Source organism: Columba livia, chromosome 3 (assembly GCF_036013475.1).
Source record: "Columba livia isolate bColLiv1 breed racing homer chromosome 3, bColLiv1.pat.W.v2, whole genome shotgun sequence".
NCBI classification, from domain to species: domain Eukaryota; kingdom Metazoa; phylum Chordata; class Aves; order Columbiformes; family Columbidae; genus Columba; species Columba livia.
In genome coordinates, this window is record NC_088604.1 from 5,102,890 (window position 1) to 5,174,978 (window position 72,089).

Sequence of the window (72,089 nt, forward strand, 5' to 3'; positions counted from 1 at the left end):
AACTTGGCTACAATGTTGTATGCACAGGATTTTTCAGGGTCAGGAGTGGGACAAAGTAACCTGCATTTGATCTCTCAATTTGAGTTTCTGTATTATCAGATGAAAAGTAAATGTAAGTGCGAGCTGACACCCTCTCTATGCTCCAGTGACAGCGTCAGCAACTTCCCATAGTGGGATGTTTAATGCTTGCAGAGCCCATAGGTACCTGCATTCTGGAAACAACATTGAAGTGCCTTAACCTCTACCTAAATCCCACCTCTCTTTGTCTCTGAATGATATTTTATATATCTGCATGCTTGGTTTCATCTGTTACTGGACTGTAGGCGGTGCCTAAGTTTAGGCATAGGATTTAAGTAGTGGGAATGGGGCCTCATGCGTCATGAATTTGGCTAATGGTGGCAGATGGAGGACAGATAAAGGACAGATGAAAGAGAATACTATAGCAATATAGTTAATGCAAAAAGATTGGAGGTGTACAAAAGCTTCAGTAGTTCAAAGACCTTGTCTTTCTAATACTTAGATTAGCAATCTAAGATAATGCATCTCAAACACTAAAGCAGTTATTCGGATTGGAGCTGTTAACCTGGAAGCACAGGAAGAGTGAAGTCACATCACCTAACTTTAGCCATCAGAAACCTAGGCATCTGTCTACACTATTAAATCAATTCCTCTTCAAGTCAGTGAAGACAGATGCAAATCTCTAGAAATGGCCTAATCCATCCTAATATAAGTGAGATAAACCCCTCTCTGGAGGATTCTGTTTGCTTCTATTGACTATTGAGAGATGATCAACAGCGCCAGACAACTAGCTTGGATTAGGTACCTACTGCCTAGACATTTAACATTACATGAGATTAATCTACCCACCAGATACTTGGTATCTCTTTAGAAATTTCATGAGTTTTGTTGCAGTAATAAATACTGCTTTTTCATATTTATGCTTCCCAGAAGTAAGTTCTAATTTACTAGTATACTTCTTTTTCTTCAACAATGATTCATTGTCATTTTCCTCTTCCTCTGCTTAAACGTGTATTTATGTATTAATACATGTGTATATATAGTATATAAATGAACAAATTCTATCTGCATCTGTAATGTAGCGTGCATGCTTTTTATGGCATTTGGTTTTGTTTGGTTTCTTGTTAACAGAAAATGGGGAAATCTTACAGTGTCAAAGTTTCTGCATCTGAATCCTAGGCACAGCATGCTTTTTGTGTTAACTGTTGACCATGGGAAACTTCTGGAGCCTAAAAGCCCAACCAAATTATTATTAATTTCACATGCTTAGGGGTTATTTTAAAACCACAGTCTCCCAGGTGCTGTAGTTACCTTGTACTGGGATACTTAAGTCATGTTAACCTTTGAACTCATCTCATCTTTTCTTCCAAACTTAGTCAGCTGGGGCTTCTAAAGTTCACACTTAAAATTAACCTCTTGACTGTTGAGTCCTATAAATGTCCTAATCTATAGCCTATGGTCTGACCTACAGTCAGTGACTGTCAGCTGCACAGCTGAAATAATCAGCTTTTTTCAGCATTTGAAACCAGAAGAAGGGGGAAAAAAAAATAAAAAGAAATAAAACAATGCATATATAGTCTGTATATATCCTAATAATATCAGATGGGCTTATTTGCAGGAAAATAAATTACCAGATAAATAGCTTGCTTGGATACTAAACAGATTAGCCCTTCATGCCATTTAAAGGAAGAAAACTGCTTTGTAACAGGAAAATTTTTTTTAGATCTCTTATCTCACCTGGTGCATTTCCCTTCCATTCTACTGATAATTTCAACATAGCTTTTATGAAGAGCAATTCCAGACCCCATTATTGTTCCAAGCTCTGACATTCACATAGGAAATGAAAAACTGCTCTAACCTTCCTTCCTGCTCATAAAGTCCTGGAAGAGGTGGATAAGACCACAGAATCTTTTGACTTAGGGTACATTTTTTTCTATATTTGCATAAATCCCTCAGGCAAGCAGGAAGAGACAATATTTCAAACCCAATCCCAAATATTTCATTTGGAGCGGTTATCTCATAATTACAGAGCTACTGCCAATTAACAAAAAGAGAAACCTGTAGAATAATTTTGTGCTGTTAGACATGGAGGAAGGGATGGGGCTGATGGGCTTTAACATAAATTGTATGCAGATAATGAATTAAAACAACCAGTCCCATAGAGTGACCAATGATTTCTTTGCGTGAAAGGTATACATACCCTATACACATCAATTAAAACACCCTTTCCTCATGAAGATGCTTTCTGTTGTGGGACAACCATTGCTGCGATAGTGGTTTAATAGAACAATGCAGTATTATAGGAAATCTGAGGCACAGATTTTATTCACACAACAAAAATGCACTGAGAATTTAGAGATAATAAAATTAACTTTAGCAGCATATTAGTGTCCACACGCAGAACTTCTCTGGAAGCCTAAGGGCTGTGGGAAAAAAAAAAAAAAAAAACATTCCTTTGACATCACCTGAAACACAGCATCTGCAATGGCAGGCACCCCCAATGTCATGTGGCTCCAGAAGACAGGGAGATGAAGAGGATTATCTTTGGGCCATCTACAGCTCCTGCTGTGCCCCTCAATTCAAGAAGGACAGGGAACTGCTGGATGGAGTCCAGCGCAGGGCAACAAAGATGATCAAGGGAGTGGAGCATCTCCCTTATGAGAAAAGGCTGAGGGAGCTGGGGCTCTTTAGCTTGGAGAAGAGGAGACTGAGGGGTGACCTCATTAATGTTTACAAGTATAAAAAGGGTGAGTGTCACGAGGATGGAGCCAGGCTCTCCTCGGTGACAACCAATGATAGGACAAGGGGTAATGGATTCAAACTGGAACACAAAAGGTTCCACTTAAATGTGAAAAGAAATTTCTTCTCAATAAGGGTAACAGAACACCAGAACAGATTGCCCAGGGGGGTTGTGGAGTCTCCTACTCTGGAGACATTCAAAACTCTCCTGGACACCTTTCTGTGTAACTTCATCTGGGTGTTCCTGCTCCGGCAGGGGGATTGGACTAGATGATCTTTCGAGGTCCCTTCCAATCCCTAACATCCTGTGATTCTGTGAGAACCTTCCTCTTAAAACATCTCAGACTCCCCATTCCCTTACCAGCAGATTGAACTTTATGATTTAAGGTCATCACCACCTCATGTCTTATTCTTGAAGGTTTCTAACACACTTATTTACTCATCTGCACCCAAGCTACTTGGGTTTGTAGAACTGATAAGAACACTGGTTGCTCAGGTCTTTTGCAGATGAACACGTGAAGCCAAGGTAAGGAGGGGATGGAGAAAAACTGAAGAACTCTTCCACTTTGGAGATATATTTACCATTTGTGAACCAGACAAGTCCTCCAATATCTCTGTAAATAAAGAACCCCTATGGCATTTTTTACAAACAAAACAATGTGGTTTTCCTCATCAGACCCTGTGGCTGGATATGAGGCCAGAGTTCCCTTTGGAAAAGTGATTACTGGCCTTTTGGCCAAACAAAAATGTAAAGGATTATCTCACCCAATATAAAAGGTCCATTCATCACATCTCGGGCTCAGGGGTGACGGAGCCACCTCTCAAAGCAGGGCTATGTCTACAGCAGGGTACAAGTAGAGCTGCCATAAGCATGGGATGTTTCTTATCCTATGTGTCTCGCTAACGGCTCCAGTACAGACTCCTTATAGACCACTTATACCACATACATGCAAAGCACAAGGGATCTAGCTTTGCATGGAGATTTGGTGTCAGAAGGACGAGTAAACATAATGTTCGATGTCACTTCACAGCCAATGCAAATGAACAATAGAAATTATCATGTTACTGTACGAGATCCTTTTTAATGTAAAGTACCATGTCACCAGTGTCTGACAGTCAAATCATTTATGTCCCAGTCCCAGAATGCTTGAAATGAGCTGGTTCTCTGGATATGGTTGGATAAGAGATGGGGGAACTCTGTAGTTTTTTGGATACTGAAGTGTATAGTTAAGTAGGTTTATTCCTGCAATGAACTGAGGATGTTGAAGACCATGTGCAATACAAATTTGATGACTGCAAATACGTCAAAGCAGGAAGGATTAAAGACTCTTGCCCATTAGCCCTCCCTAACTGAAAAATGTCCACCTGTGGGTGTTTCCAGCGCAGCCTACAGCAATGAGGTTTTTGCTGACTAATTCATTGACCCTATGTGGTTATAACCAGAACTTGACTTGATTACTTCTAAAAAAAGTCCTGTTTTTCCATATATGTTCTACAATGAAAGTTATTCACACATGGGGATAATAAAATTACATCTTTGAAAGAGATCCTATGACACACTGATTCTGGTCCATCCCAAATGACAAGGGTGGGTCCTCCTCTACGAAAATTTAAGTAACAGGCTGTGCTGCTTCAAGAGGGCAGCAATGTGAATCAATTAATTCACAGTGGACAGGACTGAAGAAATTAAGGCCAGGCCCTGTTCCTACAGAAATCAATTAGAATTTTGCTACTGACTGAAATGAAAGCTGAATCAGACTTCATAACTACTTTTCTGAGTATTTTAATAGCCAACTCTGTGTTTTTATTATGTCTGTGTTTAAATGGCTTATTCATTTAACAACATCCTTTCTCCTTCATTTATACTCCAAATAAACAGAAATTGTTGAGCTGATGCCTAAAAAGAAAAAGAAAAAAAAAAAGTAAATATTTGCTACAGTGTCAACTAAAACATAGGATTCACTTCTGGCTCTGCATTTGTTAGGGATAAATTGGATCCGGTAATTTTTATTGCACTCATTATAAAACAGACCACACACCAGTTTCTCCTAGAAATGTTTAATCTGGGCTTTAAAAACATTTGCATGACTCCTAGGACCTGTAGCACCGTAGGATGTACAGAGGGTGTCTACTGAAGAGGCTCACTCCTGATCTGTTTGAAAAAATACAATTACTGGTACGATTACAAAGAATTGGGTACTGGAGGCATTGTGTACTGCCAGCCTGACACCAGAAGGTGTGATATTGGCTGGTTTTTTGCATCAAAGTCACACAAATGAAGAATAATCTGCCCCATATGGATACTGATATGACTAGATTGTGCCATTTGGGCTTGGTGCCAAGTAAGTGGGGCCTCATAACTCCAAGCTGTCTGGTGTGGAGGATGGACTTATAACTCCTTATGCTATAAATATCATTTGAGTTTCCTACTGGTTTTTGGTCTTTTTTTTAATGATGTCCGGAAAAGATCACCAGAAGGGACACAACGTGACATACTTTTCTTCTTTCATGTGAAGCTTTTCTAATGTCTTTTTCACATCTCCAAGCAAAATGACAGTTGGCTAAATGCCATCTTGTGGGTTTTTTAGATAGTCTACAAAAGCAAAGCAAAAATAAAGTGGAGGAAAGAAAAAAAATATGGAAGAGCAATGAAAAAGAGGAAATTAAGATATAGAATAATATAATTAACAAACAGGGAGAATAACAGGAAATTGCTAGGATGGCCTATAATTTTTTTTTATGTTTCATTTCAAGTTAGTACAAGAAATGGAGGAATCAAGACAGAAAGGCCAAGAAATTCTTATGACTGATGTTATGACTATTTTTTCTTAGATCCAGCCACACTCAACCTCTTCCTTGTGCATTACTTCATGTTATTCTGCTACCTGGGAGAGCAATTAATTTGTTTATGTTGGAAAACAAGAAAAATAGGTGTTGTTCTATACAAATGCTAAATGTTGTTATCATGTGAAAACTGCTGCTCCATCAATCTTACAAGATAGAAAAGGAGCCTGGCATGGCTCTGGGTATTCAAGTATTCAAGAAGAGACTGGACAACACCCTCAGACACACGGTGTGAACTGTGGGGTTGTCCTGTGCAGGAACAGGAGTTGGACTCAATAATCCTTGTGGGTCCCTTCCTACTAAGGGTATTCTATGATTCTATGATTCTATGGGGACATAGGCTGAGCAGTCAGGCTGATGTCACATGTGTTGTGTAGGTGTTTAAGGATTCTGCCAAAGCAGGGACTATAAATATCACGTGTGGTTTCAAACCATGGGTCATGGCCAGCCTGTGGAAAGTTTGCACATGTTTCAGCCTGCGGGTTAACCAGGGAGATTTGAAGGAAGGAGGGAATCCTGCCCCTGTTTCTAGTGCAGCTGCCAAAAACTCTTGCTGCAGTTTACACCTCTGGACACCACGGGGAAAAAACACCTCACAAATTTTCAGCTGGTGAGTACATCAGGAAGGCCTCTCCCTGTCTCACTGCCACCATTCACACCCAGAGTTATGGTCTCTAACAACCTTTCACATGGCCTGAGAAAGGCCCGGGCAGTTCATCTCATTTCCCCATAATAAGAAAGAGCAGAAGAAACTTTGCAGTTTATGGACACAATAATCTCATTAAAGCTTCACCGTGGCTTCCAGAAGTTTTAATAACCAGCTGGTTAATCACAATAATATGCCTCCCCCTTTCACTTTATGGAAAGATCCTGCAGTCAGGAAATATAAAACTCTCAACACGTTGACCACAGCAAGGATTACAGCCTCATGCAATGACACTTTTCCAACTGTAGAACTTGTGTGCTGCACAAACCTCAAACAACCTCATAAACAGGTTTGAAGCAGACCTAACGCCAGGCTTGCCAAGGAGAACATCAAGAGTGATTCTGTTAATGAGGTCTGGCTGCAGCTGAAACACCTCTCCTAAGTGTGTTATTTTTAATCAAGTCATTTCCAGCAGGAACCTTTATAGAAGTGTGCTGTGATTCATTCCTTAAAATTTACACTTGAAGGCCCCAGTCTTGGGCCACTGATGTCACTGAAAGGTTTAGCAGTGACAGATGGGTGTTGAATCAGACACCATAGGCTTGATGCTCAGTGAGAGGCATCCCAGGCCAGGCTGGACAGGACTCTGAGCAACTTGATCTGGAAGAAAATGTCCCTGCTTGTGGCAGGGGATTGGACTAGATGAGCTTTGAAGGTCCCTTCCCACCCAAACTATTCTATGATTCTATGACTTAACACCCACAGATCAGACTAGAATCTGTGTCCTCAGACTCTCATACCTGAAAGAGAAGGCTGGGAGCATGATCCAAGAATTCATGTCTACAACAGCTAACGAATCAGAGAACTATCCTGATTCCACCATCCTGAGCTGAGCTGATGTGCCACCTGCCTGAGGCTCACAAGTGGGGTGTATCTAATGACCCCAAGTGTCCCAGTCCCACATGTGTGCTCTGATCTGAGCAGGGTTGGTGAATAACAGGTGGTGTCACAGTTCATGCCTACTTTTATTCAAAGCTGAATTAAGAGCTGCTTTTGCCCAAGAATAAGGTGACTGGGGTCAACATCCTGCTCCTCTTGAAGTATTTCAGGCCCCTGTATCCCAACAAAGTCCCTTAAACCACTAGGTTACTTTTGAAAAAAAAAAAAAAAAAGAATCTCACTCCTTCATGCTGTGACTAAGCCACTGTAAAACCAGAAGTGAGGAAACAAAAGGGAAGATAATTTCCCTTTGGATAGCTATTTTGCATCCTAGACCTGCCACTATATTACAAATGGTGGCAAGTGTTGAATGTGGAGGCTACATTCAAAAATCCTCTGCTCTCAGTAGAAAATATGTATTCCTCCCATCAAAGCCTACAAATGAAACCAGAGCAAGACCAAGCAGCTAAGAAGGTGTCAGAGCAAAGTGGATGTGATGAGCACATCTATGACCCTAAAGATACTGTGAAAGTTGAACTGATGTTTTACCCTTTAAGCCACAGACACTGAATCCTCCTAGGTCAAACTGAGGGAATCTCCCCTACATTCTGCAAGTTAAATCCACTTATGCAAAAAAACACAGGACAAGGAAAGAGGAAAGTCTGCAGTAGCAATGAGATTTCTGGGGAAGTCCAATTCTTTACAACTCAAAGGGCTTCTTAGCATAAAGTAAGCAGTAACAGTCATCTTTTTACCATTTATCTGTACCTAATTTAGCAACCGTATCAGATGTGGCCTCTTAGTTCTTTAACTCATACCATCTCCTTTGAGTCTTCTGAGTCCCTGTCAAGTCCTTTGAGAAACAAAAATGTACAGATGATGTTCATCCAGCCTATGTAGATACTCATGTCAGGATAGAATCACACAGCTGCTGGATGAAGCTCTATCTGTACAGAGGCAACTTCTGCAACTTAAACAGCTGCCTACCTTACGGACAAGTAAAATCTAGTGAGATTAACTTCAGTTCTTTAGTAAACAACCAGAATATGCCTCTTTATCCCAATTTATGTATATTTTAAAAATCAGACAAAGCAGCTGTTCCAGTAAGTCTGAGAAAACACTGTGTTTTTTCTTTTTTCCCCTGCCATGTCTGTACTCATTGAGCCTCGTTGTTCCTCTAAAGGTTTTCTACTCCCGGAAATTTACTGTTTCTGGATGATGATTCCCGAGTAGTTGTTTAATTAAAGCCCCCATGTAGCCAATTTTATTCCAGAATTTTGGAATAGCTATTCTGGTAAATTCTGAACTGTCAAGAAGCCCTAAGGCATGTGAAGAGAAGTGTGTGCCTGTCTCAATGAGAAGCTGTTAAAAGGAAGGTGAAAATAATAGGAAACTTGCGTACATTGGTAAATGGCGATGAGAATGCTGCTGGTAGCATCATTTTCAATCATTCTGGCACACAAACAACTAGAGCTGCACAACTAGTTTAGAGAGGGGCAAAAAAGAATTGAGTTAATTCAACTTCTTTTTAGATTCACACATGGTGTTAAAGGTTACAACTTATTCATTATTTGAATTCACATTCCAAATAATTTATCTGAGGCATCTTGGTTGCAATTTTATAAGCTGTTCATTGTATATGTTTGATATATGAAAATCAAGCTGGGCTAATTAGTTTTGATTAGATGCATAGTTTATGATGTGTTAGCTCTTTGCCTTGATTGGATTAATTTAGTTCTTAGAAACACATGTTACATGTGAAAAAAAGTATTTGAAAAATACCTCTGCCACAAATATCCTCTAACAGTCATTGGAAATTTCTCATTTGTACAAAATTTCCTGCAGTAAACTTACAAGTGTGTATATATATATATATACACATAATGCACTGGGAGCACAAACACGGGAAAAAATATGTATAGTATTTTATGTGAGCAAGTAGTCAATGTTTTGTAGAGTAGCCCAGCACTATTCACTATTGGGTTCGTTAATTACAACCACTGATTTTGTAGTCCTTCTTCCTGGTATTTATTCATGCATGTTCAGCTACAGTAAAGTCAATGAGATTGCTTGTGACTTTGAGCACCCCTGTGGAAGGGTTGTCCCAGCTAACACTGCAGTTTAGAAAGCCCAGGCTGCATTTTGATTACAATCCACATGCTTCACCTCTCCCACCTCTTGCTCCAGAAACAGGATTTCAGCCCATTTCTTGAGGTCTTACTGCTGCCACTCTGGTTTCTGAGAGTCCTTGGATCACACACCAGCTCCGTCGCATCCACATTCACCTTCAGCTTCAATCACAGCCTCTTCCCTCCATTAACATGAACTCACTCAGACACTTTCACATTTGGTTATATACCCAGTTCCTGGCACTCACATTCGTTTATGTTCAGCATGCTACACCCACACTTAATTACAATCACACCCTCACACTCCCCATTCAGTTACACCACCAGTGCTGCCCACCTCCCCCCACACTCAATTATAATCACATGTGATTAAACCTGCAATTCTGCACCTACAGTATAATCCTTCACTGGCATTCGCATCCACTTATGCTCAACAGCCTTCACTGGGACGCACGTCTGCTCGTCACATTCATGCATTCATGGAAACACCAGATTTCTTCTTTCATCCTGACAGCAGGATGTTTTTTAGTTTTTCTTTCAGCAACACAAAGAGCACCCACTTTTTACCAAGGAGGAGACAGACCTTCAGTTCCTGTAGAATGTTGCCTTCCCAGGAAATCACCTTGAATCTTTATTTTATACCTCCTGAAGAATATATGCCATGGTTGTTTTTATTTTAGTACATAATGGGAATGAAAGTCAAGGTGCCATTTCATAAAATGCTGGGCACTTCAAACAAAAGACAGTTCCTACCCTAAAGAGATGAGGGCTGTATCTTTATTTCAGCTGGAGAAAGGGATGGAGTTTCTTATGTAGGAATGTGAAGGTCACCAACTCAATACCCTGTTGCATCTATAGAAATGTTATAAAAGCAAATTACTAATGTTCCCTAACACATGGCCAACCATTCACCATCGCAGTGACTGGATGCCCAAGAAGTTTGCCATCGTCTGAGACTATCTGTGTATACAGTCCCTTCTGCATGACTTCATGGCCATCTTTTGCATTTTGGTAATGGTGACATGCAGGTGAAATCCTTCTTCTCCTAAATTCAGCAAAAAAGTTATTTCAGTGATCATGGACCTTGCCCTTAGACTCATCAGGTCTTCCTAGTGACAAGATTCACCTGAGAGGTGTGAGAAGACCACACAAAAATGCTAACAAGAAATGAGGGCTGCTGTGGGACTGTTTTCACTGGATACATTTCATTCCAGCAACATCATCCATAGTCGCCCATGTGCACCCACATGCACAGATACCTTATTATTTTTTCCAGGGTTTAAAACCCATAGCCAGTCTGAATCAGACTTAAGAGGAAGCTCGTATAATCTGGAGTGATTTCTAAAGCAGGCTTTGATTTAGAAAGATAAGATAAAGCTCTGACTAAGAAACCAAATTTCCAATTCCATATCGCTCACAGAGACTTGGACTTGGGTTATTTTTTTAATCAAGACTTTAAAATCCCAACGAATTTCACACTGGTTGTTATGGAAGTAACAGCGGGGCGGGGGTGAAGGGGGAGAGAGAAAAAATAAAGAAAAAAAAAAGTACAAAACACAAAAAAAAAACTAAAAAACACCCTGCAGGATGAGACAGAGCCTGTGGATAAGTGCCTGCCACCACAATAGTGTGCACATGGCCTGTTCAAAAATACCTTAACAGGGAGCCAGGCCACAAATTAAGAAAAGAAAAAAAGAAAAAAAAAAAAAAAAAAAAAAAAAAAAAGACATGGTTTGGGGTTGAATTGGCCACTTTTTAATTAAATAAGCAATTGATCCAAATCAAGTAACTCTAAATCATTTAGGGTGTCTTTGTTGATCCTGACCAGAACTAATATGTGTAGATAACCTGCGCTTGTTCTTATAATTATAATTCCCTGCACGGCAACCACCCATCAGAAATCCCACTTCTGTGTATCTCAGGGAGGCAGGGGAGAAGATGAGCGAGAAGATAGGAAGGGACATAAACAGGAGGAACATAAACAGGAGGAACAATCTATTTTCATTGTCTGTCTTAAGCAGTGTCTAAGTCTGAACAGATACAAGTGGCAAAGCCAGGGAGGACAAGTCTCAATGTTATGGGGGTGGGATCCTCAGCATCATGCCCGGCATTTCATACAAGGAGGACTGAAATACCATGACTGTTCCTACCATAACTCCTGGCAAAGTTGACAGAAAGGGGTTAAAAAAACTAAGAAGGGCAAAACACATCCTGACATTTGTCCACAGAAAGATTAAAAAGCAAATATTTGCCACAACTTGATGACATTAAACATGCTGTTTCTAACATAAATTATAATGCAATATAAAGAAATCAGAGGATATTTCACAACAGCAGTTGTCAAAATCAACAAAGATCAAAAGGACAACAGAGAAATAATATTTTGACCAAAAGACAGGAAAAACTCTCCCATTTGAAGAGGATGAGATTAGGGTTAAGCTGCTGTGAACACTCCCGGTTCACTCGTGATTATTGTAGCTACAGGTGATAAGTTACTTTGCTCTGCTGTTCTTGGATGATTTTTATAAGTCAGAGACCTTTGGTCAACATTTTTCAAAGCTCCTGTGGACTGCTTGCTCCTCATTCCTTTTCAGAACCCCATATTTTAGCAGCCTTGGAGACGAAAACCTTTCTTCAAAAGGAATGTTAAATGTTACTACTTGATAGGACAGTCTTATGTGTCCCACAAAAATGGAAGCATTTTGGAAAATGCAATTTGATCCTGATGTGACTGAAATAACACCTGTGAGTTATATATATATATATATATCCAGGGAAGGATTAGGGCAAAAAATCAAAGATGTGGGTTCAGAAGAGTGAAAAACATGATGATGGCAATAAGGATTACTATTAGATAATTTGCTACTACTATGAAAAATTAAAAAAAATAAATTGTGTCACTGTCTAGGACATGTATTCTTCTTTTCAGCAGATGATCAGTCAGTGCCTAGAGATGAAGACGGTGTCAAAATATGAAAAATGCCTTCAGAACAGCAGTTTTCTGGAGACTTGATCTTGATGGACTAGTCCCAGCCCTGAGGGTCCTTCAGGATCTTAGTAGAGTTTCTGTGGCACCCAGTGCTCAGTTAACCTTCTATTGTGAGCATTTTTGTGGATTTGCACCCAAAATGATCCAGATTGGACGATTATAGTGGGCTAATTTCCTACGGAGTAAAGGATTAAAAAGCAAGGAGAACAATCTGTTTTACTGTTAAAATCAAAATTATAATCAGGATGAAGCAGAGAGGAAGTTGCAGTTTAAAGGTCCCAGCTAAGATTTTGGGTTTACGCCTCTCAAACGGCTTGTGGGGAAATAGTAATAATGACAACAATAAACACAGGAGCAATGAAAATGTGGGATCCCAATGCCTGTGCCCACAGTGAGAATAAAAAATGCAAAGCCTGGGCCACCTCGCCTTTAATTTCCTAACTGCTGTTTTGTAAGGCTGTGTCATGCTTCTCAGTTCAAACACGCTTTGGCTCTTTATTATTCATGGGCCTTTTTCTCAGTCAGTGGTGTTGAATAATAAAACAGCCCAGGATCAAATGGGCCAATTCTCCACGCCTGACAACAACTGCTACTGTTCGCTGGGCTCTGCCAAGCGTTGCCTCTGATAATGAGTGGGATTTGGTTAAACAGTAAATTAATGAATAATGAAATATCCAGGTTGATCAGTTAGAGAGCACGCTTGCTTTGCCCCCGGCCAAACGCCCGGGGCAGAAATTACTCTCAAACGGCACTTGCCTGTGTGCTGGGCTGGATAACTATTTTACAGCCTATTGCTTGACAGGATGTTGGGAAGGGGGCGAGGGGAAGGGGGGAGGTCAGGGGAAGCAAAGCGAGCAGGGCGATCCCCTTATCACCCCTCACTGAGGGAAGAAGGGGCCGGTTTGGAGCCGTGCAGACCCCACTGGAAGCGGGAAGTGTTGCGAAGGTGAAGGAGCTCGGTATGAGGCTGGAGGAAGGATGAGCTCCCTCCTAGACCTTCCTCTTTCACAACTTTAGGAGGGGATTACCTTGACCTTGGCTATCACTGGGGTTAACCCAACTTTTCTTTCCCCTTCCACCCCCGCATCAAGCTGTCAGTTCTTGCTTTGTACCAGCCTTGTCCGAGCGTGTTTCTGAGCGGGGTCCATCCCTCCTGGCAGGGGTTGTAGCCCCAGACTGCAGAAAAGAGCCTCCCGGTGCAGTGTGTCAGGTGTTTTTTAGCAAATAAAAGAAAATGCGAAAGGCTGCCTGCACGGGGTTGGGGCAACCGCATATAAACAGGGTGAGATGGAGAAAGCATTGCAGCAAGGAAAAAAAACAGCCCTGTAGCCTTCATTTTCTGCACCGGGAGAGATAAGTAGCCGTAAAATATTTCCTGCGGGTCTGTAGCACAAGTCCATAGATATACACAAACACACACGCACGATTTCTACAGCTAGAGGAGGGGGATAAGCCCTTCTTGACTTTTCACATCCACCCTCCAAAATTGCACAGCTCCCCAGCCCCATCTGTTTGTTTTGGGGCAGGGGTTTTGCTCCACAGTGGCGAGAAAAACGCTATAATTATCACCTTTTATTCAGTAGGGAAATTCTCTGTAACTAATTCTCCCTCCTTTTTTTTTTTTTTTTTAATGATTATTCTTTCTAAACTTTCTAAACAAGCCCCAACTTCCCAAGCCAAGCCAGAGCAAGGAGAGGGGGTAGAAGAGAAAAAAAAAAAAAGAGAGGGCGGAGAAAAAAAAAAAATGCAGTTTACAGGTCGGGGCTGAGTTACTTTCACTCGTCTCATGTCACTCCTAAGTTAAAGTTTAAAGAAACCTTTGAAGCGTGGTGGAGAAGGAGGTCCCTGCTACGCCTCGGCCGTCGCCCCCGTTCTCCCCCGGCAGCTGCCGGGTGCAAGGAAAAGCTCCAGGCTCCGGCTGCAATGGCAAAGACCCAGGAAAGTGAGACTGGAGGGGTTTAAATGGTCGTCTCCTTCATTTTCTCAGCTTTTTTCACTCACCTGTCTGCAGAGTGTTCTGTGACCGTAAGGATGAGTAGTGGATGAACAGGCGGCTCTTTGGAGCAGGTTAAAGCCGGTGTTTATTTTACTTGTCAAGCAAAAACATCTCCCGCATTCACTGCCGAATGTTAATATTAAAACGCAGAACCTTTCCTTTTAAAATATTTCGCCTCCTTCCTTTCAATTTGAAATAGATTTTTTAATCCAGCCTATTTGCGTGAAAAACTTTTATCCAAAAATGCGTTCTAGCCCCATTTGCAGTTCTTACACCACCACTACCTCTTCCCATTGTTACCAGTTATTGTACTGTGATTTTCCATACAGAGCTGGAAACACGCTTTTTTTTTTACCCAGCTAAAACAGGATCCACTCTGTACTGAAATAAACAGAGTATAGAGGAGACCGGGACTTACTCTCGCCCCAATCGTTTGTCACAGCTTTTGGGAGGAACTGCTCCGGCAACTTCTGGGGTTTTTTTTGCTTTGCAGGCAACAGCAGTTTTCAGCTAAGTCACTGGGAGTTTTTCAGGAGCGAAGACTGTCGGGTGATGCTCTGTGCACCAAGAGCGAGATAAACTATTGTTAATGCCGGTTTCATGGGGCAAAAGATCCTCCCTGGTTCTTTAATGTATTTTTAGAAAGAAATGTCCACAAGCACTTCATTCACCTTGGCGTCTTAAGCGAGTAAAACTCTGGCTACAATTGCAACTGTACCCAAAGCTCTTTGTAAATCTCAACGCTCACTAATTTCTGTTTTAAAGGAAATGTTCCTCCTCAAATGTTGTCAGAAAATGACGGGTATTTCGCGCACGCCGCTGTTTATTTATTTAATAGCACTAATAATCACCGGCACAGCACCTCCCCACGCCGGGCAACCCGGGAGGTCACACTGCACCGGGTAGCTCTCAGGATCCTGCTTGTCTTTGCTTTAAAAACACCTTGCCAAGTGTTAAACCTTTTTTTTTTTTTTTTGAGTTTTTATTTGTTGGTTGGTTTTGTTTGGTTAGGTTTGTTTTTTTTTTTTTTTTGTGGGGCTTGTGGTTTTGTCTTCATATTTTTTTTGTTATGGGGATTTTTCCATTTGCCCCGTCCAGGGCAGATCCGGGGCAAGGAAGGGGACTAAAAGGATTATTGTCTCTGGATATTCGGGTGAGAAACGCACATGCAAACACACACACTCCTTTAATTTCAGTGTTGTTTGGAGGAAGCTCCAAAGTAATTGCGGTGATTTCGTAATTGCGTGAGATTCTGGGCTTTTGCCTAGCTCCGTATTAAGGAGAAGGTATGAAAACACTCTTAACTCGTAAATCCCCGGAGATTTCCTTCTCTCCCGCGACCAGAAAGCGTTCACAGGCAGAGGAACGACTTGCTGGAAGGGAAATCAGAGCAGCGCTTTTCTCGCTGCCCTGGGGCACCGGATCGGGCCCCCAGGGCCATGGGGTGCGGGGAAATCAGAGTCCTGGCCCGTGGTGGGAGGAAAGACCCTTTGCACCGGCTGGAGTCTATGACAAGTGTTTAATTCCGAAGGCAAATACGAGGAACGCAGTTTTTCCACCTCCCTTAACTCATAAAAGTCAGTAGTGGTGCGCGAACGAGACCGGCTCTGCACGACAAAGCGGAGCTACACGCAGTTGTGACACGACGTGTAACACGATGTCCTGGTACAACTGTGCACATACACAGACACACGTCCAGCTACGAGGGGAAAAAAAAAATACGTGTGGATGCCTGTTTACGAGAGAGACAGAAAAAAAACCAAAGGAATTCAGTAAATATATTGGTACTGGAGGTTATTTAAGACATTTGACTGGTTCCATCATAGGGACACCAGATGTTATTTATGAGGTCTCGTATAAATGTGGGCCATACCATGCAGGTGGGGAGGGAAAAGAGGCAAAAAAAAAACGGCAAAAGGAAGGAAGACAAGAAAGGAGTTCACCCCAAAGGGATGAAAGACAAAAATGATGTTTATGACTATATAAATCAAGGTGAAGTTTTGTAATGGAAACTAGAACTACCTAGAGCTTTAAAAAGAGACTGAGGCAAGAAAGGAGAGACGGAGAGAAGGTCCCCGCTGGTGATGAGTGGGAAAGCAGATTATAACATCAGACTGGTGGGGAGGGAAAGTTTTGATGAGCTGTATTAGTGCTGCTATACATTTATTTTTAACCTTAGCTGGGGGGAGAAGCTAGGAGATGAAAAAAGACCGGGAGGTAAGGGAGAGAGAAGAGAGAAAGAGAGAGAGAGAGGGAAGAGAGAAAGTAGAGGAGAAAGAATGAGAGAGAAAGGGAAAAGGAGAGAGAGAAAGCAAGATAGAAATAAAGAAAGAGAGAGCAGGAAATAGGGAAAGAGAGAGAAAGAAAGAGGGAGAAAGAGAGGAAGAGAGAAAGGAAGAGAGGAATGAAGGGAGAGAAAGAAAGAGAAAGGGAGAGGGAGAGAAGGAAAGAGAGAAAGAAAGAGAGAGAGAGGGAAAGAGAGGGAAAGAGAGGGAAAGAGAGGGAAAGAGAGGAAGGAAGGAAGGAAGGAAGGAAGGAAGGAAGGAAGGAAGGAAGGAAGGAGGGAAGGAGGGAAGGAAGGAGGGAAGGAAGGAGGGAAGGAAGGAAGGAAGGAAGGAAGGAAGGAAGGAAGGAAGGAAGGAAGGAAGGAAGGAAGGAAGGAAGGAATGCAGTGGAACAGAGATCAGCAGGAATATTCCTTCTCTGCTGACACCAGACCCTCGGTGTCCCAGCCCCTCCAGCACCGCGGGCTCCAAACCGGGGGGAGCGGGGGCAGAACCTGGTCCGGGGATACAGGGCGCACCGGCAGCCTCCCGGAGCAGCTCACTGTACTTTATTGTAAATATATACATATACATGGTTTGAATTTGCGACCTCGACACTGTCGCCGGGAGCCTCGGAAACTCGGGGTGAGCCCTTCCTCATCTCGTTGGGTCCCATTTTAAAGGGACCTCCCGGTTTCCACAAGAGGCTGTTTCTGCTGAGTTATAGAAGAGCTTTCCTTGGTGCATTTTTTTTAATCCCCTTTTTACGTAACTGTTGCACAGTTCTTGGGCAACAGAGGAACTTCCTGATTGCCTCGTCCCCCAAACAACCCTCCCAGACTCCTCTGGGAACTGCGAGAGCTGTTTTGAAAGGCTTCATGTAAAACATATGCTTTACTAAAAAGAATATCATCGGTGCGATTTAAACAAAAGAAAACAAACTACAAAAGCATGGCATGCAGCCTGGCTTTTGGAAATCTGCTCCAGTGTCACTGGTCTTCCCAGTTCTCTCTGCCCACTGGCATCCTTCACCCCACACCTGCCCGCAGGGGCTGGGGAGGTTTGGGGTGTCCCTACTCATCGCCCTGCGAACCCCCGGTGAAAAGGAGGAAAAGAGGGGGGCTGAGTGGGATTCCCTTTTTTCTTTTGCTCGCAGCTCCGCTGCTGTCCCCACCTCTTTTTTCCCCTGCCCGGACCCCTGGCGCTGCTGTGTCCCCGTCGTCCCGCCTCCCTCGACCTGCTGCCTCCATCCCGGGTCCCCCAAACTTGCTCCGGGCGATTTTGCCATCACTCCGAGGAGAGAAAGTAGGTCACGGCTGAGTCCAAGCCTGGCTGAAGCCGAGGCAGCCGAGCCTCGAAAGCTTCCCCATAAAATAGACTTTGGGGTCGTCATTTGCAATGTCTTTTTTTTTTTTTTTTTCTTTTTTTTTATTATTACGATGATGATGATTTATTTTGGACACCTTGGGCGATCAGCTGAGTCGGCTCCTGTAGTCCAAGCTGGAAGGAGAGGGAGAAGGGAGGTAGTTTGGGAGGTGGAGGTGGACATGGATTTATTTTTTGCTATTCCCCCACCCCACACCCCTCGAGATAAATATTAAATTGCAAAAGCCGATCCACCGCCTGTATGGCTCCTGTATCTCTCCATCTGCCTTCTTAAACTACCGCTTTCCCTAAAAACCAAGAGATAAAACCCAGCCCAGACAAATCTTCAGAGCCGGTATTTAACTACAACAGGTCACCGCAGTAAAAGCGATGCTTTAAACCGGTTTCCACCCTCGGGGCTCTCTGTTTGAGCACACGTTTGTGTTTGTTTTCAGGGTGACTATGCGGGAGGGTTAAATTGACGGTCCTTTCCAGCCTCTGACTTACAGGAAAAATAAATAAATAAATATATAAATAAAAAGTGCTTTTCGTGATATGGTGCTTTTCATGATAATATCTAAAACAAAACAAAACAAAAAAAGTCCTGACCCCCTCCTCTTTCACCCAAGCACAGGGTAAACCCCGAGTCACTCCAGTGGCTCCGAGTTAGCCCTGGAGATCCGGATTTCCCCTTGCCTCTTCTTAATGAGTGTCAGTTACAAACCGAAATAAAACCGACTTGGGAATGGAGGGGAGGGAGGGTGGAGGTGGAGGAAGAAGTTGTTTTGGTTCGAATATTTCCTTTTGCTAATTAGTGGTGCTGCAACTGAAGACCTAAAGGTAGAAAATAATCCCGCGTTGTGGATACGATCACTCCCGATCCGTATATAAGAGTATCTATATACATATACACACTCACATCCACGTATACATAAATGAAACGTACAGTAACAGTAACACAGCAGTGGGGGGGGGAAATAGGTTCCTGATGTTGAAGGCTTACATAACATTTTCTTTTAATGGCTACTACTTTGAAAAGGAAAAGAAGATTTACTCCTAATTCAGCTGGTAAAAGCAAAATGAAACGAAAGCTCACGTTAACATGACATGAGGTTTATTATAGGTCTGCTTAGAATGAAGAGGTAAGAGTGGTAAAAATATGGACACTTTTGAATCAGACAGAAATAAAATACCAACATTTCTGAGAAGCAATATTTATTGTCTTTTTTTTTTTTCTTTAATGTAGAGACATGTCCTGAATTTCCCCAAAGCCTAGACTGGGAAAATAAAGACTTCCTGGTGTTATAAGTAAATCCGTCTGCAGAATCGAAGCAGCACCAACATTCAAAAAAACTGAAGAGGAAAATACAACAAAACACAACAATCTCTTTTTTTTTATTCTTATTCTTATTATTTATGTAAATCAGGTCATCACTGGACAAGAAACCAATTTCTACCCATTACCATAACAGCTTGTCTATAAAGAACAGAAAAGATTCAGATAGGATACTATCTAGTCAAGCGGGATTTTTTTTTGTCTGTTTTGTTTTTTTCTTTTTTGTTTGCTTTTTTTATTTTTTTTTTTTTACTTTTTGTTTTTAAATTCCCTCACCCATTCACAGAGGTATAGATTCACAGATAAATAACCCAAAAACTACTTGCTCGCCATATTTACACATTCCCGTTAAATTAAGCATAAATAAATATATACAAACTCAATACTGAATGCCTCTCCGCATTTCTTCTCAGGAAGAGTCAATAAACTGATATTTCTCACTGCATGGTCAGATTTTTCAAGAACAGGAGGTGAAAGGGATGGTTTGGGGTATAAAAGGAGACTTTCTCTTGGTTTTTTCTTCCATCTTTCCAGTTTTTCATTAGCTTTTCAGAGCTTTGCATTTGGGATTGCTTTTTGCTTTATTCCTCCCTGGCACACAATATTTTGTTTCTCACAAATTATTCGAACACTTGCCAGTGTGTTTGGGGATGTTTTCTTTTACTTTTTTTTTCTTTTCCCTTTCTATAAGAAAATATACTATTTGTAAAAAGCCTATGGTCTCTCTTACATAGGGAAGCCGGAGGGGAGGGGTGAGTTTGGCTGGATCGATCTGGCAATGCCTACGGCAGCTGAAACGAGCACCATATTCTCCGAGAAACATATTAAAACAAAGCCGAATAGGTCTGCGTGATAAACCGGTCAGAAAGAAATGAGCAGGGGAAGGGAATAAGCCCTCTGGGCACAGCTAAAGGTCTTAAAACCATCCTCCCTCTTCCCTCCCACCCAGCCCCAAATGCAAATTTGGGGATTTTGGGGAAGGTTGGTCTGGGATGTAAAGGGACTTGAAACAGCTTCTCACAGAGAATTTCTATTAGGTGGGACAAGACACGACCCGATTTTAAAGAAATCATCGGGTTGTAAAAGGATTCCCATAAAATTGGTTTCTTGTTTCCTTCACACCTTGTGTGAACAACAACCAGGGGAAAATAATTTTTAAAAGTCAGGGAGCATACAAAAACAAAGAATTTGCCCATGGAAAATAAAGAGTTGTTATTAAGAAAAAGAGAGAGAGAGACTAAGAATGAAATTAAATTTACAGCAACCCACCTGTTTGTTTTGAAAACAAACTTTTCACGGTCTCTCCTCCAACTTTTCCCTTGAGATAAAAAGCAAAGCTGCCGTAAATTCTTTATTGATTTATGATCCCGAGGAAACAAAATCTTTTAATAACTCGATTATCAGATAAGCATCTGAGGTGCCTCGCCAACACAAGTAGTTGGGTTGGGAAAGTGCAGGGGAGCAGGTAAATGCCTTCCAGGGGGAGACTGAGTGTAGTTTTTGGAGGACCTCAGTCCTCAGCATTGATAGGAGCCACAGATAAATGAACACTTCTCTCTGGGACCAGTACTAGGCTGGGAGAAAAACAGAGATGGGTATGCTCCTGTGTCGTGTTTCAATCAGAAAACTGGTGGATTTTGTCTCCCTGCTTTGGAGAACAAACAAGGAGCTTCCCACCAAAATCAATGGGAATTTTACATTTGCCTTTATTTCACTTGAGCAAAGCACAGCCTGGCTTTTGTCTGCCTATTCCAAGTAGAAGGCACAAGGGGCAGATTCAAAGTTGCCAGGAGTTACCAGCTGAAATTCTTCACTCAACCTTCTCAAGGTTTAGGTCCTGGTCCAGGTGACTAAACCTGTGCCTAAGGGAGATTTCAGCAGCTGGATCAGGCCCTCACACATGTGTGCATGTGCACATGTGTGTGCAGGTCTTTCCTCAAGAAGCTGCATTAACCAACAGTGGTGGTGTGGTACTGTCTTCTGCAGTTAAAAGGAGCATCCCCAATGTCTCTCCAAAGACAAGGAAGGACCATTTCCAACATCCCACCAAAGCCTTCAGCTGGAAGCTCTGGAATGACAAGGATCAGGTCCCGATGTCCCTACGTGTGTAGGTGGAGAGGTGGAAGACTGTGAGTTAACTTGGGGTCTGCCTACACAGGGCTGAATCATGGAGGAGGGTTGGACCCATGGGCTCATCACAAAGGCTATTTGCAGAGGGTGGGCAAAGCAACATGTTTGTGCTCAGCTCCAACAAACAGAATAGTCTCATCATGAGATAAGCTTTCAGGTGGTGCCATTTATTCCTCCCCAGACACACACACATGCAGCCCTTCCTTTTCCCATGTATCACTGCTGGGACATTCCCTGCAATGGAGCTTCAATTGTCCTTCTCCAGGTCCTGCTGAAATTGTGGACAATTGGCAAAGGGTGGGAGGCTGCTCTTCAGTCTGGGGGTCCTCAGCCTACTGATGATTCATGAGATCTACATCACCCAGGGATCCACACTTCCTCTGGTGACATCCACAGGGGCATGTCAATCACCAAATCCACTGCCAGGGTCAAAGAGCACCTCCAACTCACCCCAGCAGCCCATGGAGAAGGTTGTCTGTCTCAGTTTCCCCCTTTTCTCACATGATATTCCCCACAGTACTCTGTCTCAGAGGAGCCAAAGGTACTTGAATGAGGAGCAGCTCCAAAGGGTTCAGTGCTCCTTAGGGTTGGGTGATTCCTGAATTTCTATTGACATACACATTTCCATCTCACAAGTAGGAAACAAGAACCAAGACCTTCACTTGCTGCACAAAGATTTGAAAAGCAGAGCAGGGCCATTTCTCAGCTGTAGCCATTTCTCAGACAGCTAATGACACTAAGGGTGACAATCAAGGGGCTCATTTGCTTTTTTCAAGAGAATTTTGTCAGGGACTATGTAGTGTAGTGATGAATTATTTCTCCCTCACCATCCACTTTGGAAGGTATCAAGAAACTAAAACAAGACTAAAGTTTCTCTTTTTCTTTCTCTGGCTTCAGATGTGCCTGCTTGGGTGGGTGGGATTGCTGAAGCTTTAACAGGGATCCTAGGGGATGCCTGAGCCCACTGGAGTTTTGCCAGTGACTCCAGGAGATTTACCTGCACTCAGTAACTCTTCTGACATAAACAAAAAGATGTGCTAGTGCATGAACTCTGCCCCACTGAGAAACACAGGCAGTTACCCAATACAGCAGAATCCAACTAGGAATTCACATCCTTACACTTCAGCATTATTTATACAAGAGAAGACAAAGAAATGTATCTTATAAAAAAAAAAAAAAAAAAAAAAAAAAGAAGGAAAGAAATCAGACTCCCCCTGCACCCCCCCAAATCATATGCATAAGACATCCTGTCACACACCAAACCACCAAGCAAAACATTAAGTTAAGAAGGATTCTCCCCCCTACATTGACTTGTTCTAAAGCAAGAGTCACAAGACAGGTCTTTTTTTTTTAAAAAAAGCTTTCTAAGAGAAACAGATTTCCTCAGACTGAGCTTAGAAATCAGGATATTCCCTGGCAAGCCCTCCCCACTCCCATCACGAGGAGCCAGCTCACATGGCAACCCTTTCCTCCCTGGGTACAAAACCCTAGTGCCAAGCAAATGCGGTAACATTCAACACAGCTCTTATTTTCTTTGCAGCATTACACCTCAGTTTCAACTCATATTTTTTTATCTCATTCAAATTATTCCCTTTGAGCTTCTTTAAAGAAGTGCACCTACAGAATTCGGAAACAACTGGCTTTGATTTGAAAAAGAAAAAAAAAAGTATCAGAATATCAGAATTGTGGATTTTTTTTCTCTGTACCTGATATATTGTGTAGGGATCTCTAGTCCTCTTTGAAGAAGCTCATAAGCCAAGCGGGCAAAGCTTTAGGAAACAGAAGAAAATAAAATAGTGCATACTCCTGAGAAAGAATTACATACTCATATCACTCTTTTTTTTTTGTTGTTAACAGTTCTTTAAAAATGGGGGAAGATATCTCTCACACACACTAGTCAAGGAAATTAAGGACTGAAACATCGGCATAGTTAGGAATATAAAACTCCCTAGAGAAAAAGAGGAGATCTCAGAAAATTAAGAAATCAGGTAGCACTGACATTTTACCAGACCCTACTTTGAAATTTCGCAACCCATTATAGACAAGGCATTTTACCATCAAAGGCAAGTACTAAATTACAAAGGTATGTTTGCATGCATAAATACGTGTGGCTATGCACACATATTAAATATATATGTATATATTTATATACATACATATATATACAAACATACACAGGATGCACACGCACCCCATCAAGTTATGTATGTGCATACGCATATGCACACACATAAGCACACACACACCCATACACGCCTGTAAACGCTGGAAATCTAAACAGAAGGTCTGTCTAGACCAGGAAAAACAAAAAAAGTTCTTAAAAAGTACAGTCAGTTAATTCAGCTGAGCTACAGTGACTTGAAACTTGCCATCTAACGGCATTAACGTGAGATGCTGCCATGAACGCAGCATGAACTGGCTGGTGTTGGTGACTTCGGCTCCTTTCCTAGTCTAGACAGAGCCAGGGTGGTGAGATGAGATGGGAAGAGTTGCGGGGGGGAATGATGTGATGGGGTTGTTCAGAAAGGAACGCTCTGGAAGATCATTTTAGCTAGAGGAGTGGAGACAGGACGTCATTCAAAAAAAAAAAAAAAAAAAAAAAAAAAAACAAGAAAAAAAAGCAAGACAGACCGTGCAGCTCAATAAATCAAAGCACTGACACCAAAAATGTTTCTCCGATTTCTTCCAATAAGTTATTCGTTTCTTTCTTTTATTATTATTATTATTAATTATTATTATTATATTCCCCTCCCGCCATCCCCCCAATCATTATTTTAAAAATGTGAAAGAACAGAAGCGGGAAAAAAATCCTGGTGGTTGTCTTCAAATATTCCTGGCAAGAGACTCTTAACCACTGATCTTGCGCCATTGTGCTCCTCTGATCTTAAATTATTGTCTTTCTTTTATTATTATTTTTATTATTATTATTATTTTGTCCTACCTAATAGAATTCTTCCAAAGCCCAATCCAATATTTTTAAAGCTAAAATTAAGACGGTTTTGTTTTAAAAGATTATCTCTCTCTTTTCTCCTTTTATTTAACTTTTTCTTTTCCTTTTTTTTTTTTTTTTCCCCTCTCTCCCTCTCTTTCTCTCATTTTCTGTGTTTCTCTTCCTTGTCTCCAGTTTTACTACCTGGTCCTTCGCCAGATGTGTGCCTGTTAGCAGTGTTGTTGTTCAAGAACATCTTGTCCATGCCTTTGAGAGCTTCAGTCAGGTAGTTTTGAAGGGCTGTGAGGGCAGCACAGATAGCGGGGGCCCCAAAGCCATGAGTGATGAGGCTGAAGTGAGTCAAGCAGCTCTGAATGCCCGGTTCCAAAATAGGGGTGGGCCGGCTGTTTCCAATGGGTGTCCTGTCCTGGGCCAAGAGATCTGTAAATTCTTTACAAAGTTGCCTGCACAGAAGAAAGAAAGGCAAAGAGAGGACAAGAGAGAGAGAAAAGCAGTGGTTAGGCTCATCCCACACTTTTCCAAGATAACCAAGACTGAAGAAAGAGGTAGATTCAAGTCAAAGGTGATCTCAAGCCCTTAGGATGGGACCTTTCTCATAGACAGTTTGGGTTGGAAGGAACCGTCAAAGCTCATCTAGTTCAACCCACCCCCCTGCCTACAATGAGAAGGGACATCTTTAGCTAGATCAGGTTTTCCACCTTCCTTTCCTTCAGCAATGCTTGGGAACCGACCATGACAAGCCAGCAGCTCCCTGCTCAGGATTATGTTCTTCAGGAGAGAGTTTTCTGCAATTGCAGGATAACAGCAGGTCTGAAGATCAAAATCTTTCCAGCAGCCACAAGGATGTCCATTGTCCCTGACCATTGCAGTGGGGGTTGGACTAGATGACCTTTGAAGGTCTCTTCCAACCCAAACTATTCTATGATTCTATTATTCTGAAGCACTATGAAAACCCAGCCCTGCTTGGTGTCTCTAGAAATAACAAAGATCAATGATCCTTGTGGGTGCCTTCCAACTCAGGACGTTCTGTGATTCTGTGAGATGTTCCATGGGTCTTTTAGCTGCCCATCTTCCTGGAGGCTTGACCCTGGCTCAAAGCAGCTCCCACCAATGCTATTACTGGAAGAAAGCACAACCGCGTGCTGAGAGCTACTGGGTGACACAGAGACAGGGTGCAGGAAAGGACCAAAATGGAGCATCCTCTGAGACTGCTCAGGCTGAGCCACCTTACTGAGAAAGATCAGAACTTTAGGACTCCATGCTGGCTTCTTCATTGCATAAGGAGCAAAGCAAGCACTTCCTATTTTATTTTGGGGAGTGACATCCCAATTAACACATCAGAGTTGACCTCTGGCTCTTGTTTGTTTGCCCACACCTTTGAAAACTCAGATTTCATTTTTATAATTAATTCCCTCACCACCACTTTCTTTTGCATTGCTCTGGTCCAAAAGGCCTTCAAGTCAACGGGTGCCTGAGCAACGTACAAACCCTGAGGGCTGGTGGGGTTCCCAAAAGAATAGTTTCTTTGAGGCAGATGTCTACCCAGGGACTGGAGAGAAAAGGCTGGAATTAAAAAAAAAAAAAAAAAAAAACAAACCACAACCACTTTAAAAAGGAGTTCATCTCCCATCCTCTGAAATTCTCTGAAATCTCTGAAATTCCCAGTGGTTTAAAGGTTTCAGAGGGTGGGGAAAGATAAAGGTCTACTTCTATGTGTATTATCCATTAAGAAAGTGCAAGAGAGGAAACTTTGAATTTGGAGAACAAACAGTAATGAGTCCAACATTTTACATCTTCAAAGAGCAAAGCAGGGTCTGTGAGCAATTAAAGTTCTGGGACATTAATATCTTCTGACCCTGCGGAAAAGGGCAATCAAATTCCAATCACGTCTAAAAAACATCTGGACGAATTTGAGCAAATGATTTTTCAACCCTCCATATATCTCTTTAAATTACACTATCATCTGAGGCAAGCCACATTCCAGAGTATGAAATAAATGAGAGTTGCTTGGGCTGGTATTTTTTTCCTTTTTCTTTTTTTTTTTTTTTAAGCTTTTTTTAAAATTTCTTGCAGATAGATGGAGATATGTGGAGACACAGAGTACCCACCATCCAGGACTCAAGCAAATCATGAAGCACCCAGTTAATAGCCTGGGAGGCAGAGCCAAGTGTAAATCATCTGATACAGCACATTCACCGAGAAAGTCCCGAGAGAGAAAGATGAGCTGGGAGGACCAAACCGAGCATCAGTACAAGTACATGGTGGTGGTAGAGGGTGTTTCTTTTTTGTTACTTTTATTTTTTTTTAAACCCTATGGTAAAGACATTGCAGTTTGGTAGCAGACAAACAGGTATGTGTGAGCAGCAGGAGGGACAGACAGACATGCTGTGGAGGCAAAATATAGATTTTTGGTCCCCTTTCCATAAAGATATTTGAACTGGGGAGGGGCTTGGAAGCTATGTATGGTAGCTAGGGGACAGTCAGCTACATCCTCTATAAGGACAGTGTGTGTGGGCAGAAAACCCATTGCAGAGGGACATTATAGGGTCTCCCCTGCCCATAGAAGGTTACGAACAACTTTTCTCCCCATGGGGCCGGTATAATTTGGGGACCGGAAAAATCTGCCGGCTTTCTAAACGAGCCCAGAGGGAGGGTTTGAAGAGCAGGAGAATTTTCTCTTTACTCACTTTGTAGCAAGCAGCATATTTTTCCGGGAGTGGAGGTCGCTGGGGTCCGTGTGCTGTCTGTTCAGGTACTCAGAAACAGCTTTGGCTGGGAATTCCGTTTCGCAGATGTACCCAAAATCCCGAGCTAAATGTACGGCCTCACCTGGAGGAGAACGACAAGGACATTAGCACCTCCGGGCAGCGCCGGCCCCGGGCTGGGCTGGTCCGACCTGCCGGGCACCCGGGAGGGGCAGCAGGGCTGTTGCCCACCGCTCCCTCCAGGAGAGACCAGCTCCTTCGGGCCGTCTTTAGAAAATTTATATCATCCCTTACATCTTAGGGACAAGCTCCGGGTATAGGTTTTTTCCCTCCACAAGCCCTGTTTTGGGGGTAGAAGTTAGTTGACGGGACAGATTTTCAGCTGATGGGGTTTGACTTTGCTACAATGCGCTTGTGATGGTACGTACACATGGAGCTGATTGTGCAGAACTGTGGGAGAAGTGTGCACACATACATACACACACACACACACTTTCAAATGAACTGGGACCAAAAAAAAAAGGCAAGAGGAAACTCAAATCCCGAAAGACAGAAAGATCCAAACTTCCCTTACAGCAGAGAAATAGTTCCTGTTTCAGTACACCATAACACTGTCCAAAATTTTACAGACATTGACATAATGTTAATATTAACGTCAGTTCTTTGTGTGTATGCTTATATACACATTGTTTGTACACAGAGCACTTGCATCACTATCACAATTATTGCTACAACAGTAAATTACTGAAAATAACTGACTTTCACCCGATAGAAATTATTAATCTTCTTTCTTAACTGACCATCATGCAGTAGGAACTCCTGTCTGCCCTGTGGAAGGATAGCAACTAATAGCAACATTTTCTGTGAAAAATAATAATTATTCTAATTGTCACTTTTCCTGCCTGTCTGCTTTCAGGTTTCTTGCCTTCAGAGGTTCGTGTCATCCAACTCCTATGGATATACTTTATACCACGAGAAGAAGACAGTGGCTTCAGAAAATAGGAAAATAGGAAGGGGAGGGGATGGAAGGGAAACCCAGGCTCAAGGGGGATTCCACCAGATTATAGCTCAGCCCCTCTGGAATAAAGCGTTAAACCCTTTAAAGCACCGCCTGAGGGACCAGGGGGTTGAAGATTTCCAACCCTCAAAACAGATATGCCTGATAACTCCAGGACCACGTTATTTTTAACGACCGAGAGTTGCTTTCCAACGTCGTCTTCTGCTCTCCAAAGCTTCTTGCTAATCACCAAACCGCTTAATGAAAGCGAGGGCAGCCGGCGGAGCCCGGGGAGTCCCCACCACGGCCCCACCGCCCCGGGCAGGGTCCCCCCGGGCACCGCTCGGGTAATCCCGGCCGGAGCGTTTCTGCTCTCGGCGATACAATTGCAGTGACGCTAAAGCCTGGCTGGTGGCAGGAAAGAAAGATAAATCTCCAGCAGGTGCAGCTGCTTCCAAAATAGAGGGAGCTCTCTGGAGGTAAACTGTTGATTTGTAAGGAAATCAGGGGAGAGGAGGTAATGTACACCTTACTACACACTTGACATAGATTTTAGCATCACTACACAACCGCGCAAGCTTTGGAACCTCAGAACAGCTTCGAGGAGGGAATGATTTTTCTGTGAGTAGGATGCTCTTGTTTTTACATATGTGCACGAAACCGGGTGTTAAAGGGCTGTTCTCACACACGTCTCCTATAGCGCGACCCTAATTCATAACCTGCGCTGTGCTTTGCACACTCAGCATAACCTACAAGTGGGTACCAGGAGCAGCTCGTTAATACCAGCCCCCGTCTTTTTACCAACCTGCCTTCAGCTCTGCATGCGGCAAACTCTTTTGATTGAGTTGAAAAGTTAATATCTAGCACAAATGTTTATGCATGCTTATATGCAGAAGAGATAAGTGGATTATTTATACGCCTCTTGGTGTGTATGTGTAATGTAGATACATATAATTCATAAATGCACCCATACTATTTCGGTTATGTGTTTTTTGGAAAAGGTCCAACTTCTCTTAGCATAAGCACACACATATCCTAAACATATTAGTGGCTCTACATTTTACTTTTCCCTACGTTAACGATAGATCAAAGAAACACGCCGAGCATCAAAATGACATTAGTTGACTCGAAATGAGGTGAAACTTCAGTCTCCTCTTCCCTCTCTCCTTCCTCAGGAGTAGCTTGTCTCTTCATTCAGTTCTAGCCACCTTAAGGTAAACCGTGCTCTGCGACTCTTCAATTGCTCTGATTTCTGTCTATATATATTTAATATGTACTATTTTTCCTGGCTGAGCGTCCCGTAGTGGCCAAAAATAAGCTCAGGAGGAGCGAATTAGCGGGAGGATGGAGTAGACATGGAGTCGGAGAGCACAGACTGGAAATCAATAGCAATGAGGAATGGGACAGCCATGAATAATCACACACATATACACACATATATACATACATATACACACTCACACAACCGCATTCTTGCCACCAAGAGGAATCAATGATGATTTCATTTTTGGGAATGGGATCGTTAACCTCGCCGGTTTTCATCTTAGTCCGCCCTGAATTTCACCTCTGCAAGGTTTTCCCACCTGATCCCTAAAGTTTGGGGGTTTGATTTTTTATTTTGGTTGGTAAAATGTCAGACACGAGTTCAGAGCAGGCAAGGGTGTGAAAGGAGCTGCGACCCTCGGCTTACCTTCCACCAGGGAGGTGAGTAAAGTGACATTTGCGGCCTTACGCCTGCCGGCTGGTAAATTCAAACCGATTTTTTCTAGCCTTTCTCGCAAAGATCTCCCCCCGTTTTTCGATTTGGCTCTAGAATGGCAAAGAAATTAACATCGTGATTAACCCCGCAAGTGTTTCTGGAAGAAACGTTTAGTCTGTGTAGTCAGTGGAGCCTGGGAGGGTTTTCACTCGACGTGATTTGGGTGTGTTGGTTTCTGCTCGAGTTTGCTGAGATTTGTTTGATTTCTCGTAGGGGTGAGAGTGGGAATGAACCCACTTTTCTGGCTGTTTTACCCAGGGAAATCAAATAATGCCAGATAGCAATAATTAATGGATAGGGTTCTGATCTAGAGAGCTAGGGGGTTTCTACTGTACGACACTAACTCGTATTAGGATGGAGTGGGGAGACAGGCAGAAAGATAGAGAAGGAGAATTAAATTTTCAGTTATTCCAGGAAAGAGCCAGAATGGGAGGAAGAACAAGAAAAAAAAAAAATCTGAGAGGCTCGAAAGAAGAATGTATGTGCCTGTGGACAAATAGAAAAGGGGGAAAATACTTATGAAACTTCAGGAACCCTTTCGTGAGTGTGTATGAATGTGTTCTTAAGCAAAAAGGCGATTCTGGGAGGAAGAGCCAGCCCAAAGGCAGGGAGCGTTATACAGGGGGAACTGAGTGCCGGAAGGAAGATTTGAATATCTGTCGGAGGTTGCTGATAAGGACAATAAAAGGATGAGTGAGCTATAGGTGAGAAATAAAGAGCTATTGTTCCCACGCTTATACATATGTAGACCCTCAGGGATAAAACCTTGCCACGTGCGAAATCAGGGAGTTTGGGCACCAAGACTGAAGCTCATCCCAAATATCTCTTAGTTCTGACTTAAAATTTGTATAAGAGTTAGCAGTCACACTTAGAGTAAGGAAACCAGAAACGACAAAGAAGCCAGACTGGCTTCCCACTATTTTAAATTAAAGTAAATAGGGCGAGATGGCAGAATTGCAAGAGAGCGGCTTTCTATATTTCATCTGCTCTGAAGCAAAAGCTTGTCTAAAATTTAGATTAAAGATAGGAACTGAAGTCAGCAGCAGCCAATGATTATGGCTTGGGCCATCTCCAGAAATCCACTGAAGTTCAATAATTGTGTTTCTTTACCTTGATAATCACATTTTCTATCGTGTATCTCTCAGATGTTCTCCCTACTCCATTTGTAGTTGTACAGAATGAGCAGGCAGGTTAGCATCTGTAAGTAAAAAATCTCTGCTGCTCTCACTGGCAAGGATCACAGCTGAGCAATAATTACAGACATTCACGTGGAACAACATCTATTTTGGGAGACCCTAATTCTCACGTGCATTTTTGGGTGACTGACTGCATGTAGCAGGACTTGCCCTCTCCTCTCCAGACGCGGGGCTGGAGTCTCTGACATCATCACAGTTTTTTTTTTTTGCATGTGAAAAAAATTAAAACCCTCCATACCAACTTCATTTTAAAACATCTTAAAGTCAACGTAGCCCTATTTTTGATGCAGGAGCTGGCAATGTATTTCCCCCCTCTAAGACTAGCAGCTTTTAAACATGACTTGAATCTTATTCAGGGCCAAATTAATTATATGTATTTCTGTCTTGAAGTTATGCTTTGCCTTCCAGTCTGGCGTATACCTCACATGTAGAAAATAAAGTCTTATCCCCTCTCAGCTTTTCATCGGCTTCAGTGAACTGGTACCTCGTACCATATCACTACTTCCCTGTTCTGACTGGAGATAGAGCCTTAGCTCACCTTTCTTACAGACAAGTCAAGAAGGACTTATCAAGAAGATAAAAGCCTTCTCCTGTTAGTCTTTCCAGACGATGACGTCGGAGCTTAAATCCTTGTTTCTGGTACCTAAATGTACGATCTCTCACTTGATAAGATGGAGAAGCAACAAGACCTCCAGGTTATCCCATGGTCTTCTTTTTCCTCGGCATTAATAGTGCCAACAATTTTGAAGGTCTTCAGCAAAATCCACGAGGACATTAGTGGCTGATTTACACGAATGTTAAAGAGCAAAGGCCTGAAGACCAACTGTGACTAATTCGTCCAGCTACCTTATCTAGATGAAGCACTCAGTTTCTGACTTTCAAAGCTATCTGTTAATGGCTTTTCTTTAGTCAGGTACTTACCTACCTTACCCTGCCAATTTCAATAATGGCTTGTATGACATCACATTAATTGCCTTATCATTATTACCATATAGAGCAAGCCTCATCAATTTTTCAAGGAAATGCCTAGAAATACATCAGGTCCTGAAATACATCCAGTTCGTCCTGCAACATTTAACTGAAACATGCCCATCATGGCATTTTATTTTTGTCCATTTTCTAAGAGACAAGTGTGAAGAGAAGAAGAAAAGATAGAAAGTTTGTGCGTGTGTAAGTGAAAATTTCCTTTTCTCGGTTCCTTCATTTGGGAATTCTTTGACAGAAACTGCACAAGGCCTAATCTTACTCTAGTCTCTGCACAATAATCTCAATACCTGAATACAGCGTATTTTCACCTTATCCTGAACATTACACACACAAGATCAATGCATATTTGCAATATTCTTTACTGTTGATCAAATTTTTCTGGTGCATGCACGGATGCCCACACAGGGCCATGTTCACACACCCACCCCAGCTTCTTACCTTCTAAGTACTCCTCCTAGGAGGGATGCATTGAGACACTCGGGAGGAGAAAGGCGTCTTTGAACTTCTCCCACAGTTACTTTATACTTTGAAGTTGAACTAAGCAAAGACAAGCGGCCAGGTACAGAGCAAAACACCTCTCCAGTATTGACTGAGATTCCACCCAGGAAGCCATCTTTATTCATCATCAAAGAAGTAACAGATTTTGGAGGAACCGGAACTGGAGAAAGAAAAGGGGAAGAGGGGAGAGAGAAACTATTATGGCACGAAGGAGTAGAGATTAACCACAGTCTCTCTGACATGCACAAAACAGCAAAATGAAAGGGAATTTTGAATCTCTGACTACCTCCAGCAACCTAAAGGGTGCTGTTCCCCCAACCTCTAGGAAACTGTTCCATGAATGATGGATGGAGAGAAAGGTGGTGCAGTACAGCCTCTATGCGGGGTTTGATCATTGGGAAATAAAATACGTATTGGCAAGCACCTGGCAACTTTCGGGTTTGAGCCTGTGTCTCAACCAGAGCCCCCCGATGCCTTTTGTACAACGGACAGCGCCTTTCTGGAGGGGAAAAAAAAAATAAAAATGAAAATTTACCACCTTTTGTTTTTCCCTAATGTTTCCATTAGCGCTAAGCTGAGCCAGGATTAAATTCACCAGAAGAAGGGAATTGCTGTCTTAAATAAGTATAAGGCTGGAGGATGCAACAACCAGAAGACAGCCCTGTTATTGCTTTGTTTGGTATTTTTTGTTTTGTTTTTGTTAAATCTGGTTTACGAAATAAAATAAGTCCTTTTCTTCAGAAAAACTAACACCAGAAAAGAAAAAAAAAAGAATCCGTTCTAACCGTGGCATTTGCCACCCTGATCATACTGTGCTGTCCGTGCAGTAATAAGAATTCTCCCACCCCTAAATTAAGTTGATCTAGTTACTGTAACACATATTTGAAGGTAGTTATGGGGGTGGGGGAGGGGTAAAAACAGAACAATAAAGTGAAACTCAACAAACTAAAACCACGATAAAATGCAATATGTGTTGTCTCTGAGAAACTAGTGAGGTTATTTTAAGAGTAACCAAGGGGATTATAACGAACAAATTCCTATAATAACAACCAGACACACTCGGAAATAAACAAAAAAAAAAAAAAAACCCGGCTAAACTAAGAATGAGAATAATTACCCTGTGACGTGACTTTTGTTTACAAATGAACTTCAATAATTGTGTGTAACTGTTATGATTTACAGCAGGTGCTCTAATCAATCAACCAATCACTTTAATTTATAGGGACCCTCCCTGCATTTTCCCAGTTGTTTCATTTCTGCAAGTAATTGATAACACACCGTACTTAAGGTATGTTTTATGCAAGAGTTAATAAGAGCTGACAGATGCTACTGCTGCTTCCTCTCGAAATCGCGGCAACATGCGTTTCCTTATAGAAAGTATAGTCCGAAATTGGGGGGTTTGCTGGTGGTAGAGCTCTGACAGTCCAGCGGGCATGTTTCAGAGGAGAAGACTAATTGATTACACACCCTCGTCGAGCAGATACTACTTCACAGTCTCCCATTTCCACTCAATCAATTGCAAAACCAATTCGGCAAATAATAGGGTTCTATTATGCACATATGCCAGCTATTTAGGTAGTTATAATACATGTCAGTTAAGCCATAAAAACCCTGTTTATTTGCAACATATCTGGAGAATCAAACCATTAGGGTTGAGGGGATATTTAAATCGTCTGGAGCTGCTAAACAATAAGATCGGGTATCCTAATATATTACCAAGTGCTAACTACTGGGCAATTGCCAATTTTATAACCTCGGTGTATGGAATAGACACAACCGTGTTTGACTGTTTTTATTACAGATCATTTCCTACTGCCAGACCAGACCCCCACAATAAAAGCTCTATAACAGCTAAAAACCAAAAGGCATGTCGGGTTTAGATATACATATTGCTTCATATGCCTTGTATATAGTCTCCAGTATAAACAAATTATTTTGAGTGGTTTTACTCCAGGGAATCGGAAAGTGAAATGGATTCCTATTTCTCTATTATTTTTAGTAAGCACTTTATGCAGCTCATAAAGGAGGTTTCAAATAGTTTGAGAACAGCATAGAAACAGTTATAAAATAGTTAGAGGCCCGCTCCTGCTTTCCTTGCTATTAATAGGATTTTTGCCATTGATACTATAGGAAAAAACTCTTTTGGGGTATCAGATGTAGTTAGGGGGGGGGAATATATATATATATATATATACACACATATATATAGCTTCCCCCTATCGTACATAGGTATATGATATTTAATGCAAGATGTTCTGCAACGTCATTCGATGGAAATATCAAGAAAAAGTTAAAGGGGAAAAAAAAAAAAAAAGAAAAGTTATATTAAAGCAGTGCCACCAGACAGATTTTCATGAGTGACATTTTTTTCTTCGGACGAACACACGGGCTCAGCGGTTCGAGTACACGTTTGCAGTGGCTATATTTAGTGACCAGTTTATCAGGTCACTGTCCAGTGAACTGAGAAATTAAACAAGAGGCAGCAATTCCACGACCATCTGATCTTAGTCCAAACTCACTAAAGAGAGAGGGATCCGTGCAACGCTTAAATGTACCTCACCCCACTCGCTTTGGCCTTTTGGAGCACTCATTACATTAGTTAACCTTTGAAATATGGATTTTCACGTGCTGTTTTTTTTTTTTTTTTTCCTTGCAAATTGCTTTTGGGAAGCTGACTGGCTCCCTTGCCAGCTATGCTGAGAGCTCCTTAGCTTTTGTCCCTGCCACTGCCTCCTCGAAAAGGACCGTAGGAACATACCCATCAATTGGAGTCTAATAACTCTAAACCCATTTTAGAGGCTTACCAGGCGGTGTAAGCATATCTATTGCGATTTCATAGCTTCAGAGAAATGTATTCTATCTAGACTCTATATCTTCTGTAAATTACCTAATGCTGCTTCAAAAAAGTGTTTGCCATGGAATGAATTATCTCTATCTATATCATATCTATATGTTTATCATAGCTATAGCTTTCAGATATAGCCCAGGCATTACCGGAGATAATATAATGTGGGTGAAGAGATAGACACGTCCGTGTGTGCAGCTGCATGTGTCAAATCCCTGAGTGTATGTAAATAAACTGTAATGCACAGTACATTTTTAGTCGATGTCAACTTTCCCAGTTGGTTAGAGATTGTCAGAACTGCTGAAAGAACTCTGAATAACACACATAGATATATGCAGCGTCTCTATCACTTCTGCTCTAACTTCATCCAATGTGTTTCTTGTTGTCTCCAGCAGAAACTATTCGATTTTCTTTTACTCCTAAATTGGTTTTGCTGTGTGCATTGAGCACTCACAAATATATATTCCCCCCCTCCAGAATTTCTCATTCTCTCTTTCTTTACTTCTCTCTCCTTCCTCTATTATTTTTTCTCCCCTTTTCTCTTTCTTTCTTTCTTTTCTGTGGTTACTTCCAGCCTCTTTGTCATTTCCCCCCCTTCCATTTCTCTTCAGCTTATCAATAAACCGGGAGAGCAACAGTAGCCGCTTGATTTGTTAGTAATTATAAGCATACTGTTCCCGCAAACGGGATCTCTAGATGAGTGAGATCGCTTTAAAACGACAGCAGGAAATGGTGGGGAAATGGAGCATGGCGAAACTCAGCGTGAAGCTTTCAGTTCTTTACATGTTTACAATTTTCTGTGCATACATTAAGTCTTAGGTTGTGGTTTGTTGTTTTTTTTCGTGGTGGTGGTGGTTCTCTGTTGGGTTGCTCTCCACAAACGCGTGAAAAAGCGCTAAAGTGCACACGGACAAGAGAAAATGGGAATAAAAGTGCATTTCAGCAGCACTAGAACTAACTAATTAAATAATAATTAAAAAAATAGAGATAGAATTATGCCTTGAAAATAGATGAATAACAAGGCTGTAAGCTATGAATACCGTTGCAAAACCCCTGGTGAATGATAATTGATTAGGCAATCAATCAGTTAATTAGAATAAATATATTTTTTCTAATTATTACTAACAAATGTGATGAAGAAACTTATTACTAGTGAGCTATCAAACACCCCCACCCCCCTCTTTTTTTTTTTTTTAATCTGCCTACTGGGCCTGAAATGAATAAAAAGTTTTTTGTTGTCCATTATAACAACAGGACTTTGGTATTATTGGTTATTTGGTCTGACATGGCAGCCAAACCCAAAGTCCAGGGACAACGTCTTGTCCATTGCCACTAAAAGACCCCGTTCCTATTTTAATTTTAATGAATAAATACAGAAAGTGAGTGCTCATGTTCCCTTCCCTCCTGTCCCTCTTGCCTCCTCCCCTCCCTTTGCTCCACCGCAGTCCCTTTCCCCTGAAAACGGGGACTAAATTTCAAAGTGAAATGTATTCCCTCGAAATTGTTTTGCATTCAGTTAAAGGCGATCCTAAGGTTCCATAGGTAATCCAGGAAAAAGCACGAAACTGAGTGGTAATGAAGCAACAATCTCCGATTCCCTGATCTATCACCTGAAAAGCTGAGGTCAAAGTGGTTTTAAGTTAATCATTTATCCTGATACTTCAAGAAGAGGTGGGGAGGAATCTTATACTGTATTATTAGGAGTTCAAAAAATGTTAAGACACCTCTTTTCATATGTTTCTTTAGAATATTATGAACAATAGAGAGTGTTTGCAACGAGACAATGAGTGAAGGTGTTAGGGCTAAATTGGCCTGTCATGCTTAATCAGATGTGAGTGTGCACACGATCGTCAGAAACAGCTGAAAGTAAATAAATACATCAGGATAATTTTAAGGTCACTGACTGTGCCCCAGAGTCACAAAAAATTAACTTGAGACTTGGGCCACGCAAGATTTTGCAAGAGGACAACTTCTTGTGCCATAGACGGTGCCAAGGAAATTTCGGATGAGCAGTTGACAAGGGAACCCGATCTTTTATTCCTGACACACGGAAAACCCTCCCTCCATTTCTGCTGAAAGGCCTCAAAACGTGCAGCCGGTAAGCTCTCAAAGCCGAGATAAATCTGGTATTGATGCTCTTGGTGATTATTATCGTCTTGATGATTTATCTGGCTCCATCCCTCCCACTTCCACCACCCAAATCTTAATGGAACTAGGAGTTAACGATGATTTTTTAACGTCTCGTTGGATTTTTTAGACTGTTAATGTACCGCATCCTCCTCATTATTAGTTTATTGATTGTTCATTGACCAGCCCCCTTCAAATCGTATTAACCACCCTCTGCCACTTTAGATTAGGAGAGTTTAAAAAGCACCTTTCATTATTCCACCACCACCACCACAGTAGAGTTCAGGCTTGGTAGCTTAATGCTCGCTCTAATGGGGCAGCTAAGAGACGAGGGGCCACGGTCCCTGCCTATTGCATTAATAGCTCAAAGGGGGCTAATACAGAAAATTAGCCTTAAACGAGCTCTGGAGATCTCCAAATGAAAGAGCCATTTATCACGCTGGCTACCTTCACTCCTCTCGTTTGCTCTCTCTACTGGGAACAACTCATTTCCTCTTAACTAAATTACTTCAGAAATGTCAAGTAAGCTCAGATAGCAAACATAACAGGAGAGTGTGGATATGTAACCTATTGTGCGAGATCGATACGCGAGATCAATCGATAGCCGCGTATGAATCCCTATATAATTTCCTTAATATTTTTGGCAATCCTTTTGCATAGATAGATCATTCCCTCTGCAGGTCTCAGAGACCATAAAGAAGCAGACACTTGCAGTCTGATATTATCAAGTTTAGACTTCAAGTCTGCATCATACTTTTTTTCCACTATATTGTAATCAAAGCATTTTAAACACTAAACTAGGGCTTGGTGAAATAGACTCCCTCCAATCCTCGTCTAGCAAATACATATCATGGGGAGTGATCCACTGCACAAAAATCAGTCAATACCTATCTGTCTGTCTGTCTATGCCATCCGTCTGCAATGACGATTTACAGAGTTTAAATAACTTATTCTTACTTGAAAGTACATCCTCACAGCGACAAGCTGCAGGGAACAAAGAGAAATTGATACTGAACCCTCTCTGTGTTGCTCCTTCTCTCGTCCTGATTAAATATTGTCTGCCACAAATGTGACCTACTATTTATTACCCATTTTTCTCCCTCCGCACCCGGGCAACTCTCTGTGCAAAAAAGAAACTGAGCTCACAATATTCCTTTATGCTGGAAAGTCACTTAGAGCTCAGCATTACTTCTAAGGAAGAAAATCCTGCTACAGTGGCTTTAAAACAGCTGCAGACGAATCTCAGGTTCTTTTTTAGTAACCTAATTTCCAAAGTGCATATGTATCCTGTTCATCATGGATTAAGCTCAGGGTATCTCTTCCTATGGCTGCAAATAGGCACATGTAATCCCACCTATATGGGACTGTGTCTCTTTAGGCGGCAGCTGCTCGACCTGTGGCCGTTGCCATGCCCGTACACAATAAGCACACCTAAATCTATACCTAATACATGTAATTATTCACATTTTAGTGCTACTCACTATCTATCTGCACCACTCAGCATTCACATTCAATGTCCCTCCTGTCCTCGTCATTTGAAGGAGGGAAAGACACAAAAAGAGAAAGAGGGGGTAAAAGGTAATATTTTAGACTAGACGATCAACAGAAAGGGTTCTGTGAAAAAAAAAAAAAAAAAAAAAGAAAAAAACATTGCGAAAGGCAAATGAGAGCACGGAGCAACGTTAGAAAGAAATGACTCGACCACAAATCAAGCACCAATTAATGAAATACACCCAAGAGAAAACATCGTGTATGAGGTGTCAAGCGGGGGTGGGGAGGGGAGATAAGTGAGGGAAAAAAAAAGAGAGAGAAAAATGCAACCAAAAACCATCAGGTTACAGACCCTGAGAGCAAAACCCACCAAACATTCAATCTGAACTAAAACAAGAGAAACAACATTTTTTTCTTTTAAGGTAAGTAATTTTCTGTTTCTCTAAAACAGTTTTGACTTTTCAGCCGGTGGTTGTCAATGATTCTGCCAAATGGTCTTCAAGTTTTCATCTGTCCTCCCTTGAGTAAGTAGAACTTGATAGTGTACGTGTGCGAGACTGTACATGAGGATTTAAACTAAAAGAAAATAAATACACTGAAGGACCTCATGCTGCCTTGAACACGTTTTAAATAAACACCCTCCCTGTTACTTTGCTTTACATTCTAGAAGATCTCTATTAAAGTATTTGTGCACATTTGACAAATAATAAGGTCCTGGAGATAAGTGCTGTTGATAGGAAGCATAAGGAACAGCATTTCTAAGCCTCATCACTGGTACTTAAAATTGAATCTAGAAATAGAAACTCCTTAGATAATTAAAGATAGCTTTCCCTACATTTGCAGTGTGTGATCTGTTTAATGTCTATCAGCATAACACAACACTAATCGCCAAGCATCTTCGAGTGACTGTCAGAGAAATGTAAAAAAATTAAGCAGCTGCAATACGCCCAAAATGAGTTATTGTAATTACATTTAATTAGTTTAATTAGTTAATTATTTTGCTTACAGCTGTACAAGAGACTGCAAACATTTGTTAATATCACATTCCCTTTAACAGTATGGGGTGATTCTGCAGTTACACTAAATCATGTGCGCATATGTAGGAAGATTTGAAAAATGGGCACGGGGAAGGGGGGAATCTTGGGGCAAGGGGGGAAGGAGGTCGGGGCTGCCTTTCCACCGGCATTTCTTTCTCTCTCCTTCACGTTTGATTCGCCTGGGAAATGCATTTAAGCCCCAAAGGGAGCCAACCCCCTTCCCCCATTAAAAGCCAAGGGGTCCCCATTGAGGACTATCGGGGGGCGAGGCGGGGAAGGGCGGGGGGGAGGGGGGGCGTGGAAACTGCATTTGAGTGTGGGGTGCTCCATCTGAGAGCATTTGTGTAATTAAACCCTTTGAAGGATGGGGGAGGGGGGAATATCCACTCTCACTTTCGCATCTCTTTCCTTTCCCCTTCCTTCTATCTGCCGATCCAATCAACTATTCATCTTGCTGCCATGTATGTCTGCTTCCCGCATAAATTAATTGCCTCAAAGTAAAAATATATCATGAAGATATTGCTACACAGTAAAAGTTTGTCTAGCTTGTTGGAATAATCCATACCTTTTTTAATGACAGACTGGTCCAATAAGTTCATACCGCTGTTATTGGCATCTTCAACTGACTGTGGATATAAAAACATCACTATTCAAATTGACTGGATATTAAAGAATCGCGCACATAAATCATGTCATTTCAAACTGAAGTTTCTGTTATTTCCATTTATATTAATTCACTAGGGGAGGAGGGATTATATTATTATTATTATTGTTATTATTATTCCCCCAAATCGACAAGGAAATGAAATTCTTACAAATTATATAATCTTCTAATTTAAGGAAAAAAAAAAAAAGAAAAAAAAGAAAGAAGGTGTGAAACATGTGGGGTGTAATACTGGTTTTATCTTATAAAACACAGATATCACATAGACTTCTTTGCATTCGATAAAGCTTTATATTTCTTTCTTTGAAAATCTGGCAATCTGGCAACATCTGCAAGATCTATTGCGTGACATAAATGAAGACGATTAAGGACAACTTCAATTCTCCCTCTCCTTCCCTCTCCTCTTCCCACTCCTTTTTTTTTTTTTTTCTTGTTTTGTTTGTCTGTTTAACCCTGCTACATCTTAATAATTCAAGGGCCATTTACTTTTTATATATAATAGTTTACATTATGGACTTTTAATTAAAGCCTGAGCAATTCAGAGTGCGGTGCAACGCCCACATCGTACAGGGTACAAGCAGAAAGAGATTTACAGCTCCCGAGGTTGCTTCCATGGTCTGACTGAGTGGGGACAGAGAGGAGGGAGTGGGAATATACATTATCAAAAGTATGAACTATTAAATTGATTGCCTAGAAAAAAGTCCCCCGATCTCGTTTTCAAAGCCTTCTGCTCCACACTTTTTTTTTCTTTCTTTTATTTTACCAGCCAGCTTAGGAGCACACCTGTTATTATGGCATTAACTTCTTCGGCAGGGGAGAGAACAAAGACAGGCACGGAGGACAGAGCAAATGCTGGGTTTCGTTTCTCAACCCGAAAGTGGGATACACAAAGTCAACAAAACAAACAGAAATTACCGCTGAATCTGCGGTCAGCACAGTAAAAGAGTCTCCCAAAGAGAAGTGTCATAAGAATTATGACAGGTTCCATTTCAGAGAAAAATGTGGGTTTCTGAGAGAGGGAGGACCTGTGGGTTTCTTGGGTTTGTTATTTTACTTTTCTCTTTACTATTTAGGGTTTGGGTTTTTCAGGGTTATTGCGTATTTGGGGAGTTGTCACATTTTTTCCATGATAAGGAAAACATCTTCACAGCAAAGATTTTTTTTCCCCCTTATTATTTTAACTTTATCTTTGCTACACGGAGAGGCTGTACTTATCCGGATCCAGCCCTTATCTCCGTCTTTCTATCGACTCAGCAGAGACGTTCAAGATGGAATATGATTTAGGAGAAAATTACATCTCCCAAAAATGTGACGGAACAATATTTTCTTGAGGTCTTTCCTTTCATTTTCCTCGAATACCCACTCAAACGAGCGCACACACAGCGGTTCCTTATGCCGTGTGTTTGTGCGTGGCTGTGCCTCTCTCTCATAATCAATAGGCTTCATACCTAAAGGGCACAAAATAAAATTACAAAGTCTTCCCTCCTTTCCCTGAGCAGTTCCCAAAGAGGGATGATGAGTAAATCCTGCAGCCAGCTGGGGTGCATCGTGGTGCTCCTCGATGGCACAAAATTGGAGGTAAATATGAAACGCCATCTTTCCCGTTCTCTTTTTTATATACATTTTGTTCCCCTTCTTATCTCACCTTATCTCTGGAGTGTATGGCTGCGCACACACTTTATGTGTGTGCGTGCCCTCCGCTCGCTCCATCAGCAACGTGGGTTAGTTGTTGTAGTTAATGAGAAGACTCCTGTCTGATTTTCTATCTAATTACGCCCTCCTGCTGGGTTTTTGTACAGGATATTCGCTCAGCATGCTGGCAGTTAATAGTCACAGAGAGGATCGTAAAGATTTAATTAGGACTGCATGCGGAAACGTGGAAAAACAACTCAGACTTTTAATTACTAGACTTCTTTAGTTAAAAGTGATACCAGGGGTTACTTTATAAGGGACTTGGGTGTTTTGGTGTAACTTAACTTTCCGTGCCTCTCAGTAGCACATAGGAGCGAGGACGGCAGTGTGAGTGAGGAGGAGGAGGAGGAGTGGAGGTGTGTGTGCAAGGAGGGGAAAGGTGATGAGTTTTCAGATATACTTAGAAAATTTAAAGAGGAAGATTCCCCTCCCACCACTCCTCCAGTAATCTGATAGCACAGAGCTTCCCGTAAACCGTATATATACAATTTATCCAACAGCTAGGGACATATCCGAGGAAAAACTCTGAAGATTGATCTTTTTGGTTTCCTTTAAAGAGGCTAAAGAATCTAGATTTCCCCCTTTATATGCTCTTTATTCTGTCTTTGACTAGTACAACCTTATTTTTGCCTCGCCTTGGAAAAAACAAACCAACCAAATCAAAGCAAAAAAAAAAAAAAACCCAAAACACACACGCACACAAAAACAAAAACAAAAACCAAAACCCGGGGTTGTAATGCTTTCAGAGTCCCTATTAGATGATGCAAATTTGTTTTCAATAACTACGTCTTGGCTTCTCTGTTCCCTGTCTGAGGGCTGTAAATCGCAGATTGAAAATTCCTCTCGAAAGGGGCAGCAATAGCAATACAATACGTCCTGTTTACAATAACAGGGCGCTATCGTGTTACAATCACTTAATTCTACCCCTGGACAACGGCTCACACATGGCCTGGATTTGATGTTTATAAAATAACCACTGTTTCTTTCTGTCACGCACTCTTTTCCTCTGTCTCATTCTCCCTTGTCAGCCCAACCCATTCTCGTGGCACGTATTTGATCAGACATGCATGAGCTAAAGCAAAGAGACACGTCTTTATCCAACTATATACCTAGATATTGCTTCAACTTTTTAGACTAAAAAATGTCCAGATTACATTGGTGGATAATAAGTATATGTCGCCTAAATAGGAATCCCTGTAGCTAGAAAGAAATCCTTGTATCTAGCATAATTTCGTATTAAAAATCAGAGTGGAAAACTGCCCAGCCTCATCTGTTACTAGTGAGGGAACAAGAATAGAAAATGCTGAACGGTAGGAGCGAGTATTGGGCTGTTTTCCCTCCTGCCTGTGCTAACTTGCAGTTGGACACTTCTTCCTTCACGTGTTTCTCCTTGGGATACCCTCCTTTCCCTCTCCCCCTCCTTCCCCAGCCTGAGACCAAAACTTTTAGAAATAAAAGGCCCGTTTCATTTGCAAGTGGCCTCAGCAGCCCAAAACAAGAAACCCAGACTTGCTGGCCCACGACCTCGTTTGCCCCGGCCCATCCCCTTCTCCATCCCCGGACGAGCGGGTGGCCGGTGACCGGGGGCTCAGCGCTGCGCTCGGAGATGTCGGGGGGAGCCACTTCCGTGGGTGCTGTGCCCTGACCGCAAAAGGGATGTTTGATTGGAAACGGAAGGGAGAGCTGCTTTATTTGAGCTGAACAGGACTCTTCTTTCCTTTTCTTTTTTTACCCCTTTCTTTTTCTATTTCCTCCCTTGTCTTTCTTTTTTCTTTCACCTTTTCTTTCTCTCCCTCCTTCTCTCTTTCATTCTCTTTCTTTCTCTCTCTTTCTCCCTTTCTCTATCTCCCCACCTTTTTCTTCCTTCTCTTTTTTCACTCCTTTCCTTTTCTCTACCTTTTCTTTTTATTCTTCCTTTTGTTCTTTCTCTCTTTTATCTTCATTTTTTTTTACCTTTCATTCGCGCTTCTCTCTCTTTCTCTCTTTCTCACAAGAGCAATTACTGGCTTTTGGGGAAAAGTGTAAGTACCGAAGCATGAACAATAGTTAACGTCTATCGGTTGCAGAGAGAAAGAGGGAAAGCGATCCCCTTTCTGCATTCGCGGAGGTAAAACTCGCCTTGACCCGCAAGCCAGTTTGTCTGAGCCAGGAATGCGAGACCAGACCTGCGCATCGCGCCCGTGGGGGGTCAGGGGCTGCCCCCAGGTCTCAAAACCAGCTTGGAAACCCGCAGAAACCGGCCACCCGGCGACCACTCAGCTCGGAGTCTCCAACCAGAAAAACCTTTCTGTTCCTAAAGCAGCTAGCCTCAGCAAAGCTCGGAGATTTTCCTGTGAAGCCCTAAAACGAACCTCAAGCCAATAAAATAACACCCCCCCGCTTCTCTGCCGCTGATTCCTGTAATGTTCAGCAGGATCCTTTTTCAAGGCTATTTTTTTTCCTTCTTAGCCTTCTCCTCTCTCGTTTTTTCCCCTTGTAACTTGGAAGTCCGTATTTCATCCAGCCTTTCATATTTTTATCTATTCCAAGTTTAAATATATATATTCATGGCACACATGATATACACATTTTGGAAAAAAAAAAAAAAAAAAAAAGAAAATAGAGGGTAACCCCTAAATCCCGATTAGTAAAACCTAATGCAGGACCTGGTCCCTGGAGATCCCCACCGGTTGGCCATGCCTTGCTCCAGCAAGGTGCAAACACCCCAGCACCGAAGCTGTTAAGGGCCTTCTTTCTGTTTTTAGGAAATAACACGTGATGATGAGTTTCGCGTGGGATGAGAGAAGGCTGGGCAATAGCATGCTATGAGCCCGGTGAAACTTCTTTGTTACCCAAAAGAGGGAATAAAACTATTTACACTCAGTGCTACCCTACCAACTACACCCCCCCCCCCAAAAAAAAAAAAAAAAAAAAGGAGAGGTTGGCTTGTTCCTGATCACTGGTTATTGCTTTTGGTTTGGGTTTTGTTTATATTTTTTCTTCCTCACGGATGAAAAATGTAACAATTTGACAGTTTCATCAAAATGACTGAACTGCAGGAAATTGGCGGGGGGGGGGGGAGGGCAGGGGCGGGGGGAGGGTTGGGATTGCATGGGAAATCACTGGAATTTGAAAAGCCAGGCTTAAACTTCACCAGCTTCTGAAACACGTGGAATATTTAGAGTACTGTGTCTGCCTTCCCCCCTGCACTCTGCTGGCTTGCCATGTAGGGGAGGGTTTGCAGAGCAGAGCCTGTGCGTGACAGCAATGAGATAAATTCTCTTTAAAAAAAAAAAACAAGTCGAGAAGGGGGAGTATAGCAATTATAATCCCAGTGCGAAAAAAAAAGCATAGTAACCCACAGCAGTATTGCTGTAGAACCCTCACGGATGATTTCTAGCCAAGGGATGGAGCCTGGAAGGCATTTTGCATTGCCCAAGGAGAAAGAACCGCGGTACCTTACCTGGACCTCCTCCATCCCTGGGTGTCCGATGCCATGCAGAGAAAGGCTGTCCCCCATGCCAGAGTCAAGGCCATGGTGAGCTGAATGTAGAAGGACATCTGGCCTCCTTACTGAATGGTAGTCCCGCCTGGGGTCCAGTCCCGAAAGCTGGGGCAGGGCGGCCCGAGGCTGTGGCAGCAGCGACCCGGTTTCTGATCCCACGTCTTGCCTCTGCCTCTGTCCCCAGGGGTGTTGCTGGGGTTGATGCAAGGGGTTTAGGGAGTAGGGGTCATTGACATGGGAGTAAGGGTCCTGGCTTTGGTGGTAAGGAAGAGGCTGGTAAGGGGGTGGGAAATAAGGCGGCTGGAAATCCGAGGATGGGGTATGAGAGAGCGGAGGAGCGCTGGAGTAGGGTCCCTGGGAGACGGATCCCAGCTGGGACAGCCTGGAACTGTGGCTGGGCACTCCATCATGCCGGTCCTACAAGCGGAATGAAAGAAAAACGACAACAACAACAAAAAAGAGGACCTTTAAAAAAACAATAAATAAAAGGAGAACAAACCCACCCCAAAATAAACACGTAAACAGTTGTAAACTAACACTCTGATCTGTCCCACTCCACAGCCGCAGATTAGAAATATTCCGGTGTTTCACACTCACATCGTGTCTATTCCCAATAACTATCAAGAAGGGACAAGGGGGGCGTGTGAGAGAGAAATGCTAAATGTCAAAATTAAAAATGCAGGTCTAGTGCTCCATATGCGAGCATGGTTTGTAACATCAGTTCAGGAACACGATTCCCCCTCCAGCAGCCCCCAAATAAAAACAAAGAATAATAAAAAAAATTAATAATAATAATTAAGAACCCCAAACCACTCATCGTTCCAAACAACCCACCCCTTGTCCTGCCTAAAGTTTCCAAACATATGTTTATTCCCTTTGCTGAAGTCCTAAAACTCAAAATCACCAACTCATCTTCACGTGGAAAAGACCAAAAGGAAAGTTGCACTTCTCGGAGGACTCCGAGGCATGAAGTTCTGCGAAAAAGGACTTGAAAAAAATAACATAAAAATCACGGGGGCTCTTCGTATAAAGAGAGTTCACCTCTAAAAAATTAAAATTAAAAAAAGCAAAAATGAAACATCGATATTGAACAAATCCAGTCGCTATGATTTCTGCAGCAACTTCCAGTGTCTTTTGTCTCCTTTTCCAATATGATATTCCGGAGAATGGGGTGGGGGTTAATTGTAATGAAAAGTCTTTGGGGTGTGTGGGGGGACTTGTGGGGGAGTAGTGTGTGGAGGCTTCAGAGAAAAGGTGGGAGAGGAGTTTTGTCCAACTCCACCGCGCTGAAGCTGCGAGGCTAAAGTAAACAAGAAAAATATCTGTTCCACAAAGTGCAGCTCAAACCCCCACAAGCAATGGCACACATGGTTTAAAAAAAAAAAAACAAAACAGGAAAAAAGTTTCCCCCCCCCCGTTCTCCCCCCTCAAACTCCCCTAGCTCAAATCGAGAACACACAATGCAAAAAGGGAGAAGCAGCTGCAAGCCTCCTCCAATTATTGTGCTAAATTACCAAGCCAAAGGCGTTTAAAAAGAGAGAGAGAGGGAGAGAGAGAGAGACAACAGATCGAGAGAGAACATGCAATTCTAGTACAACATGGATCCAAACTCACCATGGCGGAATAGGTGTGGACTAACATCTGGAAATAAAAAAAGTCTTGTAATAGCTAAAAAGAAAATAATGTTGATAATACTAATAACTGGAGGGAAAAATATCAAGGAGATCTGCAAAGGGACGTGTTGGACACAGGAGAACAGCTTGAGATATTTCGAAGTCTATCCATCAAAAAAAAAAAAAAGGAAAAAAAAAAAAGACGAATGCCCCCAAAACCGAGCCTGGAAACCTCTATCTACATATATGATTTACCCCTCCCTCTCTTTCCTTTTTTTTTTTTCCTTCTTTCTTTTTTCTTTTTTTTTCTTTTTTTTTTTTTCTTTTTTTTTTTTTTCTTTGAGCTCGCAGATACAATCCTCTTCAACCCAAGGCTAGGCTCAGACTGCTCCGCTACCCCTTCCTCCCTTTCCTTCTCTACACCGCCTCATAATAATTGATATTCATGACTATTAATATTACACGACTACTTTAAAGGGAGAATGCAGGACCAAATGGAGCGTGAAGCTGGCAGCCAGCTCGAGAGCTCCCCTACTATTGTAAATGACGTTCATTCAGTGGAGAATTACTAGATGTAATCAGACGAGGGGGGCTGGCAGAGGCAGAGTTTGGGGAGAGCGAGAGGAGGGAAAAAGTTTAGCAAGGCAGAGGCATAACTTCAATTAACTCGAGCGGAGGAAGATGAGGAAAGTAGACACTGCTGAGCTGGAGCAAGGAAGTGAGAGGAAGCAATGCTGGAGGCGAAGAAGAAAAAAAACATCTTTCCTTTATTTATTTTTTTTTTGGTACCACTTAATTATACATTCCTAATACGAGGAATTGATTGCCTTTGGTGCTTTTGTTCTTGTAGGTTTTTGTGCTTATGTTTTTCCTTTTTAACAAATAAAAAGGAAAAAGAGTCTTTATTTTTCTTTCTTTCTTTTTTTAATGTGCGGTCCCTTTAACATTTTCAGCGGATATTAAGCCCTTTTGGTGCATGTTACAGATCGTACTTATTCGCAATAGCCAAATAAATACTTGAATCTGCATGAAGTTGGGTTCCACTTCTTTTCTGAATTCTGTTCCTCCCACCCAATATGAAAAAAAAAATATATATATATATACACATATATCTCTCGGTTTTCACCCAAAAGTAAATGTATGCAGTGAATTTTAAGGGACGGTAAATTTATAGTTTTGAGGCAAAGCCAGGGGCGATATAAAACCTTTTTGATGTTGCAGGAACCCGTTCAACTGGACTGTCTGCCATTTCTGTTAAAGTTCAACTTACGTTCCTTCCTAAATAGACTCACACTTCCCAGAGCAGCACCCCCCCGCCCCCCCCCCACCCCCGGCGCACACACATACACACACTTTTGGTTTAAGAACAGATTAAGTGTCTGAGACGCCCCTACCATCGTGTTGTTAATTATAAATTGGAAAAAAGAGAGAGAAACATTATACACATCTATTTTGAGATAAATCTGGAAGGCTTCAGCTCTTAAAAAAAAAAACACAACAAAAAACCCAATCTCTCTTTCCTTTTTTTTTTTTTTTTAAATTTTTATTTTTAGGCTACACGTTACTGTTACTGTTTTGGAGCGCACCCCCAAGTTAGGGTAGACCCCCAAAGCTCACCTAACCTCTCTCCCACCTCTGCCTCTCTCCCACGGCAACCTGGAAACACGAGTGTCCCTAAAACACACAGCGGCTTAAAAATCCTCTTCAAAAGGAGGGTGGGGAAAAAAAAGAAAGAAAAAAGAAAAAATAACACAAACCAAAACCCCAAATCCCCGGCATTCCCCGGCCTCACTGGCTAGGAAGGGGAGATGTTTCGTCGCCTGCTGTTGCGGGCACAGACAATGACCGGGCTGTGCCTGGGGACGGGGAGGGAAAAGCAATGAGGGCTCAGCGGGCTGATCGCCGGCGGGACACACACAGACACGCACACGCCGGGCTGTGCTCATTCTGCATGTGCTGGGCTTTGCCAGTTGATAATTAGCCTGACGGCAGCTTTGAGGAGCGGAGACATTTCTCCCGTGCGGTTGGTGGAACCTTTTTTCCCCCGCTTCCCTTCGTCCCGTCCTTCCTCCGGCCACGAAAAGCCGGAGCTGTGCCCTCCCCTCTGTCTCTTCCTCCCTTTTTCTTTCCCCCCCTTTTTTTTTTTTTTTTCCTCGGGAGTTTCCCCGCTCTAAGTGCGAACGCGCTCCCGGAGGGGAGGGAAGCGGGAGGCGCGACGGAGCTTGGAGTCGGTGCGGCCCCGACGGCGCTTCCCCGGGGTGCGCTCCCGTTCCCTGCCCGGTCCCCAGCCCCTGCCCGCTCCCAGCCCGGTCCGCAGCCCCTGCCCGGCCGCCTCCCCACGGCTCAACCCCCTCGTTGGTGGCAGCGGATTGCGCCCTTCTGAAAATCTTCTCCCTCCCCTCGCCGCAAATGCCTCCCCCAAATTAACAAATAAAAATTTAAAAAAGGAAAATATTATTTTGCAAAGCGCCTTTCCTTACACTTTTTTTTTTCTTTTTTTTCCCTTTTCTTTCCCGTTTCAAAGCAAATTCAGCACGCTAGTCAACTTACAAGAAATAAATTCGCGGAGCCCGTTTGGGAAAGACCCGTGTCGGGAAACCGTGTGAAATTAAAAAAGGTTTCGTGGTGTTTGTGCTGTGACTTTTTTTTCTCTCTTGGTGTGCTTTTTTGACCTCGGAAATAACGAGGAGGACTGAATAAAGCGCGCAAATTTTCGTGTCCGCGGTCTATGCGGAGCTGCCTTTGAATGTATCAATTCGAGTGCGTGTACTCACATAAGTGCAAGAATGTGTGTGCCGCTTAGTTAATGTGAGTATATATACGCATGCACATCATATCTATTAGTATGTAAGTATAAAAAGTGATAAAAAACGTAACCGATTGTGAAAACAATAAAAAGAAAAAAAAACCCTACAAATTCACGTTGAGCTTAGAATGGATGCAAAATAAAAATGAAAAGAAGGAAAGAAAGAAATGTATCCAGTCCCTGAATACTAGATTGTGTTTCTCTTCTATCTTCAGCTTTTTTTTTTCCTCGACATTTGTCCATATTTAATCGAATTATATTTAATTCGAGGTCTAAACAATTAAACTCTTGCCTTTAAGTTGCCTCATTCCAACCCCCAGATCATTTCTTTGATGTTTTAAATCGCATCAAACAGCTTTTCCATGGAAAAAAAAAAAAGTTTAGGACTTGGCATGCTGAATACAAATATGCAAATAAATAAGCATTTAAGCATTTACTCTTGGTTTCCCGTCTCTATATATTTGTTGGTGTATGCGTCTCTATATCTGCCTGTATGTATATGCAGAGCTATATCTGTATTATATAGTCATGCCTACATCTATATAGTAGATGTATATTTAAATATACATATAGTCTCTTACTCATATGCATATAATATACTCACCTCATAGATATCTTCATACTTGACATTTTCAACCAGTTTCCAGAGCATGATGGCAGGCTGTTCTCTAGGAGGTGAGTGCATTCATGTGAAGAGCAGATGTCTGGATTCTCAGTACTTCTCTGTCTGTAATGATCCATCTATAATTGGAAATGGGGGACAGACACCAAATCCGACGTTCCTCTTCCATCGCAACTTATATCTGTTGTCTGAAACAATAGGCTGCAGAAGTCTGCCTCAATAGGACAGTAAAAAACATTATCTGTTACATAGTTACATATATCTACAGGCATATATGTGACTATATATACATATACACACATATATAGACTTAGACTTATGCACAGGCATATAAAGATATATACATATACACAGTTGCACGGATGTACATATACATGCAGATATGCACACATATACCTCAGAACACAAAACTTTTTCTATGTACAGACATACATAGATTGGCACATTTGTATATGTAAATTATATATATTCTTGCATACGTAGGCACATGTATATTACACGTTAAATATGCATGTATACATACAAACCTGGTCAATTTATATAGGAGTGTATATAAATGCATATTTGCGTATATATTTATGCATCTGCACGTATATATGTGGATATACAGTGATCAAATATATGTATTATGTAGTGCATATATCCGCTATTTTAGTAGATAGATAGATAGATAGATAGATAGATAGATAGACAGACAGACAGACAGATGGACAAACAGATAAAGAGAAATAATGGATAAATGAATGAATTCTTTTTTCGATCCTATTTATATTAAAATAAAGAATAGGTTGCCTCTGCACTAGGTGATTCATCATCTACAACTAGATATTATGCTTTTCCCCCCATGCAAAGTGATTTTATTTACATGTCCAGAAATTATCCTCTCATATGCAGTAAAACACCAAAACAGCGTCTCATCAAGCACATTCAAGCAAATCTAAAAGGACTGAATTTAGATCAATGCTTTCCGTTTGAAAGCCTTACACATCAGACTCGGGCTGTATATTTTATAACTTGGAAACACTTTTTTTCCGGGGAAAAATAAAAATCAGTCTAGCAACCCCTCCTCTGCACACGTTTGAATAGCGCTAAGCTACTTTCTGAAAGCGAGGAAAAAACAGAGTTGGATTAGTGCCTTTCCCGGGTAGCTCTTGGTTTGGAAGAAGAGAGGAGGAGTTGGACCATTTTTAACCTTTAATTTTTTATTTTTTTTTTTCCCAGGCAAACCTTCCTTCTCATTGTCCGACTTTTTTTTTTTGACACGTTGTACCGCAAAGAAGCGACCTGCAGGCAAACTGAGCCCATCTCTGCCTTTGAAAGGAAACAATTGAGCTTTGCAGTGGGCTGCTGCAGCAGGAGGGGAGGCAAAAAGGGGGAGAAAAAGAAAGACACAGAGGCAGAGAGACAGAGAAAAAGAAGGTGCTCCTAAATACAAGGTCCTGTCTCTGGAAATGTCAAGCTCTATACAGTTCCTACACATCTTTGTTATTCTGCATGGGATCCTATAGGAAAACGCATAATGTCCTTTGTACTTCCAAAGTTCCTACAGGTAAAGATGCTTTTATATATATAATCTCGGAAACAAGGAGAACTTCATCAGGACACACTTCTGATCGTGTTTTGTTGGCTGGTGGGAAGGGTGGGCTCTTGTGTTTTTTTTTCTTCACTGTGGCCTCAAAATAAAGCAGAAAGTATAAAATCACCCCTTTTCCCCACAGTCTCTAAAGCTGTCGTTCCCCCACCCCCCCGTTTCAAAGTGTGCATCTTGTGAAAACTCAGCCCTCAAAAGGCAAGAGAAAAGTATCAGACAGATATTACAACAGGAGCTGGACAACGATGGAAGTTGCTAAAGCAGAGATGAGTCTTTTTTTTTTTTTTTCTTCTCAGCACAGACACGGCTGGGTGGAGGAGGAGGAGAAAAGGGCACATTTTTGAGAGGGTTGGACATATAATTTCAACCGAAGCGATAGTGTTTAAAAAACGCTTAAAAAGGAGAAAGGATGGATGAGATTTGCATCTGGATGTGCGGAGATACCCGTGCAGCCACCCCCTTATGCACCTATAGATCTGAATGATCCTCTTAGAAAAATACCAGGCTCATAAAGGGATAGTTTGCCATCACTTTTGTTAAAGTCTTTGAGTCATGTCCTGGAAGGCTGGCACAGGGCAGAGCGAATGTTCTTCCTGTCAGCTAATGCTTTACAGTTTCGTGGCACTCTGAATTAAATATGCTGGGGGAGGGGAGAGGAGGGGAGAAAAAAAAAAAAAAGAAGAAACTAAGATAGATTTGACGACCACTGGCTTTCTGCTATCAGAATGGTATAGACTAAATTCTTACTTTCAAGTCCCGCTACTATTACATTTCGCTTGCACTTGCAAAACATGACAAAAGTGGCTGAAGTGATAATTTAGAAAATTAAATTGAACAAAGGTACTTCGAGGTTTTTCTTTTTTTTTTTTTTTTTTTTTTGGTGCTTGTTTTGCACCTCCCATCCCCGCAGCTTCTTTAAGCTATTTCAAATGGGAGGACTTGCATCAATTTATACCCGAAATGTGCAATAAACCACGGGTCCAAAACGCAAGACGCGTACTCAGAACTGACCATTACAAGCTGCAGTTTCAAACCAAAAAAAAAAAAAAAAAAGGGGGGGGGTGGGGACGGGGGTGGAACCAGACGTTTTTTCGGCAGTTTTGGGGCATGTTTTTTTTTTACAGTCTCTTCGAACGAAAGCTCCGTTTTTTCCAGCGGTGAGCTGAGCAAGGGCACTGCAGCTTCAGCCTGGCAGCTGTAATTGCAAAGGAATATATGTTATTTTTTTGGCTTTAAGGAAAAAAAAGGATACCTTTACACACAGCACTGCCTGTGCCGGAGGAACTACCCCCCTTCTCCGTTCCAATCACAGCGGCCCCACGGCCGCGGAGAACCTGGCGCTGCGGAGCCGCGTTGAGCGGGGCAGCGGCGCCCTCTGATGGGGGTTCCCCTCCGAAAGATGCTGCTTCTCTCCCCGCCCAATACCGGTCATACCCATCGCTGGGAGTTCCACACAGCCAAATATTCCCTCTGCTAGAAATTATGCTGATAGCAGTGTTTTTCCTGCGAGGGTAAAGCTACAGGTTCTTATTCACACCGTTGTGTTCTTTTTTTGTAAACAGACCGCTCGGTCTTTGATCCTCTACCTTATAATTGGAATAAATCTTTTATCCCCCACTTTTAAATGCAGTGTGTAACTTAGGTCAAGTATACAAATAATCTCAACGAGATGTCAGTTAATGGACTTGGGAGGGAGAGGACCTACAACGCCGTCATGACCACGTTGTTGAGAAGTCAGAAACTCCCCCCCACGATCTCAACAAGTTATTCTCCTCTCATTTCATATGATGTTTCAGGTTCCTTATTTATTTATTTCTAAGTTTGCCTGCTCTTAGTCAAGCTCCTGTTTCAGAACAGGACTTTCAGTCCTGTACTGCCTTTGAAATCCAGCTTGAGTCTCTATCGCAAAGCAGATACCGCCTCTATATCCAGCTCCCAGCAAATCCGTGTTATTGGCCAGCGTCTAAAATAAATCAGTTTATCTCAGCGCCCTCTGCTGCTCGCTGCAGGCTCACACGTGAAGGCAGATTTCTGACAATTCTAACCGGAAGTCCAGTCTCTTTGGACGTGTTTGGTACTTTTTCTTGCAAACTACCTCATTTTCTTCTTTCCCGACACGGTATTTTCCATATGTTCTCACGTGTGTTTCAGGATTTAGTATTTTTATTAAAAAGTTTCTTTGCAACTGTGCTGGTTTGACTGAAAATGAGTTAATTTTCTTCAAGCAATTAGAAACCTTTATTTTCCATAGCTAGCATAGTCATTATTTGGACGTAGTTTGAGAACAAGAGATAACACCCCGGGACAGAGTTAGTGTTTTTAATTGGTCTGGTCTGAGAACCAAGGAGGTTCTAAGCACTCTGCCCACAGGTGTGAGACATTGAGGAAGGAGGGCAGAGATGGGGCAGAGCTTGACTGACATCCAGACTGATCAGTAGGACTATTCTATCCCATTAGCTTCATGCTTTATATTTCAGGAGAGTCAGGATGTTCTTGTCTCTCTTTCTCTGGCTCTTCCCTTTGCTCTCAGAGAACCTACTTGGGGGAGTTCTGTTTGGGATGTTTAGTTTGGCCTTTTGCCTTTTTGCAGAGGCCTCTGAGCCTTTCTGCCCTTTTTTTTTTTTTTTTTTTTCTCTCTTTGGTATCAGTGGTTTGGGACCACGTACTGCTTCCTGGGACTGGCTGCTTGGTGTGGATGGAGTCGGTGAGGAACTTCCTTCAGTATCTTTTATTTTATATTCTACTTCTATTTTATATATATATTTATTAGTAGTGTATTAGTATTTTGTTATTTTATTAAACTGCATTTATCTCAATCCAAGTTTCCCCCTTCCCACTTGATTCTCTCTCTTATTTGGGGAGCTGGGGAGGGGGGTGCATGAGCAGCTATTGTGGTTGTATTGCTAGCTTGGGTTTAACCATGACAGCAACTTAATGTACGAGGAGGAGTAATTCTTATAACATTCCAGGTATCTAAAAATGTAGCTTAAAATTTACTGCCTGTTTAATCATAAATTTACATAAATCATTACTTTGATGTGCATTTTATACCTTTTCTTTGTGAATAATACAAGACTTATCTCAAAATAAATCCAACTTCCTATATTGTTTGCTGGTAAATCTAGTGGAAACTAGATTTGTAGACATAACCAGAGTTTTTCACAGAATCATAAAATCACACAGCCATAGAATGGTTTTGGTCGGAAAGGACCTTCAGAGGTCACCTAGTCCAACAGCCTGTCATGAGCAGGGACACCTTCAAACAGATCAGGTTGCTCAAAGCCTCATCTAACCTGACGTTGAATGTCTCCAGGAATGGGGCATCCACCACCTCTCGGGGCAACCTGGGGCAGTGTTTCACCAACCCCATTGTAAAAAAATATCTTCCTTATATCTGGTCTGATTCTACCTTCTTTCTCTTTAAAACCATCACCCCTTGTTCTATCACTACTGGCCCTGCTAAAATATCTGTCCTCATCATTTTACATTTTCCCAGAACGATTAGTGCTCATTCTTTGTGGAGGGATGTCACCAAACCCTCTCACTGCTACTTCCTCTCTCAGATGCTAGGAGTAGTTTGTAGCAAGTCAGGCAAGCTCAAACACTGTATTAAGCCCCCATGGAGAGGCCCAAGCAGTTTACCATGTTTAATAATCTTGTGGGGAAGAGACTGTGGGCTTTCCCATCAGTGGTGACCTCCCTGGGGACACCCTTTGCCACAGTCCCTTTGAAGATGTTCCCAAAGCCGGGATCAGGGTGAAGGAGTCACCCCTGGCATCGGGACCCACATCCTGCTGCCCTAGGGCTGCAAATCTTCTTATACCACTGCTTGCAGCCAGAAAGGACAGGGCAGAGACAGTAACTCAATCTGAAATTTCTTCCCTGAAAAGGGCTTTGAAACACCCTAATGACTCTGTGTAGGAGCAGGCAGGCTAGAAAGGGTTGGTGTGACCATTTCAACCATCAGCACTATCCACTTGTGAAAAGAAGGGAGAGAAATATCTTTCTGAAGTCTAGCAGAGTCTTCCCTGTGATTCCTGACCATTTATACAAGAGGAAGAGAGTAAAAAAGCTCTGCATCAGCCTGACATTCAAGAAGTGATTGAACAACACCCTCAGACACATGGTGTGAATTGTGGGTTTGTCATATGCAGGGACAGGAGCTGGATTCAATGATCCTTGTAGGTCCCTTCCAACTCAGGGAATTGATTCTATGATTGACTTCTTTAAGTTAGAAGGGTGGTCAGCAGAACTGCTACTTCGGACTTCCAAATGGCAGACTTTGATCTGTTTAGGAGGCTGGTTGGCAGAGTCCCTTGGGAGACAGTCTTTAAAGACAAAGAAGTCCGGGAAGGCTGGTTTCCCTTCAACAAGGTAAACTCAGAGGCACAGGAGTGGGCTGTCCACATGTGCCAAAAGACGAGCTGACATGAAAGAAGTCCAGCCTGGCTGAATAGAGAGCTGCAGCTGGAAATTAGGAAAAAAAAAAAAAGAGAATTTATAACCTTTGTAAGGAGGGACAGGCTGCTCATGAGGAATACAAAAATGCCATGAAGTTAAGCAGGGAGAAAATTAGAAGGGCCCAACTATAGCTGAGCCTAGCTACTGCTGTAAAAGGCAACAGGAAATGTTTCCATAAATATATCAGCAACAAGAGGAGAGCTAAGGAGAATCTCCATCCCCTGATGGATGTGCAGGGAAATATAGTGGCAGAGGATGAAGGAAAGGCTGAGGTACTAAATGCCTTCTTTGCCTCAGTCTTTAATAGTCAGACCCGTTGTGCTCCAGGTACCCAGACCCCTGAGCCAGAAGACAGGGATGAAGAGCAGAATGAAGCCCAAATAATTCAAGGGGATCTGCTACACCACTTGGACACCCATGAGTCTACGGGGCTAGATGGGAAACACCCAAGGGTGTTGAGGGAACTGGCGAATGTGATCACTAAGCCACTTTCCCTTGTCTATCAGCAATCCTGGCTAACTGTGGAGGTTCCAATTGACTGAAAGCTGGCAAACCTGACACTTATCTGGGCCAGAAAGAGGATCCGGGGAACTACTAATCTGTCAGTCTTACCTCGGTGCCAGGGAAGGTCATGGAGCAGAGTTGCATCATATGGTACATACAAGAAAAACAAAAGATCAGGCCCAGTCAACATGGGTTTGTGAAAGGCAGGTCCTGTTTGACCAACTTGTTCTCCTTCTATGACAAGGTGACCTGTCTAGTAGGTGAGGCTGTGGATGTTGTGTACTTAGACTTCAGTGAAGCCTTTGACACCGTATCCCACAGCATTCTCCTGGAGAATCTGGCAGCTCATGGCCTAGATGTGTGGACTCTGCAATGGATAAAGAACTGGCTGGAGGGCCAGGCCTAAAAGATCGTGGTGAACAGAGTCAAATCCAGTTGGCGACCAGTCACAAGTGATGTTCCCCAGGCCTCGGTATTGGGTATAGTTCTGTTTAATCTCTTTATCAAGGATCTGGATGAGGGGATTGAGTGCACCCTTATTAAGTTTGCAGATGACACCAAATTGGATGGGAGTGTTGATCTGCTGGAGGGTAGGATGGCCATACAGAGAGATGTAGATCAGATGGATCGTTGGCCTGAGGCCAATTGTATGAGATTTAACAAGGCCAAATGCCCAGTCCTGCTCTTGGATCACAGCTACAGGCTTGGGGAAGAGTGGCTGGAAAGCTGCCTGGCAGAGAGGAATCTGGGGTGTTGAATGACAGCTGGCTGAATATGAGCAAGCAGTGGGCCCAGGTGGCCAAAAAGGCCAACAGCATCCTGGCTTGTATCAGGAATAGTGTGGCCAGCAGGCCCAGGGGAGTGACTGTGCCACTGTACTCGACACCGGTGAGGCCCCACCTTAAATATTGTGTTCAGTTTTGGGCCCCTCATCATAAGGAGGACATTGAGGTACTAGAGAGAGTGCAAAGGAGGTGACAAAGCTGGTAAAGGGCCTGGAGCACAAATCTTATGAAGAGCAGTTGAGGGAACTGAAGCTATTCAACCTGGAGAAAAGGGCTGATGAAACAGGCATCACCCTTCATTTGCACAAGAGATCCTACATGGAATAAGTTGTTTTGAAATAATGGGCAACTTTGCTGAATGCTGTTCTTGCTGCTGCAACATAGATCCCTTTTATTTTTCTGTCAGCCAAGCATACTCATGATGTTCACACCTCTAGGATGTGATCAGTTTTCTTTCAATTAATTGTGTGATAAGGACTGATGATTAAAAGGGAGCAATTCAGGACAGAAAAGAGATTCAGTAAAGAAGCAGGTCTGGACCAAGGTCATGCCACTGTACTCGGCACCGGTGAGGCTACACTCTAAATACTGTGTTCACTTTTGGATCCCTTATTATAAAAAGCATGCTGAGGTACTAGAGAGAGTGTAGAGGAGCTGACAAAGCTGTTGAGGGGCCTGGGGCACAAGCCTGATGAGGAGCAGTTGAGGGAGCTGGGGCTGTTCAGCCTGGAGAAAAGGAGGCTGACGGGAGACCCTCTTGCTCTCCAAAACTATCTGAAAGGAGGTTGTAGCATGGAGGGTGTTGGTCTCTTCTCCCAAGTAGCAAGTGATAGGACAAGAGGAAATGGCCTCAAGTTGTTCCAGGGGAGGCTGAGATTGGAGATTAGGAAAAATTCTTCAAGGAAAGGGTTGTGAAGCATTGGAGCAGGCTGCCCAGGGCAGTGGTGGAGTCACCATCCCTGGAGGGGTTTAAAAGGCATTTAGACAAAGTTCTTAGGGGCATGGTTTAGTGCTAGAGTTAGGTTATGTTTGGACTCAACGATCTTGAGGGTCTCTTCCAACCGAAATGATCCTGTGACTCAGTAATGAACAATCAACCCAATAGTCACAAAACAGAAATCCCATGAGCTGGCTTGTTGCCTCTGACTTTCACCCATTTTTAAAAACATGTTTATAATGATGTTTGACAAACTCAAGGAATGTTTTAGATGACTTTTTCTTATGAAGACCTGAGTCATGTTAGTAAGTAATCCATAGATAGATTGGAGACAGTCAGTTTTCCAGAGGGCATTTCTGCTGCCTTCGCAGGAAAACTTGAGGTTTTCTCTCTTTCTTCTCCACATCTGCATCTCTTGGGATTGTGACAAATTGCAAGGAATGAATGACAACAAGGAGTTTAGGACAACCAGAAGCAACTCTATGGAAATCCCAGTCCTTACCACAAAGAGACAGTGAAGATACTCTTAGCAAATGTTTCTAGCTGAGAGTACACTCTGCTATTTATTTTTGTCAGCAATTGTAAAATCATCAAATGGCTGGAAAATTGCAGAGACGAGGAAACTTGAAAGGGGAGAGGAGGTGGGTAGAGAAGAAATTTTAAAACAACATTCAGCAACTTAATATTTTTTTTCAGGATGCAGGTATTCTCAGACATGAAGTAGGTACAAATTAAGCAGCAAGATGCAAAACATCAAGTTTTGTTTTGAGGCACTAATAACAAATATCCACCCATAGTCAATAAACTCACACTGACATAATCTGCAAGTTAATCAGTCACATTGAGAAGAACCCTATTCCCTATTTGGAGAAATAATTAAAATTCTGGGTTTGTCTAGTCATGATAAAAAATGAGCTCAAATGTTATTCATCTATATGTGATGGCCACCTGGCTATCTGTCTTTGATACAGCCTGTGAAGTAGAGTTCTTTATAAATGGGAAATGCACTATATAGAAAAAAAGTCTCAATGCATAGCAGTACTCAGACATTTCACTGCCTGTAAATCCAACCTCTAGTTTTTCCATGCCAGCCTATTCCTTCCTCCTCCCCAGTTACTGATTTTCAGGCATTTATACACCTTCAGTGCCAGTATTTCTTAGCTAGATGATTTTCTGATCCCATAAAGCAAGTTTCAGCCTGAGTTCTGGTGGAAGCGTCCTCCTTACATGACTGCTCCAGTGGGGATTACTTTGCCCATGCTGGAAGAAAAACAAAATTTTCTTCCAGTTGCAGTAGAATTACAACTGCAAATGACAAGTTTGTATTAACATTAATGACATATTCTATCACTAGAAAAAAAATATGGTATATAAAGCAATGAGGATCAATTAATTTTGACAGTAGGAAGTGTGAGAAGAAGTCTTGGTTCTTTCTTTACCTGCCTGGGATCAGAAATGGCAGACTAGTACTCCCAGGCTAAGTCTTGCACAGTCTGTGGGCTATTTGGAAAAGGCAACCCCTCCAAGTGTTGTCTGTCTTATTTTGCTCAGGAAAATTCTGGTACCTACTCTGTATGTAGACACTCAAGACAAGGGTAGTAAATTTCAAATAAATGCCTGGGTCCTTAAGGCAAAGAGTGCAAAGCTTTGCTCATGTCTTACTGTCCCTTCTTATGAGCTTGGATTGCTCTATGTTGCTGAATTATGTCCCCTTATTTGTAGGATGCAAAATTTCCTTTGGTCTTTGAACAGGAATCCTGAGTGCTAACTTCATGGGTTTCCGTGATTGACAGGAAAAGTAGGAGGTCTGTGATGCAACATTAAACCAAATGCTTTATGCACCATCCACCACTGGATGATTTATCCTTTGCAACACAAAGGGGACTCTGAGGAGTCCCAAGATCCACTGTCACAGCTTCAGGGTTATCCTTACTCCCCACATCCATCTTTTAAAAATGAATGAATCCTTTCTAAAACCACTTCCTCCTAGAAGCCAAATAAAACTAACAAAAAAGTTGCTAAATTTTTTTTTCCTTAAAAATTTTAAACTAAATGTACAAGGTTATCTTTCAGTTTCCTCCGTTGGGATATTGACACTTAAATTTGAGACTGACTCATTCATCTGAATAAAGTATATAATTTTTATTGCTTTATTGTTCCTGTCCCCAAAGAAAAGCCCCTGCACTTGAATAAAGAGTCACATAATCAAGGACAGGCAAACTGCAGCCATTAAAAGGAGGTCTCAGTTTTATTGAAAGTTTAACATGACAGAAAGTTAGGAGATTCCATTTTTTTCATTTAATTTAATTGTTATTTTTGTGTGGATACAAACTGTGTGACATCTGGCTGAAAAACAAGGTTTAAGTTATATTTATAGAAGGAAATTCACTCTTCACATTTTAGGACATAGCCTGTAGAAAGAATTATCTATGCTTAAGATACAGCATTTAAATTTAATAACAGGAGAGAGTTAATTAATTCTAAGGAAAGAGGAAAAAAAAAAAGACCTGACCTGTGATCTGATTTGAGAATAGTTTTTTCCCTCCACTATCACCCTCCATCACTTTGTTTTTAATTCCTCTGCTCTCTTAACTTGCCTTTTGGAAGTAGGTGCTCAGATAATATTACCATAGGCAACGCTTTAGGGAGTTAAAAATTTGGGGTACATGAAAGAAGACATAGCATGCTGTCAGGAAATTGTATCTGTAGGGGAAACATATTCTCGAAATTGCTTATAATATATGCAGAGTCAAATAATTCCCTGGATGCTCCCTTCAGTTTGCTTCTGTGCTGCATTGTGGCCAAGAAGGACTTTAGCCCAAGTATCATAGAATCATAGAATAATTTCTGTTGCAAAAGACCCTCAGGATCATCAAGTTCAAACATAAACTAACTCTAGCACTAAACCATGCCCCTAAGAACCTTGCTCATCTAAATGCCTTTTAAACCCCTCCAGGGATGGTGACTCCATCACTGCCCTGGGCAGCGTGCTCCAATGCTTCACAACCCTTTCCTTGAAGAATTTTTCCTAATCTCCAATCTCAGCCTCCCCTGAAACAACTTGAGGCCATTTCCTCTTGTCCTATCACTTGCTACTTGGGAGAAGAGACCAACACCCTCCATGCTACAACCTCCTTTCAGATAGTTTTGGAGAGCAAGAGGGTCTCCCGTCAGCCTCCTTTTCTCCAGGCTGAACAGCCCCAGCTCCCTCAACCACTCCTCATCAGGCTTGTGCTCCTGGCCCCTCAACAGCTTTGTCACCTCCTCTGCAATCTCTCTAGTACCTTGGCATCCTTCTTATTATAAGGGATCCAAAACTGAACGCAGTATTCAGGGTGTAGCCTCACCGGTGCCGAGTACAGTGGCATGACCTTGGTCCAGACCTGCTTCTTTACTGAATCTCTTTTCTGTCCTGAATTGCTCCCTTTTAATCATCAGTCCTTATCACACAATTAATTGAAAGAAAACTGATCACATCCTAGAGGCATGAACACCAGAGGGATGCTTGTCTGAGAGAAAAATAAAAGGGATCAACGTTGCAGCAGCAAGAACAGCATTCAGCAAAGTTGCCCATTATTTCAAAAAACTTATTCCATGTAGGATCTCTTGTGCAAATGAAGGGTGATGCTTGTTTGGTCAGCTTCTCTCATTCCCTAGGGGTTTCTGTTTGTGCATCCTCTGAATATGGAATTAGTATAAAGTAGAGCAGTGAATCTGTTTTGTGTAAGTCATGAAAATAGCCACAGACAGGCCAGGAAGCACAGGACAGTCACAGCTTCATAGAAACAAAAGCTGCAATTGCTCAGTTAATTTGACTCCAGCAAAACATGTGTCAGAAAATCTTCATGGATTAGCTGTTAAATGAGCTGCAGTGTACCTTGTAGAAGAATTAGTAATAATGCTGTCTTGGTTTTACTTTTTAAGGTCATGGATATAAAATCTTTGTCAAACTTAATGAACTCTTCCTTTCTTAATCACTATCTCTGGTAAAGATACAAATCTGTTTTCTGTTTTGGGTTTTGCTGAATTTGAATCTTAAACCAGCAAAATATTCTGCCTGGGTATATCTGTTAACCCTTTTCAGCAATTTGTATCACCTTGTCATTCAGATGAATAAATTAAGCTTGTTTTTTCTTTCATTATATGGCAGATTATCTTATACTTCATAGAATCAGAGGATCATAGAAGGACTTAAGTTGGAAGGGACCTCTGGAGGTCATCTGGTCCATCCCCTCTGCTCAAGCAGGGCCACCTAGAGCTGGTTGCTCAGGGCCATGTCCAGGGAACTTCTGAGTATCTCCAAGGGTGGAAACTCCACTCCACAACCTTCCTGGGCAACTTGTGCCAGCGCTTGGTCATCCTTACAGTAAAAAAGTGTTTCCTGATGTTCAGACGGAGCCTCCTGTATTTCAGTTTGTACCCATGGCTTCTAATTCTGGCACTGGGAACCACTGAAAAGAACCTGTCTCGGTCCTCTTTGTACCCTTCCTTCAGGTATTATGTACATTGAGAAAATTTCATCTGAACCTTTTCTTCTCCAGGCTGAACACTCTCAACTCTCTCAGCCTTTGCCCATATGAGGGGCATTCTAGACTCTCAATCATCTCAGTGGCCTTTCATTGAACTCTCTCCAGTATGTCCATGTGCCTCTTCTACTGAGGATCCCAGAACTGCACACAGTACTCCAGGTGTGGCCTCACCAGTGCTGAGTAGAAGGGAATGATCACCTCCCACCTGCATCCAACAATCCTTCTAACGCAGCCAGGATATCATTTTACCACCTTTGTGGGAAAGGCACATTGTTGGCTTATGTTCAGCTTGGTGTCCACAAGAACACCTAGTTCATTTTCTACAAAGCTTCAGATAATGCTTTGTCATGACACAGAATTATAGAAACATTTTGGTTGGAAAAGACCCTCAAGATCATTGAGTCTAACCTTAACACTGCCACTAAACCATGTCCCTAAGAACCTCATTTATGTGTCTTTTAAACACCTCCAGGGACTGTGTCTCCACCACTGCCCTGGGCAGCCAATGCCTGACAACCCTTTCTGTGAATAAATTTTTCCTTAATATCAAATTAAAACCTCCTCTGGCACACCTTGAGGTTATTCCCTCTCATCCTATCACTTGCTACTTGGGAGAAGAGACTGACCCCACATTGCTATAACCTCCTTTCAGGTAGACAGCAATAAAGTCTTCCCTCAGCCTGATTTTTCCAGGATAAACCTACCCAGTTCCCTCAGATGCTTCCCATCAGACTACTGCTCCAGACCTTTCACCAGTTCTGTTGCCCTTCTCTGAACTTGCTTCAGCACCTCAATGTATTTCTTGTCATGAGGGGTACAAAACTGAACACAGGATTCTAGGTGTGGCCACACCACTCAGTTCACCAACAGCTTTTTTGAAAGGAGCATATCAGGACCATATTATCCCACCTGTCATTGCTTCACATCTATGACAGATGCAACATGACCTTCATGAATATGTCCATGATATCATTTTGTTTATGAGAGACAAAACACTCTTGTCCTTCTGTCCTCAAGTTCAAGCTCATACTTAGTGGAATGTCACCTATTACCAACAAGTCCCTTTCAAAGTCACTGCTTTCCAGAGTGGACTCCACCATCTCATAGGGAAAAGATAAGTATTTTTTTCATAGAATTACAAATTCATTTTCCATTCATTAATAAATTGTTTGCTGGCATTCAGCTTATTGAACAATCCAGATCATGGTACATTTTTTCCCCTTCGTCAGTTTTCCTGCTATCTTTCAGTCACTTATAACATCACTGATGATAATGTTTTTATATTCTCATTAATAAGAATATAAACTGATGTCAGGGCAGGAACTGAAACCTGAAACACTATTAGAAATTGACATGCTCAGTTTTTATTCTCTCATCTTTATCCATTTCAGGTTCAAAGAGATAGCTCGAGATCCATTTAAAGCATTTAGCATTTTGTCTAATTGTTGTAATTGTAATCAACATCCTAGTGGTTGCAAGTTAAATGTGCTCTAGAAGTCAATCAAATTTGTAATTTCATTAAAAGGAAGAAAAACAAGTTCATTTAACAGAGTCTGTTTTCTCTAAACCCATATCAATTAGTATGAATTATATTATCCTCCTTTAATTTTTTTATTAATTGAGTCCTCAGTTAGATAAATCATTAGTGTGAACAGAACTGATGCCAGACTGTTGAGTATCTAATTATGTGGATTTTTCTGCTCATATTTTTAAACCTTTAGCAACAAATTAGCTTCTATGCTTCACCAAGATATACATAAAAAAGAGAAATATTTATTTTGCAGACAGTTCATCATTTATTTGAAAACTCAAATTTTCATATTCTAAGATACTGAGCAACCACAGATGAAGTTATTAGTAATAGTGCTTGTTATCTTCTTCTGAGGCATTAGTAATAGTCTCTGTGAGACACAGGTTAATGACCATGCTGGTCTAGTTTGATACTGTTCTTACACTGGACCAATACACACTATTGTAATCTTCACCCAAGTACTCATGTGTATAGAGCAGAATCTGGACACAGCTTTAGATTAAAATCTCACCTAAAGAACAAGATATTTTTTTCTTATTCTCAAAGTATTGTGAACCTGGAAGTCAAATAAAAACAGTGGCTTTCCATGATTTCAAATGGAGCATTGAAATCAAACAGGTGTCAGATAGTTGTCAGAAAATAAATAATCACCTGACAAAGACTGTGAAACATTTCTATGCCTTGTGCCACCATGTCTCCTCCACATGGATGTGGAATCAGAACATCTGCTTATCCTGATCACACACCTTCCCTGCAGAAAAGAAAAAACACAGGAAAAAAACCTCATGAAAACTCTGTGTGGGTAACATGCACATCTAAAATGTACAAGTGATACAAATTGAAATTTGTAGATCAGTAACGATATATGGATGCTCAGCCATATATATGATATGATACAATATATATGCTCAGCCATGTAGCGGACATGCAGAGTGGATGGGTTTTTGGTGGGAGAGGACATGTTTGAGAACAGTCACTTCTGTTTCAGGGGCTGAAGAGAATCTAATTCTTCTCTGAGAATGGGAATTTTGGGGGATTATGAAGGAATTGTAAAACAGTAAACAGCTTGAGCATTTCCCTGCAATCTCTACCAGCCATCTCCCATACTCTCATACTGATAGAACAGCTCCTGGCATAGTTTTGGCTTGGAATAACTAGCAGTCTCCCAGGCATAAGAGTAAAAGGGGTCACACATACCAGAGACCTTTCCTGTTGTGTGGTCTGAATGGAACCACCTCTTTTGAAGGGAAAAAGTCATATTGTATCACTCTGCAAACTTCACATTTGTGCAGAGTACGAGAAGTCCTAGAGAATATGGGCAAAAATATTGTTAATAAACAGAGTTGTCTGGAATTATTCCTGGTCCTATTGAAGTCCATGGGGATTTTATTATTGACTCAAGTAAAGGGTGAATAGGGTAATTAAGATAGCCTCAAGATACTGAGTACTAGAAGTCAAGGATGTGGTGTGATATTGGAGAAGAAAAAGAATTATTTCTCTTTTAGTGTGTTCTGTAACTAGGTAAAAGAAACAAACTAGGAGGTTCCCTTTGAACTGGCATTTAGAGGAGACAGCATACACACTTTACATAATTAACTTTATTATTCCATTAATCAGACTTCTGATTCTTATCCCAAGAATTATTAGACTGCAACTGAAACTTAAAGAAATCTTTAGTATTTTGGAATATAAACACATTGGTTGTAATATTCCCGATATTATTCTTATTATTCTTATTATTCTTATTATTCTTATTATTCTTATTATTCTTACTATTAGATTTTTATTTAATTTTAATTTTTATTCTTATTTTATTTTTATTTAGATTAAGATTAGTTTGCTAAATCAATCATCGTGCTTGACAGCCATTGTGATCTCTTGAATAACAGATATGTTTAGTTTGTCTATAAGGTGGGACTCTTACCTTGATCATGGGGTCATCCAGCAGCTACAGTAAATTCAGCTCTTCACATGAACACCTTGGAGCCTGGGTATGTCCACTGAGGTTTCCTCTCATCCTGGTAAGAATCCCTGAAAAATGGGGCTGACAGATATGACATAGGACCTACAGGACATCCACATCATAATTCTGTAACATTTAACATTATAAAATTAAAAAGATCTGTGTACCTTACTTCAAAAGCTAATGAGTCATTGGCTTCTGTGACTTTGGCTTCATATTTGGCCCTCTTACCTTATGATCTTGGCTGATAGTTGCAGTAGCACATTTGTCTGACCTAAATTACGTATAGATATTTCAGATAAAGTTTTTAATGGTCTTCCTCAGGGTAGTATGTCTTTACTGAACTTTGCACAAAGTTTGAGATCATCTATGTCTCAGAACTGACTGATAGGAACATTTTATGTAATGAAACATAATCAACTAATCTAAAGGAGCAGATGACTGGCAAGAAGCTACTTCTGAAAGCTCAGAACACAGACTCCTGAGAGAGGTTACCCAGAAGATATTAATAGCAGCTGAGGTTGGATAGTCAAAATCCATCTCCTGCCATCCTAATTGATTGAGTACTGAGTAGAATTGAGATTAAGTTTTGGCAGACAATTTATATGAAAATGTGCACAGGGCTGCAGACGTGTACCAATAAATACAGATCAAAATATATTCACTGCCCTAAATAATGTTTTTGTTGCTTGAACAGCCGAAAGAGCATCTACATCATCCTGTCCTGCTGTCTGTGTGTCTTGCAGAAGACACCACAGAACAGAAACCAATCATGTCCTTGGTTACTTGGTGGAAACATCTTTTCAGCAAATGCTAGAGACCACTCCCTGTCTGGTTTGTGGCTAAAATTTAGTTCTATAGGTATAGCAAGACCATGATAATTGACTTCAGGACCAGAGATCAGTCCAAGCAGTGCTTAGCAGCACTAATAAAAAACACTTCAACCAACCAGCCAATCGACAAACCAAAAAAAAAAAAAAAAAAGATTCAGAACTTTATCTGTGTTTGCTCAGTTTCCCACTGGTGTAGTTTTGCTATGAACTCGTTTGTTGTCATGAGGAATATTCTTAATGTGCAGATTCTTGCATGTGTCTGTACAACAACCATTTTTGAGGTGATATGATTGTTTTTCTCAAGACAACAACCTTGAGTCTAGCTAAGCAGGTTAAAAACAGTCAAGAATCTGGAACAGAGGTGGTAATACCAGCTGCAATTGAAAACATTGTCTACTGTGTTGGATGAATTGAACTTGTAAAACTGGAGAACAGAATGGGCTTCTTGTGATTAAAAGTTCCTCCCATTTAATTTTAACTGAAGGTGAGTTTAGATTATTTCTCTTTTCCCTTTTCCCTTTTCCCCTACTTGAAGTTAGGTATTTAGTCAAGCTAGGCTTCCTCTACCATTAATGTGGATGCTCTAATCAACCAGTCTAAATAGATAACCAACTTCTATCTAAAATTAGAGACCTATGCTAACCTATGGTCTTGTTTAGGGTCTCAGTGAAAGGCACATCAAAGAGAGTTAAAAACTAATGTGGTAACAATGAAAAGTTGACAAAGGTCAGTTATATCTCTCTTAATTCTGTTCCAAAATGACAAGATTGGATCCACAAAACCTTCTTCTGCTACCATAGCGTACTTGGCTCGTTGAGCAGGCATGGAATATTTTTTACTTACTCAAAACACTTGGTTCCACCACAAGCATTGTGTTCTGATGCAGTTTTCAAATGTAATTTTGTCACACAGCATTTCTACTTTCAGTTTTAATTAATAGGAGTAAAGGGAAACAAACTTCATCCTAATCTCCTTCAATCTGAATCAAAATTGCTATTTTGCTTTTTAAGCTGTTTTTCTGATATATCTTTCCCTAGTTCATTGTGCAACATTTTTGCTGGTGAATAAAGGATTGTTTGTTTGTCTTTCATTTTCATTTTCACATCATAGAAAATTTTCAATGGAAACTTTCCTTATTTATTTCCAAGATCCAAATTTGACAAATAAAGACACAATATCGTGACATACTTCCAGTAGTTTATTCACAGAGCATTCCATTCCTCTAATATGCTCTCTACTGACCACTCCTGATTTTCTGCATAGTTTTATTATTGGCTTCACTCTGCATATTAATTAGCAAAGTCTCAGTGCTTTGATAACTCCTTAATTTAGCTAACCATAATGATGGCCCAGAGTGGCTCATTAATATTTTTGTTAAATGCATTAATTAATTAAAAAAAACACATGTGAAAACTAGATAGCTCTAGGTGATAACAGTAATGGGACTCATCCTCTTGTCATTACACATCCAGTCCAAGGCTCTAGATGCAGGGGTTGAATCACAGAATCATAGAATCATTTTGGTTGAAAGAGACCCTTAAGATCATTGAGTCCAACCATAACCTAACTCTGGGACTAAATCACGTCCCTATGAACCTCATCTATACATCCTCCAAACTCCCCTAGGGATGGTGTCTGCATCGCTTCTCTGGGCAGCCTGTTCCAATGCCTGATAACCCTTTCCGTGAAGAAAATTTTCCAAATATTCAATCTAAACCTGCCCTACCACAACTTGAGGCCATTTCCTCTCATCCTATCACTTGTTACTTGAGAGAAGAGACCAACACTCTCCATGCTACAACCACCTTTCAGGTAGTTGTAGAGGAGAAGGTCTCCCCTCAACCTCCTTTTCTCCCAGGTCCCTCAGCCACTCCTCATTGGACTTGTGTTCCAGGCCCTTCACTAACTTCATTGGCCTTTGTTGAGCTTCATAAGGTGATGACTGTCTGTGTATGTGCCACCAGTACATTGGCTTATACTGGCACAGGTACCAAGATGTAACTAAATGCAAGACAGCTACTCTTTTCACAGTTTCATGCATTTATGGACTAGAGTATCTAAGGAATCAGAGTGAGGCTGGAAAATGTGACATGTGCTCTCTGCAAAAGTGCATACAGACTAGGCAGGATACCTTAATTACCTCAAAAGCTGTTAGGTCCTGTGTGTGGTCAACTGAACTGAGCCCAAAGGACTCACAGAATCACAAACTAGCTGAGGTTGGAAAGGGCATCTCAACGTCATTTATTCTACATGTCCTACTCAAAGCAGGGTCATCTTGAGCACATTGTCAGCCTCTGATTATCTTCAAGGATGGATACTCCACAACCTCTCTAGTCAAGCTAGTCTAGAGTTCAAATAAATGCACAGTTCAAAAAGTTTTTATTATTTTTCAATGGAGTTTCTTGTATTTAAGTTTGTGCCCATCAACTCTTGTACTGTCACTTGATGCTACTGAGCAGAGTCTGGTTCTGTCTTGTTTACTCCCCCCATCAGGTATTAATAGACATTGCTAAGATAGATCCACTGGGGTCTGTGGGAAGCTCATTCTCTTCTGGAGTGGTAGATGGACACCAAGCAGGATACTCCTGGGCTGCTAAAATGGCCTGTGTGTGAGCAACTGAATCAAAATTATACTGCGCATGTAGACTGTGTGTATAGACTGTACTGTACATATATGTTTGCTGAAAGATGATGTTTAGTACTATTTCAGGTTTTCTTGAGTATCCAAGATATACGCAAGGGATTGACAGATGCAGTGAAGATGTGAGAGATCTCAAATCTTCTGGAGAAGAAGAAGGAAACCAGATAGGATATGCAAGGCTGTCTGAAATATCACTTGATGCTTATATGTGGGTGAGTGAATAATGCCCTCAGTGTGTCTGTGGGTATAAAACAACAGCAAATGATGTCTTGATTGACTTTGTGAAGGTCTGCCTAGTGTGCTAGATCCTGAATGAGCAGAACTCTGTCCCACACTGTGGTGTAATTCTAGTAATGTTTTTTCCAAAAGCTTGACATTGTGAGTTTCTTCATAAACTACCTGTATATACAACTAAGTCAACTGTATTTCCATTAAAACAACAACAAACCAACCAACCTAACAAAAACAAACAACATAAACCTTTGCCCTGAGCAACAACCACTTTCATTAAGGTTTGAAGTTCCCATTGATTTCTTGTTCATGTCTTTTCTTTCTGAAGGTGAACCCAAATAGCAGTTAGGAGGGCAGACGTTTTGTTAGATTTGGCTTTTGGTGGGTACATAGAAATTAGACTGTATTTTCCAGTAAAATATAAGTGAGCACCCAGCCTCTCTAACATGAGTGGGAGTTCTGTTGTTGAACACATGGACAAATATCACTGTACATAGTTCATAACATCTGCTAATTCTGAAACTTCCAGGCACTTATAATATTACATATTTGGTTCCTTTTTTGCCTGGTCACCCACTTTGAATGTGAATTTGCAGAAGCTCTCTGCATGCAGTTTGCATTTAAAGTCTGATAGAGGTCGACTTTTTCCCTATTACTTTTTTTCATCTTCTTGTATGTTACAATGTCTACAAATTAGAGGCTACTCGTGCACATTGACATGTATTTTGGCATTGCACTTCTGCAAATCTCATCAGGTTTGTCTTCTTTTTGTTCTAATGGAGTGAGTGGAAAATTTACACACCAAAGTGAAGAGAGATGGGAGAGGCAACATATCATGTGTCTGTATTCAAAATACTGATGAATTTGTCATGGTTGTGTTTCATCTGAATTTGGAGAAGAGCATATACAGAATTAATCAGAGGAATTCTCTATAGCACCTGGGAAACTGTATTTCCCAGAAGATCAGAGAGGTAATATTAATTATTGAGATTTCATTTCTTAGGGAACAGAGGTGAGGGTTGGATAAACCAAGTTTAAACATGTGGTAACTGCCTCCTAAGCCTTTTCCTTTTTCACCTGAAATACTTCTGAAGTTTCTGCCATTGCAGCTTTGTCCTTGGTATGTCATTGTCTAGAATTCCGCATAAAGTCATTTCTGCAAGCACTGAAACAACACAGAAAGAAGAGTTGTCATCAGGTTCCCAAACAGCTTTG

General features: G+C 41.6%; 1 protein-coding gene across 14 annotated transcripts; it reads right to left on the reverse strand.

Moving 5' to 3' along the window:
- Positions 1-17,956: 17,956 nt before the first annotated feature.
- TFAP2B (transcription factor AP-2 beta) lies at positions 17,957-52,030 on the reverse strand. Of its 14 annotated transcripts, none has more exons than XM_065055659.1 (10): positions 51,734-51,751; positions 50,851-50,987; positions 45,786-46,244; positions 40,553-40,613; positions 32,912-32,986; positions 32,428-32,647; positions 29,738-29,856; positions 27,033-27,174; positions 24,529-24,788; positions 17,957-18,064 (listed from the first exon to the last, which is right to left on the reverse strand). In XM_065055659.1, exons 2-10 carry the CDS (start codon positions 50,929-50,931, stop codon positions 18,015-18,017), a joined length of 1,467 nt encoding a protein of 488 aa, XP_064911731.1. In that variant the 5' UTR covers positions 50,932-50,987; positions 51,734-51,751; the 3' UTR covers positions 17,957-18,014. The 14 variants fall into 14 exon arrangements, with proteins under 14 accessions (XP_064911731.1, XP_064911733.1, XP_064911730.1 ...); XM_065055661.1 differs by lacking the exon at positions 51,734-51,751 and adding an exon at positions 23,102-23,164 and having other exon boundaries at positions 50,851-51,083; XM_065055658.1 differs by lacking the exon at positions 51,734-51,751 and having other exon boundaries at positions 50,851-51,083.
- Positions 52,031-72,089: the final 20,059 nt, after the last annotated feature.

What these genes read in the sequence shown, in the direction of transcription:
- TFAP2B (XM_065055659.1), bottom strand. Translation starts at nt 50,931, where the DNA reads ATGCACTCACCTCCTAGAGAACAGCCTGCCATCATGCTCTGGAAACTG. An exon ending in AGTATGAAGATATCTATGAG is followed by an intron (nt 46,245 to 50,850) that starts GTGAGTATATTA and finishes TTCCGCTTGTAG; the next exon opens with GACCGGCATGATGGAGTGCC. An exon ending in CACATCTGGCGAAGGACCAG is followed by an intron (nt 18,065 to 24,528) that starts GTAGTAAAACTG and finishes CTCTCCTTCCAG; the next exon opens with CTTGGACTACAGGAGCCGAC.